The sequence below is a fragment of the Impatiens glandulifera genome, chromosome 1 (genome assembly GCF_907164915.1).
Source record: "Impatiens glandulifera chromosome 1, dImpGla2.1, whole genome shotgun sequence".
NCBI classification, from domain to species: Eukaryota; Viridiplantae; Streptophyta; class Magnoliopsida; order Ericales; family Balsaminaceae; genus Impatiens; species Impatiens glandulifera.
Genome location: NC_061862.1, coordinates 150,323,076 through 150,395,164, shown reverse-complemented (window position 1 = coordinate 150,395,164; position 72,089 = coordinate 150,323,076). Strand labels below are relative to the sequence as shown.

Sequence of the window (72,089 nt, the reverse complement as noted above, 5' to 3'; positions counted from 1 at the left end):
TCTGTTAAAGGTTAGGACCGAGAGATATTTGAAAATCTCTTGGTTTTGAATGTAGGTACCGAAAGTTAATTAATTTGATTTCGGTATTCATTCCCTATTTTATTTGATTTTTCATTATTTTGTTTGTCTAAACTCTTAAGAACATTAAGTGTGTGTTATTTTTTAATAATTAAGATTGTGTTTAATGTTATAAATGTATATATTGTGATTTATAATATAAAGAAGTGTATATGTATGTTTGTGTTTGATGATGATAATAAAGTTGTGTGTAAAGTTTGATTGTAATGATGTATTGGGATTGTGTAATATTTTAAGGATATCAAATGTGTTTATTCAAGGTTATTAGAAATTGAAAAACCAATTAATTTAACAATTTATCAAGTGGTAATACCGAAAGTTATACCATTAACTTTCGGTATAATGCTTTTATAACGAAAGATGTTTACAAATCTTTCTGTATTATCATTTCATAATTTATTAATTTACTTAGTTTTTCACTTTCTAATGTAAACTCTTAACTAATATAATCAAGTGTGTTACTTTTAATAATAATAGATTGTGTTTAATGTTATAAATATATATTGTATAAAGAATTGTATATGTATGTTAGTGTTTGATGATAATAAGGTTGTGTGTAAAGTTTGATTGTAATGATGTATTGAGATTGTGTAATGTGCTAAGGATATCAAATGTGTTAAATTAATGTTGTTTAAAGTTATTAAAAAGTGAAAACCCAATTAATTTAACAATTTATCAAGTGGTAATACCGAAAGATTTAAGTATATCTTTTGGTAATAATATTCAAAACCGAGAAATATACACAAATCTCTCGTTTTATCTATTTAAAATGAATTGTACATCTGTCAAAACCGAGAGATTTAGACACATCTCTCAGAATCTAAAATGATTAAAACTGAGAGATATGTCTAAATCTCTCGGAATTATGGATTTGATCAAAAACCGAGAGTTATATGAAAACTCTCGGAATTAATCAATTCATCAAAATAGAAAGTTTTCATATAACTTTAGGTAATGACATTTTTAATTAAAAAAACTCTTATTCTTCTTTTCTTCTTTTCGCACGATTTCTTTTCCTGGATCCCTTCTCTCGCCCGCGCTGCCCTCCTACAATCCGACAACGCCGCCCTCCTTTCTTCCGACGACGACGCCACCCCTCCCCAATGTCGCCTATTGACGACGATGCTTATTGAAGACTTCCCTCGACGGAACCCGCCCTCAACTGTCATTGCTGCCTCCGCCTCGCCTTCAACTATCGTCGCCGCATCTGTCTCGCCTTCAACTACTGTCGCTGCCGAATCCAGGTTAGATTTTGTTTTATTTGGTTAGTTGATTATGTTTATATAATTATATGGTTAGATTTTGGTTTGTTGTTAGTTTGATTTAGGTTAGTTTAGGTTTGGATTAGGTTATATTTTGTTTGATATATGTATGGTTAGGTTATATTGTGTTTAATATATGTATGATTAGGTTAGATTTTGTTTGATATATGTATGATTAGGTTATATTTTGTTTGATATATGAATGATTATGTTAGATTTTGTTTGATATATGAATGATTAGGTTAGATTTTGTTTGATATATGTATGATTAGGTTAGATTTTGTTTGATATTATGTTTGGATTAATATGGTTATTTGGTTTGATTTTTTTTTTTTGAGAACACTGGGTTCCGCTGCTCTTATGGAGTGCGATTAATCCCCACGGGTTAAGAACATATCCCGCAAACACATTTAACCATTTAATCAGGCGCAGAACTTGTCGCCTGATGGACTCTAACCCAGGACCTCATGGAGGCCGGGGGATATCCACCTCTTGTTGTCGCTAGGCTAGAAGAGGGGATACAAATTAACCAGTCGAAGATGCGCAAAGATTTTATAAATTGTTTAATGATTCTAAACAGCCATTGTATAAAGGTGCTCGAATAATGAAATCATCAGCACTACTAAAACTCCTTCACATAAAGAATGATGGTTAATAAACAAATGCTTCGTTCGATATGTGGTCGTGTCTACTTAAAGATTACATATTACCGATGGACGTTCAATTTCCAAACTCCTACTACGAATGTAAAAAATTCATTACAGATATCGGACTTAAGTTTGAGAAGATAGACGCATGTAAGAATAATAGTATGCTATTTTGAAAGGGCGACAAAAATGTAGAGTCTTATAGAGTTTACAATCTTTCTAAATGGAAAGTCGACCAAACAAATGGGGCAGTTCGAAAGAAGCAAAATGGGAAATTCATGTCAACTAAGGTGTTAAGATATTTCCCTCTAATACCAATACTAGAAAGACTATACATGTCCTAAAAAACTACTCCAATGATAAAATGGCCGAAGGAAGGAAGAGTTGATAGTGACACGTTGAGACATCCAACTGATTCATTAACTTGGAAAACGTTTGATGAAAGTTATAAAGATTTCGCGTCGGACTCTAGAAGCATGAGACTGGGTTTATCAAGCGATGGGTTTCAACCCTTTACAAATGGGAAAAAGTCATACAATGTATAGCTGGTTATTCTTGTTCCTTATAATGTGTCACCCACTACCAGCATGGATTCTAGCAATTTCATTCTATCTATATTAATTCTAGATCTAAAGAGTCTGGGAGATGCAATTGACATATTTCTCCAGCCATTGATCGATGAGTTGACTGAACTGTGGCAAACTAGTGTCCAGTGTACACGAATTTGTCAGGCTGGAGTACGAAAGGGAAATTTGTTTGTTCTTGTTGTAACGACATTATATCTCTTTGATTAGTTAATGGTTCCAAACAATGTTAAATGGGTCACAAACACTTCCTTCCACCAAAACACAGATACAGAAGGGATAAAGAGTCGTTTGATGGTTGAACATATTATATAGCCCTCTAAATTATTAATGGGGCAAAAAAATTATGAGCAAGCATGAGACCTAGAAGGCATAGTTCTTACTATGGATCAGAGCAAGAAAACCAAGATATATCATGAAATATGGGAGACAATTGGAACAAACTTAGTATTTTCTTCTATTTGCCTTATTAGAAATCACTATTATTGAGACATAATTTGGATGTGATGCATATTGAGAAAAATATTTTGATAGCGTGTTGGGAATAATAATGAATGTGAAAGAGAAAACTAAGGATGGTCCTAAAGCCCATAAAGACTAAAAACTCTTAGGCATAAAACAATGGTTACATCATATCAATGATGGAGGAGTGGTTCATTATCCATAAGCGCCTTTCACTTTGACCTCTGATCATAAAAAACGTGTTTGTAATTTCCTGATAGTTTTTGCTCAAATATTGGAAGTTGTGTAAATTTGGAAAAGAAAAAGATTGCTGGATTAAAGAGTCATGATTGTCACATTTTATTGGAATATCTTATTCCTTTAACAACCCGTGGATTACTTCCAGATCATTTGTATGATGCTATAATAAATTTGTCCCGATTCTTTCAGTTGTTGTGCTCCAAAGAGTTTATTGCAGCGAACCTCAAACAATTGTACATGGATATTATAACGACACTTTTCAAATTTGAAATGATTTTTGTACCATCAATCTTCGACATCATTATGCATCTCCCGGTTCACTTGTCATTTAAGATTTTGCTTGGGGGACCTGTCCAATATCGATGGATGTAACCGATAGAACATTACATGGATACAATGAAAAGATATTTTTGAAACAAAAATCACCCCGAAGCATCAATATGCGAGAGCTATCTTGTAAATGAGAGTATTAGTTTATGTGTCGGGTATATGGAGGATGAAGACCAAGAACATGCACAAACTGAAATCTCGGGCATTTCAATATTTTTATCGTTGGAAGACCTATCCAATGGAAAATATACAACTTGGATTATAGCGATCGGGTGACAGCTCATTCATACATTTTGAAAAATTGTCCCAAAACAGAACCTTTTTACATGTAAGATTCAATATTTTGTTTTTATAATACGTCTTATTAATTAGCATTAAAAAGTATGTTATTTAATATTCAATCTATTTACAGTGATTATATGAAATAATGCAATAACAATGAGTCCCGTGGAGAAACACACGTCACCTATTTTAAGCGTAGAGTGAGTAGATTCAAAACCATATCTAATAATTTTATTTTTATTTTAACGACTAAATTTCGAGAATGTATATATATATATCGCTCAATTAACAGAAAATAACAACACATCAAGAGACCTCAAGATCTTAGGCGAAGATCCTACTATGTACTCGTGTATGTGTGTTTGGTGTAAAGTAAACGGATATAAATTATGTACAGAAAAACACAACGAAGGTTTGATCACTCAATTTAGCGGATTGGTTGTTGAAGGGTACAACGGGTTAGATACTATGTCATACTATGGAGTTTTAACAGATATAATCTAAGTACAATACTTTTCTCACAAACGAGTTGTCTTATTCAAGTGTAAGTGGTTTGATACACATTCGGGAGAACTAGGAGTGAAAGTGGATAAATATGGCTTCGTAATTATATAAATATAAACTGGATTTTAAAAACCCAAAGTCAGGACCCATATATATTGGCGAGTCAAGAAAAACAAGTATTCTACGCCCCTAATATATATCATCACGACCCGGTTGGAGGATTGTGACAAAAATAAATCCACGGTTTACGAATATATAGTTCAGATTAATTAGGTAGATTTATGTTTATACTTTAATATATCATTCTTATTACTACTTTATTTTAATTATTCTCCAATTTATTAATGGTATGCATTAAGAATGTCTGAATGTCTAAAAATTGTTTGGAAGAGTATGAGAAAAACACCGAACAAACTATCTAGGTCATATCAGAACCTACTTGCACAGGCAGTGTTAGAAAAACTAAGCAGGTTAATTTTAACCGGACAAAAGAACTTAACCGGTCTCAATGTATCTTTTGCAGGTAACCGCACCGGATCGGTTGAGACATCCTATCTCAAAGAGATCTGGACAATCAAGAAAAATGGTGCTACTTCCCTAAATCGGATCAGCTCAAATGAAAAGTCGGAAGAAGCAAATTTCCGACTGGCTCAAAAGAATTCGAAGATTTTAAGGCCAACGGGAAAATTTCAAATCGATAAATCTGTGAAAGATGACGTAATGAATCTCTTGAATGATGAACCTAAGAAGGGTGCATGATCCGAGTCAGAATCATGCAACAAAAGTAATGATGATTAAATATTCCAAGATCTCAAGCAAATCTCTGTAACAGGCGGTCAGTTAATGCATGTCTGCCATGTGTCCTAAATGGCAAGGCGTGCACGCAATCTTTCTAAACTGGCACGGCTTCCAGCGACCAATCTCGTGGAGAGAGAAAAGATGACTGTTGTCATCCTTTCACTATAAAAGGAAGTCGAAGCGTCTCCAAAAATAGAGAGCAACAGTGAAAAAGAAATCTTACGCGTGACCTTGAATAGTGATTGAAATTTCCGAAATTGTCTTGCATTCTGTGTATTTACAAATCTATAAAAGTGTATTACAAATACTGTGTGAGTATTATAAAGTGAACAACGAGCAGTAAATAAGACTCGATCGTATTGTGTTGTTGAATATTCCTTAGTGAATATCCTTCTCAATGTTTGAGAAGAAGGGGTGATGTAGGAGAGTTTGCTCCGAACATCCATAAAAATTTGTGTCTTGTGTTCTTCCTCTTTATTTGTTCGGCTTACTACCATTAATCGAACTGAAACACCTAGTATCTCAACCGAACCTAAATATCATTAACTTAACTGAACCGACTTCCTCCTTAAACTGATATCTCCTAAATATCTTCCAAACTGAATTGTGTGAGTTGCTTCAGATTGAAATTGACATTTTCACACTTGAACTCGGTTCAAGAGTCTGTGACAATTTGTGTAGTGTGAAGAGCGTTTCTAGTCTTTAACCGTATTAGTTCCAATTGTGTGTGTTGTTGTTGTAAGAGATTACCGATTAGCCGGACCCCGGTCCCTATCGGCCATCCCGATCCTAACAAGTGGTATTAGAGCAGGTTCTTAACACTCAAGCAACCGAAGAAGATGGGAAGCATGACCCACAGCGATAAGCCACCGATGCTAAACAGCGAGGCATTCAGCGGCTGGAAGGTTCAGATGTATCTACATCTGATAACTTTGGATGATGAGATAAAAACCATCTTAAAGGAAGGACCGATAAAAATTGAAAAGGAGAGTGGAACATGGACAGCTGAAGATAGGAGAAGAAATAACCTGGACAACCATTGCATGAGACACATCTTCAAAGCTGTAGACGATAATACGTTCAATAAAATCAAAGATTGTCAAAGTGCAAAGGAAGCCTGGGAAACTATCATGAAGGAAATGAAGGAAATGAAAGAACTAAGGAGAACAAACTCTTGGTGGCAACTCAAAAGTATGAGAACATCAAGATGAAGCCGGGAGAAAATATGAAGGAATTCAGTGACCGGTTCACTAGTGTGATCAACGAGCTGTACACACTTAGAAAGAGATATGAAAACTGGGAGATCATTGTGAAAGCATTGAGATCTCTACCAAGTGCATGGGACATAAAGACCATGGTGATGAGGGAATCAAGCAACCTCGGACAGATGAAGTTACACGATGTATTTGAGGACCTGAAAGCTTATGAATTCGAGATGAAATCTCGGATCGAAGACGAAGCAGCAACATCAACCGCAACCAGAGCTCTGGTGACATCGGTGGAGCCAGCGGTTCCTGTATCAGCCGCTCCGGTTCTCGTCAAAAGTGTAGACCAAATCAGTGAAGACGTGATGGCCATGCTAGCACCGAAATTCGGGAGATTCATGAAGAAAATCAACCATCGAACAACAACTACAACTATAATTATGCCGACAAATCAAATGTAAGATGTTTTAACTGTGATGTTTTGGTCATTACAGGTCGGAATGCAGAAGGCCAAGACGAGACGACCGAAAACCGGTGAACAACTACCAGAGAAACGACTACCAAAGAAATGACAACCAAAGAAATGACAACCCGAGAAACGAATATCAAAGGAATGACAACAAAAGAAACGAAAACCAGATAAATGAATATCAAAGGAATGACCGGCAGCGAACCGAAACCGGTGAAGGAAATGAGATCCATAAAGCACTCATAGCATCTGACGGTGGAAGTGATTGGGCTTACTCCAACACCAAAAATGACGAAGAAATGGTTACATGCCTCATAGAACGTGAAGAAGAGGTATTTTATTTCTCATCTGAAGAATTTACTAAAGAAGATCTAGTTACTACACACAACGACATGGTCGCTGAGTTCAGAAACTTGTCTGCTTATATACCGACTCGGTCAATCCATGAAACCAGAGAGTCAAGTGGTACCGCTGGTGAGCCAAGCGAAACCACGGTATATGAACCGGCCGAACTATCTTTAGAGAATGATAAGCTCAAGGAGACAGTTCAACCGGTAACTGAAGAAGAAGAAAGAAAAAAATATATCACGGCTACTTGGGAAAGATCTCGTGAAGCGGTGAATCAGATGTGCAAATATAAAAGACATCCCAAATGCAAATTTGGTCTCAGATACAAAAACGACAGATCCGCCAACCAGAACTCTCCCAACGGGATGAAACTCACAAAAGACAATCTTCCTTTTGTAAGATTTGTTAAGATCTCTTCAACCGACAATGAGGCAGAACGTGATTCAAAACCGGAAAAAGAAATAAAATATGTAAGTCCAACCGAATCGGAGAAATGGCTTCATCCTAAAAGAAGGAAAGTCAACCGGTCAGCAAACAGACAAACCGACACATGTTCATATAGAACTCATACACCATCACCATCACGACAACATAAGGTACTATTTGGCAGACAAGAAGTTGTCAAGTCGAGTACCGGAAAATCAATTAAAACCATTACTGGAAAAGTTATCCGACTTATTAAAGTCTGGATCCCAAAGGGACTACACAACCACAGACCCAACTGAATGTGGGTACTAAAAAGGTGTAAATATTTATTTTTTGCAGGTCAAGAGGAGCAAGCGGTTAGAAAACTCGGAATGGTACTTGGACAGCGGATGTTCAAGACACATGACCGGAAACAGTGGACTATTAGATGACATTATTAATGAAGCCAGAGCAATAATAACTTTTGGCGACAACTCAAAAGGTAGAGCCGTGGGCAAGGGTAAAATTTTCCATGGCAACCTGTCTATAAACAATGTGATGTTAGTAGAAAACTTGTATTTTAACCTATTAATCATTAGTCAAATGTGTGACATAGGGTACACGGTTGAATTTCATAAACTTGCATGTTTAATTAAAAATCATCAAGGTGACACTCTACTAACCGGAAACAGAATAAGAAACATCTACAAAGTAGATTGGAATACTAAGACTGAAAACCCGGTTTGTATGATAGCTAGAAATTATCTGAACTGGCTCTGGCACAAAGTGCTAAACCATCTAAACTTCAAAACTTTAAACTTTATATGTTCTAAGGAATTGGTTCATGGTTTTCCAAACATCACATTTTCTAAAGATAAAGTATGTGATGCATGTCAAATGGGAAAACAAATAAAATCATCTTTTAAAAGCAAAGGAAATTTTCAAACCGAACGATGCTTAGAATTATTGCATATGGACCTATTTGGACCGGTTAAGGTCACAAGCCTAGGAGGCATGCATTATACCATGGTAGTTGTTGATGATTACTCTAGATTTACTTGGGTAACATTTTTAGCGTCTAAAAATCAAGCTACACCGAACCTAATCAAGTTACTTTTAAAGATACAAAATGAGAAATCTATCCAAATTAACCGAATCAGAAGTGATAGAGGAACCGAATTCACAAACAGTACTTTAACTACTTTTCTTGATGATTCTGGTATTAGGCACGAGTTGTCTAGTGCCAGAACACCTCAACAAAACGGTCTTGCTGAGAGAAAAAACCGAACTCTCAAGGAAGCCGCAAGGTTCATGATAGCCGATTCGGGTATTGCTCAAAAGTTTTGGGCTGAAGCTATCAATACTGCATGTTACACTCAAAACCGGTCTTTAATTACCAATTTTTTTACTAAAACACCATTTGATATATACCATGACAAAGTTCCTAACATCCGGTATCTTAGGATCTTTGGATGTAAGTGTTATGTTCACATCAACGGCAAAAGTTATTTGACCGCGTTTGATTCTAAATCTGATGAAGGAATAATGTTGGGATATTCAGCCATAAGTAAATAGAATTTACAATACTAGAACATTAACTGTTGAAGAAACCTCTCACGTTGTTTTTTATAAATCGGTTAAATGTAATACTGCAGTACCTTTCGACCTTCACAACAGAATGAAAAATTTTAATATTTATTCTGATGATGAAGATGAGGTTCCGGTTTATAGAAGGTTTGTCAATGATCAAGCGGTTAATGCTGAGACTCAGCCTGATCAAGCTTCTTTTCCGCAAGAAGTATACACCTTAGTGTCCACTGAGGAAATCAGTCGGACTGATTCAGCTCAGCCTACCGATCCGTCTAACCTTGTTCAGTTAATCGGACACTTGGAAAACACTACCAGAATTAACCTCAGAAGGAATAGAAATTATCCTCTTGAACTTGTAATAGGTAACCTCTCTTCACCCGTCCGAACTAGGCAACAAAATTTGGAAGAGTATGAAAACTTAGCTTTCATATCGCAAATTGAGCCGAAAAAGGTGGATAAAGCGTTGCTAAATCCCGACTGGATTTTAGCAATGCAAGAAGAGTTAAACCAGTTTGAGAGAAATAAAGTCTGGCACCTAGTTCTAAGACCGAAACATAAATCGGTCATAGGAACAAGATAGGTGTTCAGAAATAAACTCAATAAAGACGGTTTGGTTACGAGGAACAAAGCCCCGCTAGTGGCTCAAGGATACAAATAGGAAGAAGGCATTGATTTTGAAGAATCATTTTCTCCTATAGTTAGACTTGAAGCTATTAGAATATTTTTGACATTTGCGGCTTTCAAAAATTTTAAAGTTTTTCAAATGGATGTTAAAAGTGCTTTTCTAAACGGCAAACTAAGTGAAGAGGTATATGTTGATCAACCTCCCGGTTTTAAGAATCCTGAACTAATAAGTCATGTATATCGGCTTGATAAAGCCCTTTATGGTTTAAAATATGCTTCAAAAGCCTGGTATGATACCTTAACTGTATTCTTGTTTGATCACAAATTTACAATAGGTTCGGTTGACAAAACCCTTTTTAAATTTGAGAAAAAGGAACACATTTTACTTGTTCAAATATATGTGGATTATATCATTTTCGGTTCAACCGATCCTAAATTATGTAACAAATTCTCAAAGTTAATGACTGACAGATTTGAGATGAGTATGATGGGGGAATTGAGTTTCTTCCTAGGTCTGTAGGTTCGGCAAATTGACACCGGTACATTCATCAGCCAACCAAATACACAGCCGAACTATTTAAGAAATTTGGAATGGACACTTGTGCCTAAGTGGCTACTCCAATGAGCTCATCAGTAAAACTGGATAAAGACGAGGACGGTCAAGCGGTAGATATAACAGTATACCAAGGAATCATCGGCTCACTCTTCTACCTAACAGCCAGCCGACCGGACATTCTGTTCGCCGTTAAAGTATGTAGAAGATTCCAAGTCAATCCAAAGAATTCACACTATACCACGTCTAAAAGGATTCTGAAATATCTGAAAGGGACTCAAGATGTGGGACTATGGTATCCAAAGGATTCAAGTTTCAATCTAATAAGTTACTCTGATGCAGACTGTGCAGGCTGCAAAATTGACCGAAAGAGCACGAGCGGAACATGCCAATGTGCTGTTAGTAGAAAACTTTGAGAGTCTAAGGAAAAGAGTCATAACTGCCACCGTATGCGGCACAACCTTTGAGATCAATGAGGATTTATTTGCCAAAGCTCTTGGTCTGCCCAATGAGGGAAGGGACTTCTAGACCGGTCTATGAAAAGCCGACTCTACGGCGGTTCGGCTGGCAATTTCAAAAGACGCGGCTGCCTTGGTAAATTACACCAGCAAAAAGAGTAAACTGAAGTTGGAGTTCTGGTGGTTAATGGATATAATCTCCAAATCCCTACAAGGAAAAGGAGGAAATTTCGAAAACATGACCCGGCTGAAACTTGAAATGATGGTCGGTATAGTCTGAGGTGATAAAATCGACTAGGTCGGTGTGCTATTCGAGCAACTATGCGAAGTGGTTCCTGGGACAAAATATCGGGTTCAAGCCTATGCTATGCCGATCAAGAAAATTCTTCAATATCTACAAATCCAAATCGGCGAAGGTACACCCTATCTAACTCCAAAATTATGAATGCTGAGAATGTAAGGACCCGGATCGTAAAACTGGCCGAGGAAAGAGATCCAAGGGCCAAGGCTTCTAAGGAGGTCGAACCGGCTGTCCCGGAGGACGAGGGCCCTAAAGAAATCGAACCGAAGGGTAAGGCCAAACAAACTGCAGTACAAGAGAAGAAGGAGAGACTAAAAAGTACGGCTAAGAGAACCAGAAAGCCGACTACAAAGAAAACTGCTAGTAAGTCTCACGAGTTCGAGAGAACTCCATCTCCTGGGCCATGTCCTCGCCCATCCGATCCGGCTCAGCTCCAGCCATCCGGTTCGGTCATGGGAGAAACTTCAATCAACATAGTGATTCCAATCCTGGTTCACTCTTCTCCTGACAAAGAAAAAGACGTATCCGAAAACGTTCCTTCTCCAAGGCAGACTGAATCTTCTACAAGTCAGGCTGCTAAAACTCTTGACCAGGTTAGTATTCAAACTCATAACTCTGAAATTAGGAAATCTCCTCCTGAGGACATCACGAATACAATAAAGAAAGTATGGTTAAGGACTTCATATGTGGTACTGGATATAGTAAAAGAAGTCACTCGGGTAAACAATGACGAGGTGGCGAATAAAATTATTGAGGAAGGTCAGGGCGATAAAGCTGACCAGGTAGATGATCTGACCAACGAAGCGGTCAATAATGAAGAAGAAATATCAACTTCCTGTCCTCCAACTCAAGGGGATAATGATGCTGAAAGAAGCACAACAAATCTGGGTGCTGAAAACCCCATTCCTAACATTACACCGGAATTGTCAAAACTGGTTAATGAGGAAGAAGAAATCCCTCCGGTTCAGGAAGGTAACACCATTGATATGAGTTCAACAGGTCCGGCTGGGTAAAATGCTCCTTCAAATGATCAAAATTCGGACCACAGGAAATCGGCTTCTGTCCTCACTCCACCCGAATCTCCGAAACAATCCCACCACTTCGAATCAGATGCAGCCGAAACCATTGTGAGAGGAATCCTCAAGAAGGCTGGGGATCGAGCATACGAGATATCTTACGTCTTCTATGAATGGTGGAGAATCTGAAGTGAACTTCCATTCGATAAGTTTCCTTCCAGATCTAATAAGTGGTTGAGGCTGGTAGAACTAGAGTGAACAGTATTCCGGCTGACAAAATCAGACTATATCCCCTTGGCTATGTCCAGATGTGTTCTAGCTGAAAAGAACGCTAAGGTATGAGTTGTAAAGGAAGTATTGGAGGCCTCCAAAGATATGGTTCTAAACGATGAAGAAACTAAGGCAAGGGACTAATTGCACGAGATCATTGCCAAGCTGGAAGCCGAGATATCTTAGATGGAGAAGAAAACCGAGCTAGAAATCACGGAACGGTATGAGTTTTCGGGACCCGACAACCATCATTTGCCGACTACCGAAATCGGCGAGTCATCCAAACAAGCCAGGTCTCAACAAGAAGATGGCCAAACAGCCTCACCCTCACCAAGTAAGTCCCTCTCACATCCTATTCATGAAGATGTTGTACCGATTAACAAGGAACAACCGGAAAAATCAATGTCAATTCATACTCCCCACACGGTTGGTCCGGTTACGGACGATATACAAGCTCTCATCGATGCTGTGGTTGAGAGATCAATGGCAGAAATGCGAGCGACTCTCGAGATTAGAGACTCCGCTTCAGATGACAAGATCGTGAAAGTTGAGAACAAGATTCTGCAAGTTGAAAACAAGACTGAAAAAGTTGACAACACTACCTCCCAGATAATACACATGATGCAACTCTTAACCGTTTAAATTGGGGAGATAACGAAGGTCAAGGCCATGGCAACCGAGGCCCAGATCCGATCCGATGCTGAAGCGGCCAAGAGGTTCCAGCCGATGAGATCGAAAAGGAAAAACGATTAAGGGAGTTGGAGACAAATGACCGTCGGCTAGCCTCCAAACTTGCAGAAACTGAAGCGGCCAAGGAAATTGAAGCCGAGAGGTCTAACACCGGCACGGCTAAGAAACGTTCTGTACCGGGAGTCACCACAAGGGGCCAAGCTAACAAGAGGAAGAAAGCTCAGATAACCAATCTATTGACCCAAGTTACCGATGCAAACATTCAAATGACAAACCCGGTCGACAATCAACTCAGGACAACATCCGAGGCGGAAGAAGAGGATGAAGTTCCTCTCCAATCCAGAAAACGAAAAACAAGAACAGAACCATCCTCATCAATTCAACAAAGAAAGAGGTCGGTTCAGGAGTCACAAGAGGACTATATTCAAAACTTCATCAACAACTCCCCATCAAGCGACATTGCACCTCGACCGCCCAGATCAGATGGCGGTTACTTCAACATCAACTGTTTTCCTTCCCAAAGAACAAGTTTCATCGTTGGATGGTGCATGGATGCGGATATGGGAGAAAGAGAATGGCGAGCTGAAGAGGAGGCAAAACTCAAAGAAAAAGAATAGGGGGGACCTCCGAATCCTTGAACTCCAACTCTATTTACTCTATTTACCTTGAACTCAAATCATTATTATGATTCGGTTATAACTCTATTTTCTATAATATATTATCTCGTTTATATTACTGGTTTTGATACTTTTCGGCTAAAAACATCAAAAAGGGAGAAATTGATAAACTTTTTCACAAACTGGCAAACACTTACAAGTTTTGAATATTTATTCTAAATTATCAAAAATGGAGAAATTGTTAGAAAAATAAAGTAAGTTAATTTTTAAACCGGCCAAACACCTTTTAAAAACAATTCTTAAACCGGCCAACACTTACAAGTTTTGAATATTTATTCTAAATAATCAAAAAGGGAGAAATTGTTAGAAAACTAAGCAGGTTAATTTTAACCGGACAAAAGAACTTAACTAGTCTCAATGTCTCTTTTGCAGGTAACCGCACCGGACCGGTTGAGACATCCTATCTCAAAGAGATCCGGACAATCAAGAAAATTGGTGCTACTTCCCTAAACCGGATCGGCTTAAATGAAAAGTCGAAAGAAGCATATTTCCGGCTGGCTCAAAAGAATTCGAAGATTTTAAGGCCAACGGGAAAATATTCAAATCGATGAAATCTTTGAAAGATGACGTAATGAATCTTTTGAATGATGAACCTAAGAAGGGTCCGTGATCCGAGTCAGAAGCATGCAACAAAAGCAATGATGATTAAATTATCCAAGATCTCAAGCAAATCTCTGAAACAGGCGGCCGGCTAATGCATGTTTGCCACGTGTCTTAAATGGCAAGGCGTGCACGCAATCTTTCTGAACTGGTACGGCTTCCAGCGACTAATCTCCTGGAGAGAGAAAAGATGATCGTTGTCATCCTTTCACTATAAAAGGAAGTCGAAGCGTGTCCAAAAACAGAGAGCAATAGTGAAAAAGAAATCTTACGCGCGACCTTGAATAGTGATTGAAATTTCCGAAATTGTCTTGCATTTTGTGTACTTACAAATCTGTAAAAGTGTATTACAAATACTGTGTGAGTATTGTAAACTGAACGACGAGCAGTAAATAAGACTCGATCGTATTGTGTTGTTGAATATTCCTTAGTGAATATCCTTCTCACTGTTTGAGAAGAAGGGGCGGTGTAGAAGAGTTTGCTCCGAACATCCATAAAAATATGTGTCTTGTGTTCTTCCTCTTTATTTGTCCGGCTTACTACCATTAACTGAACCAAAACACCTAGTATCTCAACCGAACCTAAATATCATTAACTTAACCGAACTAGCTTCCTCCTTAAACTGATATCTCCTAAATACCTTCCAAACCGAATTGTGTGAGTTGCTTCAGATTGAAACGGACATTTACGCACTTGAACTCGGTTCAAGAGTCTGTGACAATCTGTGTAGTGTTAAGAGAGGTTCTAGTCATTAACCGGATTAGTTCCAATTGTGTGTGTTGTTGTTGTAAGAGATTACCGATTAGCCAGACCCCGGTCCCCTATCGGCCATCCCAATCCTAACAGGCAGATCACCTAAAGATCCGAGGAGAGTCTTCCAGAGACACAACATTAGTCATGGACTTGTTAGCTACTACTTCCCCAGCACGTGATACACATGACGAGGATAAGGTTGCTGAGGCTGAAGAGTTTATTGAGAGTACGTTTGTTGAGATGGAAGATGATGAGAAGGATCATGAGGAGGACCATGAGCACCATTCCACTCCCGACCCATCATCGACAGGTAACATGTTTACACTTATTTATTTATTTATTGATTTACATCTAATTTTGAATTTGATAATTTTGAAGAATCTTCCGCCCATAAGAGACGGGAGAAGAACAAAAATATCGCTCTATCTAGGAGACCACTAGGGACGAAGAATTCTCTAACTTTCAGAGAGGTAGATGAGAGGTCTAGTGGTGGCGATGAAAGACACATGTGGTCTAGACATTTGAAGTTAGTGGTGAGGGACCCCTCAGCCATCTCACACTATCTACTGAAGTGAAAGGCATTAAGTGCTGACCAATTGGATTCACTTTGGCTTGCTATGACTAGGGATGGCAACGGGTACCCTACCCGACGGGTAGTGAAGTACCCATCCCCGAACCCGAATTTCATTTCACTACCCGACCCCGACCCTGAACCTAACGGGTATCTCTACTTCTATACCCATCCCCGATTCGTCGGGTACCCGATCCCCGACGGGTACCCCATTACCCGATTAAATTACTTATAAGATTATAAAGTTTGAAAAAAAAACACAACTTTAATAAATAATTTTAACATTAGTAATATCAAAATTTTAAAAATAAAAATAAAACCATTACTTACCTACCTCATAATTTTTGTAAATCTTGAAGAAGATAAATTAAAGTGGAAAAAAAGTAGAATGAACATTGAAAAAAAACTAGAGATTGAATATGAAGAATTATGAGAGAGAGTAATATTTTGTTATTAAAATAAAAATTGAAGTTATGTAGAGAAATATTGTTTTGGGAATATAAAATAATTAAAGTTGGAGTGTAGTGTATTTATGACTATGGTTGGAGTGAAGTGTGGATAAGATCAAATTAAATGATACATATTTATGATACATTTGCAATGATGAAGCATTTTTGAAAAGTCACACATTAAACTTTAATAAAAAAAATCAATAATATTAATATAACCGGGTATCGGGTATCGGGTTTGGGTTTCGCACACTCCCCATCCCCGACCCCGTACCCGACCGGGTACCTTCTCCCTCTCCCCATGCCCGACCCCGACCCCGAACCCGATTTAAAATACCCGAACCCGACTATCGGATACCCACGGGTATCGGGCATACGGGTACCCATTGCCATCTCTAGCTATGACAGTTATAATTACTTAATTATACATTAATCATTCAATACTTTTTTATAACATTTGAATGATTTATTTTTTAGGATCCGTTCGAGAGTACTAATGGTTTTATTGATTAATATCGAGCAACCAGATTGGCACACGCCCGATAGATATGGGATAGGTGGTGCTCTGATTTGAATAGATATTATATCCATATTCATGAAGGAGATGAGGCGGCGGTAATCGCCAATCCCCCACGAGACTACGATCGAAATGATTGGGAGTTCGTGTGTTGGAACCATTACTTCACGAATAAATTTAAGGTACGGTTTCATAATCAAATAAAATATGATATTAATTATTCTAACTTCATTTTTTATTTCAAATGCAGAAAAACAGTCGTACCAATGTTGTTGATAGGAATAAACTGAAATCTTCAAATTATACTAGAAGTAGACCGTTTTCACAAGTGGAGGAATAAATGGTATGTACATTATTTATAATAACTTAATATAATGAATGTTATTAATTTTATAAATCATTTATTTTAATAGACGCTTAAAATAGGACGGACCCCCTCTATCGTTGAAGTTTTCAAGAGGACCTGTACCCCAAAACATACGAAAGAAAACCCCCAACCCAATCCCAGATGAACGAGCACAAGAGAAAATTGTAAGTTAATTGAATTTAAATAAATTATATATAGCTAACGTATTTATTACATAAATGAAAATTTATTTCAAACGTGCAGGCAGAGATGGAGGAAGTAAGAAGCAACGAACCGAATATCTTTGACTTTGGCTTAACAGAGAGAGTGTTCGGACGCCAAATGCATGGGACAGTGATCGGTATGAGATCCGACGTCTGTCCCACACACTTTCGAGAGGATCGTCGGAGTGGCAACAATTCTCAACAATCCATTGATCGGTTATTGGAGGAGAATGAAAAACTAAAGGAAGATGTGAGAACTATGGCAATGACAATGGAGGAAATTCAAAGGAGGGAGATGGAAATGGAGAGGGTGCAAATGAAGAAAAAAATGGAGAAATATGAAGAACAAATTGAGTTCTTAATGAGGCAGTATCAACGTCCTCCTCCAGCTAGTTAGTACAATATAGTTTTTGAACAAATTTTTTGATTACATGTTATTTGGATGATTGAGTTTGGTTTAGAATTTTGGAACTTTGAATGTTATTGTGTATGGTTTGGCTGAACAGGTTTTTGGTTTATGAATGTAGTGACTTTGGCTGAACAGGTTTTGATTTATGGATGTATTGGTTTGTCTAAATAGGTTTGGGTTGCGAAAAACGATCTGCCTATTTGAGTCATTTTTAGGGGAAATACCGAGAGTAATTAGAAAAACTCTCGATTTTCCCTTTCATGCAAAACTGAGAGTTATTAGGACAACTCTCGATTTTCCCTATCAAGAAAAAATGAGAGTTATTTGAAAAACTCTTAGTTTTCTTGAAAGGAAAAACCCGAGGGTTTTCCATATAACTCTCGGTTTTTCTTGAACGAGAAAAACTAAGAGTTGTCCTAATAACTCCCGGGTTTATTTGAAAAGGAAAACCGAAAGTTTTCTAAATATTTCTTGTTTTTCTTAAAAGGGAAAAACCGAGAATTTTACTAATAACTTTCGGGTTTATTTGAAAGGGAAAACCGATAGTTTTCCAATATCTCTCGGGTTTATTTGAAAGGGAAATACTAAGAGTTTTCCAAACAACTCTCGATTTACCCCTATCGAGAAAAATCGAGAGTTTTCCAAATACCTCTCGGTTTCTCTCTCTGATATCTAAACCGAGAGATTTACGAAATCTCTCGATAAACACTAATTATATTTACCGAGAGTGGTAATATCGATGAATGTCGAGAGTTACTCAAACTCTCGGTATTATGTCTTCACCGAGAGATATAGGGCCATTACTAAGAGATTATACTCTCGTAATGACCCTTTTTTCACAGTGCAACAAATTGACATGGACATAACACAAAGAGTACTATATTGTCAAACAAAGGTTACATGCAATTAAGGCCTTACCTTATTTAAAGTGGCATGAACATGAGAACCTTGAGAATCTGCACCAACCAAAATTATATTGGCACGATAATGAGAATATTCCCTCAAGCAGAAAAAATATATGAATATCCTTAACGTCCCGGGGTTTTAGGATCGAGCCTGTTAGATAGGGATGACAATGGGGCGGTTTAAAGCAGGGAATGTATTTATCATCCCTACCCTGTTTTTATTTCGGAGATTTTTTTTAATACCATCCTCGCCCCGTTTGATTTTGGGAAATCCCTGTGGGGCACCATTTATAAAATATTTTTAAAAATTATATAAATAAATTATATAAATAATTTTTTTAATATAATATATATTGAAATTTTATATTATTATAAAGAAATAAACTTAAAACTCTTATAAATTATAATGAATAAATAAATATATTGGTGATTTTATATATTTAATTGTGTTTCTAGTGTTATGGGAAGAATTAGTGTGAGATCGGGGTGGGGCGGGGGACACAAATATCATATTTTCCCCATCCCCGTTCGGTTTCGGGGGGAAAACTGTCCCAAACGGGGTAATTTGGTTCGGTTACCATGGGGCAGTTTCAAATTGTCATCCTTACTGTCAGATGACACGTTTAACACGACTAGTTAAATAGGTTGGGTGTGTTTGTAGGATATATGTTTAACCTACGGGAATTATCCGCACTCTAAAAGAAAAACGAAAACCTAGCATTTAAAAAAATAATGAGAATATCAAAACCAAAAAAAATTGGAATAGACTATCACCAACTTCGGTCCTAATATCTCCTCTAGCTGATAATTAAGTTCAAACAACCAAATTGATGTTATATATTATAAAATTTAGATAAAATATTGGATGGATTAAAATTACACATTCAACTAGATGTGATGTATTAATTCCCTTAAAAGAGTTTTATAAAACATGACCCAAAAAAATGCTAATGTAAAAAATCCTTATTTTTACTCTTTTATGAAACATGACCCAAAAAAAATGCTAATGTAAAAAATCCTTATTTTACCTAATTGATTGTCTAATGGAGAAGAAAGAAATAAGGATAATTTTTAAATAATCAATAAGCGTTAGCGGGTATAGAAAGAAAATAAGGAGCAACAAATGGGGTAAAGAAATCAAGGGGCGGAGAAATAATTAAAAGGCATTGTCTATTACCAATCAAGTAATAATTGTGTTTATAGTCCGACTTTTATAACCATGGGAAGAAAACAAACATGGTTAAAAATATTTGGTAATAATCTCGGTTTTTTTTACCGTGATTAAAGGAATTTTATAACCACAGTTTTTTTAGTCATAGTACAATAACCATGGTTTGTTTTTACCTTAGTTAAAGACCTTCTAAGTTTTTACTATAACATATTAATTATTTTCATAGACAAGTAGTAACTTTATTTTATGCTAAGAATATATTATCATTGTAGAGAAACATATAATAGGTGTTGGGAACTTGTATATTGAGGTTTACCAGATAAAGGGAGACTGACAAAATTAGCCTAGGGGAGTAATCCTCGGTCTAGATTTTTATTTATCATTTTATATGTATCATCCTTGTTGCTTAATTGTGTAAAGATTTTACCATAAAACTGCAATTGTGTATGTTATTAGACCCATAAAAATGTGTACATAAGTGAATACATATTTTTTCCAACTATCATCAACCTTGACTACTGTTTCAAGGTTTTCGACATAAAACTGCAATTGTGTATGTAATTGGTCTATAGCTTCAGAGCTAGGAAATGGAAATGGCATCGATCTCAATTCGTGGTGAATGTTTATTGAGGAATATGAGAAGGCGGTCAATGCTTGAACCCACTCCCATCATTATTTCCTCGTTCGGGTTGTCCATTTTAGTGTACAAATCGAACCAACCAATAAATTAGAACTCATCGTTCAAAAATCATTCAAACCGTCGTCAACAATTTAATTAGAATTTTAGTTTACAAACTGACTAATTATAGTTAAAATAAGAAAATAAAGATATATAATTTAGTTACAGCTAAGAGTTATACATCTCTCTTACTAATTAAGTTATAACAATTTTTGTGAATTTTATATTATTAATATTATTGTTGCTATTTTTCTAACATATTTGACGTATTATTTAGCAATGATTTTTGATGAAACAATAAAAATTGATAAAACTAATCTGACCGAAAAATAAATTAAAACTTATTGTTTGAAAGTTTCTCAGATCGACGTCAATGATGTCCATTTTAATGTACAAACCGAACCAACCAAAAAATAAAAAATAATCGTTCAAAACTAATTCAAACACGTCAATAATTTAGTTGTGAAAATTAATTTACAAACAGACAAATTACGGTTATAATAAGAAGAAGAAAATTAGTTATAATTGAGAGTTATACCTCTCTTTTTATAATTAAGTTATAACCGAATTTTAAGAGTATTTTATTATTAGTATTATTGTTGCTATTTTTTAAATATATTGTATGCATTATTTAGTAATGAATTTTGATGAAAGAATAAATAAAAATGGATAAAAACTAATACAGCCAATAAATAAACGATAACATATGGTTTGAAATTTTCTAAAACCAATGTCAATGATTTGGTTGTGAAACGATTAAACCGAACTTAAACCAAATAACTTAAACTGATCCTTCAAATATAATTCAAACCAATGTTAACAATTTTGGTTGTTAATTTTAGTATACAAACCGACCAATACACCAAAACCGGTCCTTCAAGAATTTTTCAAATCGACGTCAACAACTTTTTGGTTCATTTTAATGTAAACCCTACTAAATCGAATTAACCTATAAATCAAGATTGATCGTTCAATAATTTTTCAAACCGACGTTAACAATTTAATTATACATTTGAGTATACAAAATCGAGTAAACTGAACCAACCAACAAAACCCTAAACCAATAATTCAAGAATGTCTCAAACTAACGTCAACAATTTAATTATGTAGAGCAAACTAATCGAATGGAATGTATTTAGATATTTTCACTTTTCAAACCATAATTGTTCTGGCTAAAATTTTTCTCCTTACCTGTCGACTAACATAAAACACTCCAAAACCAAAACCGGTTTACTCTCTACCATATACACCGGTATATATAAGTGAGTACACTAGTGAAAAGGGGGTCAAAACCAAGAGTAAAATCTCTCGATAATGACCCTATATCTCTCGGTATAGACTTAATATCGAAAGTTTCGGATACTCTCATCATTCGTCGGTATTGCTACTTTTGGTAAATATAACTGGGTGTTTACCGAGAGATATCGTAGATTTTTCGGTTTAGATACCAGAGAGAAAAAACGAGACATAATTGGAAAGCTTTCGGTTTTCTTGAAAGGGAAAAACCGAGAGTTATATGGAAAACTATCGATTTTTCCCTTTTAAGAAAAACCGAAAACTTTTCTATTAACTCTCAGTTTTTCCTTTCAAAAAAACCCGAGAGGTATATGGAAAACTCTCAGTTTTTCCCTTTCAAGAAAAACCGAAAGCTTTCCATATAACTCTTGGTTTTTCCTTTTCAAATAAAACCGAGAGGTATATGAAAAACACTCATTTTCTATTTTAAGAAAAACCGAAAGTTTTCTATATAACTCTCAGTTTTTCCTTTTCAAATAAACCCGAGAGGTATATGGAAAACTCTCAGTTTTTCCCTTTCAAGAAAAACCAAAAGCTTTCCAAATAAGTCTCGGTTTTCTTGAAAGTGAAAAACCGAGAGTTTCTATTTAACTTTTGATATTACCCCTATAAAATGTACAAAATAGGCCGATTGTTTTGTGCGCAACCAAAACATGTTCAGCCAAACCAATATATTTAAAAATAACATTAATAAACCAAATGATCATTATCATTCCAAAATTCTAAACCAAATCAATCATCCAAACAACTTGTTATCATTAGGAAAAAAAAGCGTACTCAATCATACATAAACATGTTATCAGTCGAAACAAACAATTAAAACGTACTACAATTAGCTGGTGGGGGAGGGGGAGGTGGTTGATATTTCCTTATAAACATTTCCATGTTTTGTTCATATTTCTCCATTCTTTTCCTCATTTCTATATTTTCCACTTGCATTTCATTAATCGTTAGAGCTCTTTCTGCATCCCTCTTTTCCAATTCCTCCATTTTCATCGCCATCGTTTTCTGTTCTTCCTTTAATTTTTCATTCTCCTCAAACAACCGATCAATGGATCATTGTGAATTTTTTTCAATTCGATGATCCTCTCGAAAATGTGTGGGTCGGACGCCTGATCCCATACCGATCATTATCTCATGCTTTTGGCGTCCGAACACTCTCTCCGTCAAGTCGAAGTCAGATATATTTGGTTCATTGCTTCTTACCTCCTCCATCTCCTTATGTACATTTGAAATATATTTTCATTTAAATAATAATAATCTATCTTTATGTAATTTATTTAAATTCAATTAACTTACATATTTCTCTTGCGCTCTTTCGTTCGGAATGGGGGTTGGGTTTTCTTTCGTAGTATTGGGGTATGGGTCCTTTTGAATACTTCAATGACGGAGGGGGTCCGTCCTATTTCAAGCGTCTGTTGAAATAAATGATTTATAAAATTAATAACATTATTTGATAGGATCGGCTTTATCGATAAAGACGGGGGTCTGGCTATGGATGAAGGCTTATGAAAAACGGTTTGAAAGAAATCATTTTAGGGATTTAATTCACTTTCTATTCTGCGCAAACACCTGTAAACACTTGAAACAGATTCAAGGCAGAATTGTTTACTTGGATTTGAAGCTCAAGATGAAATATGAAAAGATGACAGAAATGAAGAACACAACAGTTTGTTTATGGATGTTCGGAGAAACTCTCCTACGTCACCCCATCTTCCAACCACCGGAAGAATTCACTATAATATGATTCGAATCAAATACAGTTTACACACACTTATCTCACTATTGAATAGAACACTCTTTGTTCAATTATAAGATGAAGAATATTAGTCAGCTAAAGGTGTTTTTTAATTCTAGCTCTCTCTTGATTCACACACAGTACAATCAGAAAGCAGCTTCACAGTATGAATGCTCAAAGGCTTGAATTCTCTATAATTTCAGTAAGCAGGATGATCGAGAGATTGTCCATTGTCCTTGAGATTTGTTAAATACTTAGCAGGAGCTAACGGTCGAATCTTTTAGAATGATATGTGGCACTCTTCCATTGGAAAGTCTCCATTGTACACAGTAGGTTCTGAGCACAAGGATCGTGGCCGTACACCACTGGTAGTGCGCCGAATATTCCATTAGGGATGTACCTGCAAAACAAGTAATATGAGGAAAATTCTCTTACGTGGCATTCGTTAGTTGGTTGCATATAGTTGTTGTACTGATCTTCACTAGAAAGTGGAGCAGGAGTAGGGTACAGCTATAGCACGTGGGTAGGCGGATGCAAGCTTCAAGCACACTAATTAAGCTGAGCATTAGACGTATTTCAGCTAGACAGATTGTGAAAATCAGTCTAATGAAATTCAAATATCCACGTCTAATAACAAAGTCTATTAGACCGCCTGGTCTAATATAATTAGACTTACGTCTAATTACAATAACCATTAGACTGCACGTCTAACTCCACTGAGTTAGACTGCACGTCTAATTCTGGTTCTACCTCAGACTTGTCTGAAGGAGTTAGACTCACGTCTAACTTTCACTTAATTAGACTACACGTCTAATTATCCAATAACCATTAGACTGCACGTCTAACTCCACTGAGTTAGACTGCACGTCTAATTACGGTTCTACCTCAGACTTGTCTGAAGGAGTTAAACTCACGTCTAACTTTCACTTAATTAGACTACACGTCTAATTATCCAATAACCATTAGACTACACGTCTAACTCTACTGAGTTAGACTGCACGTCTAATTCCGGTTCTACCTCAGACATGTTTGAAGGAGTTAGACTCACGTCTAACTTTCACAATCTATTAGACTGCACGTCTAACTCCACTAAGTTAGACTGCACGTCTAATTCCACACATATTAGACTGCACGTCTAACTCCGCTGAGTTAGACTACACGTCTAACTTCGCTGAGTTAGACTGCACGTCTAATTCCGAACATATTAGACTGCACGTCTAACTCTGCTGAGTTAGAGTGCACGTCTAATTCCGAATATATTAGATTGTCCATCTAATTCCATATACTTTAGACTATCCGTCTAATTGCAAATATATTAGACTACACGTCTAACTCTGCTGAGTTAGACTACACGTCTAATTCCGAATATCTATTAGACCACGCGTCTAATTCGAGAATTCATTAGACTGCACGTCTAACTTCGTTGAGTTAGACTGCACGTCTAATTCTATGCATTCATTAGACTGTACGTCTAACTCCGTTGAGTTAGACTGCACGTCTAATTCTATGCATTCATTAAACTGCACGTCTAACTCCGTTGAGTTAGACTGCACGTCTAACTCCGTTAAGTTAGACTGCACGTCTAATTTTATGCATTTAATGCCAAAATCGGTCTAATGACCCTCATTAGAGCCAAGTCTTATGAAATATGATTTCAATACACCTGCATCAAAACTCATAAGTCATTTCATCATCAAAATCTCAATGGTTAAATTATTTCAACACTTAGTCAAAATAATTTGACCCAACATTATTTATATTAAGTTATTAAAAATAATGAATAATGTACATACCAACTCTTCCTCCACTTAAGAAAACGGTCTACTTTCAGAATGATGTGGGAATTTCATCTTTTTTCTGTTAATAACATTGGTACGACTGTTTCTCTATATTTAAAATAAAAAAATGAAGTTAGAATAATTGATATCAGATTTAATTTAAATTATGAAACTGTACCTTAAATTTATCGGTAAAATAATAGTTTCGGCACACGAATTCCCAATCATCTCGATTGTAGTCTTGTGGGAGATTGTTGAGTATCGTCGCCTCATCTCCTTCATGAATTCGGATATAATCCATGTTCTAATCTGAGCGCCACCTATCCCATATTTGTTTGTTGTGTGCCAATCCGGTCGCTCGATATTGATCAATAGAAACATTAGTACACTCGAACGGATCCTGAAAAATAAATAATTCAAATGTTATTAAAAATAGTATTGAATGATTAATGTATAATTAAGTAATTATTACCTTCATAGTAAGCCAAAGTGAATCCAATTGTTCGGCACTTAATGCCTTCCACTTTAGGAGACGGTGTGAGATGGATGAGGGGTCCCGTACCACCAATCCCAAATGTGTAGACCACATTTTTCTTCCATCGACGCCACCGGGCCTCCCATCTACTTCTCTAAAAGTCAGAGCAATCTTTGTCCCCAGTGGCCTCCTAGATAGCGCGATATTCTTGTTCTTCCCCGTCTCTTGCGGACAGAAGATTCTTCAAAATTATCAAACTCATAATTAGATGTAAATCAATATAATCAATTACAAAGTGTAAACATTTTATCTGTCGATGATGGGTCGGGAGTGGAATGGTTCTCATGATCCTCCTTGTTATCCTCCTCATGAGCCTCCTCGTGATCCTCCTCGTCATCCCCCATTAAGGCAAACGTACTCTCAATAAACTCTTCAACCTTAGTATCATCCTCGTCATGTGTATCACGTGCTGGGGCAGCAGTAGCTAACGGGTTCACAGTTAATGGTGCGTCTCTAGAAGACTCTCCTCGGATCCTTAGGATATTTTCTTGTGCAAGTAGGTTCTGGTATGGCCTAGACAGCTTTTTGGGTGTTTTTCTCATACTCATCCAAATTTCTTTAGGACCTTTAGACATTCTTAAGGCATATCATTAATAAATAGGAGAATAATTGAAATAAAGTAGTAATATGAATGAATATAAAGTAAAAACATAAATCTACCTAATTAATATAAACTATATATTCGTAAACCGTGGATTTAATTTTTTCACAATCTTCCAACAGTGTCGTGCTGACATATCATGGGCGTATAATACTTGTTTTGTTTGACTTGCCAATATAAACGGGTCCTGACTTTGGGTTTTCAAAAATCGGTTTACATCTTACGAAGCCATATTTATCCACTTTCACTCCTAGTTCCCCCGAGTGTGTATCAATCCACTTACACTTGAATAAGACAATACGTTTGTGAGAAATGTATTGTACTTGTATTATATCCTTTAAAACTCAGTAGTATGACATAGTATCTTACATGTTGCACCCTTCAACAACCACTACACTATTTTGAGTGGTCAAACTTTCGTCGTGTTTTTCTGTACAGAATTTGTATTCGTTTACTTTACACCAAACATACATACAGTACATATTTGGAAATTTGCCTAAGATCTTGATGTCTCTTGATATGTCATTATTTTCTGCAAATTGAGTGACCTGTATATATACATTCCCGAAATTTAGTCATTAAGATAAATATAAATTTATTAGATATGGTTTTAAATCTACTAATTCTATGCTTAAAATAGGTGGCATACGTTTCTCCACGGGACTCATTGTTATTGCGATACTACATATAATCATTGTAAATAGATCGAATATTAAAAAACATACTCATTAATGTTAATTAATAAGACGTACTATAACAACAACATGTTAAATCCTACATGTAAAAAGGTTCTACTTCGGGACAATTTTTTAAAATGTATGAATGAGATGTCACTCGATCTCTATAGGACCGGTGTTTTGAACTTGACTGATAGGATCATCTTTAGCAGGGTCAGCTTGTACTTTTACCCACTTCATTCTTTTATCGATCTTCTTCCTGACCCTTATTTGTTTTTGCATTTGATTACTCATCCTATCAGCATCACTGCGCTCATTAATATTAACTTCAGATCTGTTCACATTTCTAGCAGCTTAGTTAGATTCATTCAAATCACCTTCCTGAACATTGTTATTGGCCTTCGATTTCAGATTATTATTGACAGGGCATTTGCTCGTTGAATGTGTGAAAGTGCTACACCAAGTACAATGATTGGGCTTCCATTTATATTGAAATCTAATATCAAACAGATTCTCAGTTTATCCTTTAGTTCAAGCTTGATCGAGAGAGAGCTGCTTGAATGTATTTCAACACTAATTCTGACTGTAGTCTTCCATTGCTGGGTCAAACATAAGTGGTTTACCTATTATACTTGAAATATAAGCCAGACCCATTGGGTTACATAGGTGTGGTGGAACATTCTTCAAATTCACCCAAAATTGTTCTAGTTTAGGCGGTCTATGATTGGTATTAAGTTCCTCGCTCCACTTATACAACTTGAATCTTCTACCTCTGATAAAGGTATACTCACTCTAAATAATCGGCTTTATTTTGCTTCCATTTCGGAAGGATAGAAAATAGAATTCATGATCGTTGATTGTGATCATTTCCAAACCAGATGATTCCCACTGACCCATCAGTATTCTTTTAACCTCAGCAAATGGTGCTTTAATTATTCAATATGATTTTTGTTAGGAGAAACTTTAGGAGTCAATATGATTTTTGTTAGGAGGAACTTTAGGTGTCATCAGTTTATTCCAAGATTTCGTTCTTTGGATGAAGTAATATTCACGGTGGAATTCTTACGGGTGATATATGAAAGAAAAAAAATATATATTATAGTAAGTCGTTGTTGTATGTGTAATGAAAAAGTGAAGTCCACAACTCACTTACTTTTTATATTATTGAGTGATGAGTAATATCTGAAATCTTTTGTGGAGTAATACTCAGATTCATTAGGTGATGCCCGAGTAAGTTTGGATTGAAACGATTTATATGACATGTTTATATATTTGGGTTACCATCCAAATTATTTTCTAGTGGACTATCTAATTGGAGAGAAATCGTCGAACTTTCAATAAAATTATTGATTTTCTTCAATAATATACAATTTCTCAAATAAATATAATTATTCCATAAAAATATTATACAAAAATAGAAAACACTGTATTCAAGAAATATCATAAGAGATATTATACCATATTTGATAGTTGATTAATACATCATTTTATATACTCTAATAAATTATATATTTTTAATTTAAAATCATCTAATTTAATTAGTTTAAAGGAATTATGATTCTGGAAATCTAATGACTTTTATTATTTTTATATAATTACTAAAATTAATATTTTTATATAATTAAAAGTTTTAAATCATTTAATATAATCAATATAAAGAAATAAGGGTTTTTGAAAACCAATGACTTTTTCTTTTTTTATTATATAATTACTAAAAGTAATGTTTTTATAAAAAGAAAAGTTTTAAATTATTTAATATAATAAGATTTTTGAAATTTATTTTTTTTAAATAATTACTAAAATAGATAATTAAGAAAGTAAAATGTTACAAAAAAAAAAAAAATAATAATCTTTTGTGTAATATAAATTGAAAACAAAAACTATCAAAATAATCTACGAATTCTAGCCGTCCTCTAGCTTGCTCTTCTTGCCTCTTGCCTCCTCTTGCTACTCACTATTTGTCAATGTCGTCTGCCCCAATTGTAATGCCACCTACAAGGGGTGGACAACCTATTTGCAGAAAGGCTCGTTTAATCCTCCATTCCCTAAATGTGGAGGAAACCTCACCCACATTAATGATCCCTCATTCTTCAAACACTGTCCCAAATGACAAGGTTTTCTTTGATTGTTGGAGAAAGTGTACAGCACGATGGGAACAATGGGTGTCCCAAATCCGCCCTCTCTACCAACCTATATGGGAGAGAGCTGGGATCGCAGGGGCCATCACCGGTTCTCTTTGCACCAACATCGCTCGAGTTTTCAATGAGAGCGGGAAGAAGTTTGTATGGAGGCCATACACGACCCGTGATTACAAAGGGTTCATGTCAGAGCTGTATTGTAAGAAGGTGGTGACTGGTGAGGGTGTTCAACTATTTAGACAGGGAAGTTCTCAAGGACTTTGTCCGTTGCATAAGGGTATCTGAGCTTGTTGGGGTGGAAGTGGATTGCATTGAGCAATATCTGCCTCATCGAGTGGGGATGCAGTTCGGGTTTGATCAAGAAATTCCCGTAGGTCAAGTTGCTCGTGAAGATGGAAGTTCTGAGATTGCGTGGAGAAATTATGCTCGGCCCTTAGTAGATCATGTTATTAATGTGCCAACAAGATTGTGTGAGCCTGAAATAACCACCAGGTACTACCGATGTTGGAAGAGATCCATAAGGATTCATCTTGAGAGGCCACCTACAAACAGAAATGAAGTTCAACCGGTTCAAGAAAGAACCAGAACTCGTGATCTTGCTGCTGCTTCTTCTTCGGCTCATCATCATCCCGGTTCAACAACATTGAATGTAACAAGAGACCACCCATTACCCCAGCCAACTTGTAATGTTGCTTCTTCTTCGGCTAATCCAGGTTCAGCATTAGTACCCCCGCCAATTGATCGTGCTCTTGCTTCTTCTTCTTCGGCTCATCATCATCCCGGTACAAGATTGATTTTAATAAGAGACCCATTACCGCCCCCTCCTGGATTCTCTTCCAGAATGATATATGCATTGGACACTCAGAGCGGTGTCATTCCGATCCCCTTTCGCCCTCCTCATCAACCATAACCCTTAATTTGAGTTTTCTTTTTTTTCTTTTTTCTTTTTTTTTTGTGTGTAATTTTGTTTCTTTTTTTAGAAAATGTCTTAATGTAATTGGTTACATTTATTTATAAAATTTGACTTTTTATACAATTCTTTTCACCAGAGAATATAGGATTATTTAAAAATTGATTGGTGTTCCAAAATTTTAAAAATAATTTTGGATTTTGAAAAAGTAGAACCAAACAGACCTTAATACCGGTGTCCTAGGGTCTGGGTCTAATTTTGGGTGGTCTAGATTATGGCTCGGGAGCATGGGTCCATAGGTCTAGAGGGCTCGGTCCTGGGTTCGAGAGGCTTAGTCTCGAACTCGGACTACTCGGTCTTAGGCCTGGGAGGCTCGGTCCCATTCTAGTTTACCGGTCTGGTACTTCGGTCCTAGGGTTAGAAGGTTCTCGGTCCTAGGATTAGGAGGTCATTAGTCCTAGGCTAAGAGAAGGCTCGGTCCTTGGTTAGAAAATCGGTCATAGGCTAAAGGGAGTGTTCGGTCCTTGCTCATTAACATTGGTCATAATCCTCAGTCCTAGCTCAAGAACACTAGTCATTGACTCAAGAGCATCGGTCATTGGTCTCAGTCCTAACTCAAGAACATCGGTCCTTACTCTTGATCCGGACTCAAGAACATTGGTCCTTGGTCTTGGTCCTAGATAAGATTCTCGATCCTCATCCTCGGTTCCGAGTGTTCTTGATTTGGTCAAGAAATACAGGTCTTGTAACTTTTGATTCAGATCATCAAGATTTGTAAGTTGCAATCAACTCATATGATTATAGGGATCAAAAGTCCTAACCCTAATCACGATCAATCGATCTCTACAAAGATTAATTTCTAAAAACTGTATCAAAATTTGGGATTTTTTGAATTAGGTCATTTTATGGTCTGATTTTTTTTCATTAGTTTTGAAATGATAAAATAGTTGAACACAACCAAAACAAGAACATCATTCAAACTCTATAACAACTTTTGAAAACGAAATTCAAATTCATATTTTTACAAATTTTCAATTTGATCAAACATGGTCGGGATGATGTTACAGTGATCTAGAAATCATCCTAACATGTTTAGCAACTATTTAAATAAGAAAATTCAAGACTAAAGCTCAAGAACATGAATTTTAAAAAATGCAGAATTTCAATCCAAATTTTTATTTTTTAAGTTTAAGGTTGATTTAATCAAAACTCTTTCAACACAAAGTTCATATAACATCTAGGGATTGATTCTAAACAAAAAAATCATACAATTGAACCCCTAGAACAGATCAAACTTATAAAAATCTAATTTTCAATCACAAATTGAAATTCAATGGATCTGGAAGTATACCAACAGTTGGAGAACACTCCAATCAGTTGTTGGAAACTTTCCCGAAGCCTGAATCGAAGTTGTGATCACTAGAGAAGTTTTAAAAAAAATTGTTCTTTGCAGAATTTAATTTCTTCGATTATGTATGTAATATGTGATCATTGTTCGATGGATTGATAGAGAATGACCTAGAGACTATTTATACTAGGTTTAAGGAGGAGGAATTCGACTTCAAATTGATGATCGAAGTTCTTATCCCTAAATTTATCTCATTCGTGGCAGCCTAGTTCTAGGGGAAGATAAGGTAAATAGGTGTATGGTTAATGATGGAGATGATAAGGTGAGCACGAGGGAAGAAAACTGAGAAGATAAGGTCGACTAACGAAGGAGATAATACTTCTAGAAGATCGCCGGAGTTCGTCGCGGCTGCCTGGAACTCGCGAAGAAGATAATCAAAACGACGATATTTTGATCAATCCAAAAAGCGATGTTGGCGTTCCGTTCGCGTTCGGGCTAACGGGCGTCAGCGTCCCGTTAGTTGATTCCATGCAGCTTGGGTGCGCGTTGGCTTTATTACATCCGCTGCATGGATGATTCCTGGGCGGTGGATGATTCCTGGGCGGTGGATGAATATCCAACGCTGATCCGATGATCCAGAATCATGTTGCATCAATTAAACATGATTTCGGCTACATAAGATTATCTGTTTAAATTTTATAAAAGGGTTATTTGAATTCGAATTTTAACCTCTTTCTTGCGTTTTTCTTCACCAAAAACTCCATAAAAAATATTTTTGGAGACATAATAAAAATTATTTCTATTATTTTTATTTTTGGGTATTTATTTAATTATTTTAAACCATAAATTATAAATAATTTATGTTTAGAATCATAATTAAATAATTGCAACCCTTTCTTAGGTTTAATTTGAGTAAAATAAATGCAATAATTTAACTTAAAATTATTTTTAGATTTTTATTTAATTTTTCTAAATAGGGTTTAATTATCACAATAATTAACCTTAATTTATCAATTAATCTCTTTTTGAGTTATTTTGAATTTAAAATTTCAAAAATTTATTTTAATATTATTATAATTTAATAATATTATTTATAAAATAGAGTATTTCAAATTTTCATGCTTACAATTGTATATAAATGAAGAACATCAATTTCTCGTTAAAATAATTTATTCAACCCACATCCCTAAAAGTTTTACTCGTAACAGTTTCACAAGCCTAATTCAATCAATTAATGTGGATGACAAATTCCTGAAATTTGGATGTTTTAAACACCATCAATACACACTTAGAAACACATGGATACAAAATTATTTTTATTATTTATTTATTTAGAAAATGACATACTTCATTTCATTCAAAAAAAACTCCAAAGGGAAAAAAGGGAAAAAAAATATGATTTAGTATTAGGGCAAAAAAATGTTTTTGCCTTAACAAATGAAATTGATAAAAATTAAAATCTCACACGAAATAAAATAACATGAGTACAACAATCAAAATAACAAACAAACAAAAAACCGAACAACCAAACAACCATGAGTTTTCATCTCACCTTGAAATCGCAAACATATGTGACTTCATTATAATCGATGCTCCAATTTTGATACAAACTCTAATTTTCCTCTTTCTTGGATATTCGTCTCCAAGTACGAATAAGGGAATTGCAATAAAAAATAATGTTTCTCCAAACTTTATCAACATCGCATATCACCCTAGAAAACTCCCTTGAATTTCGTTCTGCACAAACATGGTAAACAATATACGCAAAGCAAAATTTGAACACATTTGTATATAATTGATTACCCTTCGCTTTTATAATAGCAACTTCCTTCATATCAATCCACTCCTTAGGGAAGTTAGGGAGAGTCTACCTCACAAATCCAAGGAAAATGGGCAACACCCAAGTAAATGACTCAAAGTTTTTTCATTGTCATCACATAAAAGACATTTTGAATCTAGGATGTTCATGAAACGTTTAAGTCTATCACGAGTAAGAAATCTTTCTCGAAAGGCCAGCCACATAATGAATTGGTGCCTCAAAATGATCTTGGGAGACCAAACAACATGAGACCATTGAACAATGTCTTCTTTGTTCCGAATAGTATCCCAAGACAAACTTGCAACGAACTTTTCATTATGTTCAACCATCCAACAATGAGAATCCCTACTATCAATAAATTTTGAAGCTTGAATAGATTCAAGGATTTTCATACCTTTCGGAATTCGTTGGGTATTCCATTCCCCGTCTTTGATTTCACGAACTTGATAATCTCGCCTTATCCGAGTTCTTGCAAACTCTCCTCCTTAAGAGTAATTAGTTTATGCTCAAACCAATGATCATTTCAGAATAAAGTTCTACGACCATCTCTCATTTGTATTTTGAACATCATCCTAGCACTTTCTGTGAGCTTTAGAATTTTCTTGAGTGACTAGGCCATATCATTTTTAATCTTAAATGATAGCAAAATTTTATATTTTATTTAGATGAGATTTTTTTGGAAACTAAACTTAGTAAATAAACACAAATTTAGAACTTATAGGTTGTTTCTCATTTGGATCTCGATACAAAAATAAAAATTATTAAGTGCTTTCAAATGAGACCTATAATATCACAACCACATTATGAACATTAGTAAAAAAATGGGACATTTGCCAACAGATTTTACCGAGGGTTTTATAAAACTCTCAATAATGGTCTCGAGAGGAAGTGAATAGCAAGCCAAAGTGAATACAATTGGACAGGACTTAATGCCTTCCACTTCAATACACGGTGTGAGATGGTAGAGGGGTACCGCACCACCGACCCCAAATGTCTAGACCATATTTTTCTTCCATCTCCGCCACCGGGCCTTACATCTACCTCTCTAAAAGTTAGATCAATCTTTGTCCCCGGTGGCCTCCTAGATAGCGCGATATTCTTGTTCTTCTCTCGTCTCTTGCAGGCGGAAGATTCTTCAAAAATATCAAATTCATAATTAGATGTAAATCAATACAAATAATTACTAAGTGTAAACATGTTACATGTCGATGATGGGTCTGGACTCTGGAGTGGAATGGTGCTCATGATCCTCCTCGTCATCCTCCACGTGATCCTCCTTGTCATCCCCCATTGAGGCAAATGTACTCTCAATAAACTCTTCAACCTCAGCATCATCCTTGTCATGTGTATCACGTGTTGGGGCAGTAGTAGCTAACGGGCCCACAGCTAATAGTGCATCTTTAGAAGACTCTCCTCGAATCCTTAAGAGATCTGTCTGTGCAAGTAGGTTCTGGTATGGCCTAGACATTTTTGGGTGTTTTCCTCATACTCATTCAAGTTTCTTTAGGACCATCAGACATTCTTAAAGCATACCATTAATAAATAGGAGAATAATTGAAATAAAGTAGTAATATGAATGAATATAAAGTAAAAACATAAATCTACCTAACTAATCTGAACTATATATTCGTAAACCGTTGATTTATTTTTGTCACAATCTTCCAACCGGGCTGTGCTGACATATCAGGGGCGTAAAATACTTGTTTTTCTCTACTCGCTAATAAATACGGGTCCTAACTTTGGGTTTTCAAAATTTGGTTTACATTTATACTTATGAAATCATATTTATTCACTTTCACTCCTAATTCCCCCGAGTGTGTATCAAACCACTTTGAATAAGACAACTCGTTTGTGAGAAAAGTATTGTACTTGTATTATATCCGTTAAAATTTAGTAGTATGACATAGTATCTGACCCGTTGTACCCTTCAACAACCACTCCACTATTTTTAGTAGTCAAACCTTCGTCGTGTTTTTCTGTACAGAATTTGTATCCGTTTACTTTACATCAAACATACATACATGAGTACATACTTGGACATTCTCCTAAGATCTTGAGGTCTCTTGATATGTTGTTATTTTCTTCTAATTGAGCGACCTATATATATACATTCCGGAAATTTAGTCGTTAAAATAAATATAAAGTTATTAAATATGGTTTTGAATTTACTCACTCTGTGCTTAAAATAGGTGGCATACGTTTCTCCACGTGACTCATTGTTATTGCGGTACTGCATATAATCATTGTAAATAAATTGAATATTAAATAGCATATTAATTAATTCTAATTAATAAGACGTACTATAATAACAAGGGAAAATTACCTAGGTGGCCATCAAATTACTTCGATCACTTACTTTTAGCCCTTAAACTATTTTTGAAAACAAATCGCCCCTCAAATTTTTAGAAAGGGTCATTAATGGCCCTTCTGTCAATTTTTTCGTTAAACATAACGGTTCTAACTAAAAGTCCTCTAACTATTATGATAGTTTACTTTTGGCCCTCCAACTATTTTGATGGTTGATTTTTAACCCTTGAATTATTTCTCCCAAAAACTATCAACATATTCAATCTTGACTCTTTTTTATTTTGTTTTATGACCAAATTTGAAAATAATTTGTTCTATTACAATCTATAAATATTTTTATTACAAATATTGATAGATTGAAATAGAGTTTTAATAAAGTGCAACTTCCTATTCTAATTTTTTTTGCTTTATACAATAATGTTAAATAAGATAAAAATGTGAATGTGATTACACAATTGCAACACCAATGCTAAACTAATAATATTCATTAAAAAGTACTAAAAACATCAATAATCATTTTTTACGAACTATAATTAAAATTAAAAAAAAATTACAATTATAAACATAAAGAGTAGTGACACACTACAATTAAAAATACATGTTATTGTAGTTTATAACATTCATGTACTAAGACCTAAAATATTGATTTTCCAATCATATGCTTCATCCTCTACTTTTGAGGAGTCACTACAGTTAAAAATACAAAAGATCTATCATATAATGTGAATACATTCAACAAATCAAACAAATATATTTACATATTGGTTTTCTACTAAGAACTGAGTATACAACAACAAGTACTAACTGTATACTCAATTGTAACCAAAATCGCAATTTCTAGGTCTAATCATCCAAACCATTGCTCTAATACTATAAACTTTATCTCATGTCTCTCTCTAACCCTCTAGCATACACTTCTCTCGCACCAATATCAAGAACTCAAACATTTATCACATCTTAATTAGGGCTTCTCTAGCAGACCATTCTCTCAACTAAGGAATTTATGGGTCTAAAAAGAATGATGCAAATCTATGGAAAAGAATAAACACTACCTAAGATATTAAGTATGTAGGTTTTGTGGTTTGGACTAAAAGACTCGGCTGAAATGGATGGATTCATAAATACACAATCACAAGAATCATCAATTAATCCATGTCAAGGAATTTCATTCTCCTTCTCATTGTGCCTTTCAGATTCGAAGCTTCTCTTTCCACCTTTTGCGCCATTGTTATTTCTGCAACTGAAATAGAGGTCATGTGAGGCTGAAGTTCTTCCTTTTCCAAATTCATTTCGCCAATTAGAACCACATTCTCCTCTCGAATAATATATAGACCTAGAGGAATGCCACAATAAATATCACCAACTATAACTCGTTCATAAGCACCTTCCAGCACCACATTTACAAATTGGTCAAAGGAACGAAGTATGCCCATAAGCTTTCTTCCATCTCGCAACAATACAATCAACTTCTTGTCAAGATAACTTGCGAGAGATCTTGACAAGTAAATATTTTTTGGTCCTACCCAAGACATTTTAGCAATATCATGTAGCATCAATGGCGATAAATATAGATTCGTATTTGATCGAGGATGAATTTTGAGGTAATTTGGTATTGGAACGACAATTGATTTGAAGGTAGATTCGTGCTCGATCGAAAGAAGATGGATCTTAAGACTTTTACACGATCTTTAGCAAAAGATGAGACTGGAAACTAGAGAGAAGGAGATAGATGATTCTATATTTTTCTTTTATAAATCTGTAGAGAAAGAGAAAGAGAGAGAATGATGGTTGAAAATGAGGGTTTTAATTAGAGGTCATTATGTTGTAACGGAAAAATTGACAGAAGGACCTTTGGTGACCCTTTTTTATAGTTTGAGGGTCATTGATGACCTTTCAAAAAGTTTAAGGGGTAATTTGTTTTAAAAAATAATTTGACAACTAAAAGTAAGCAATCAAAATAATTTGAGGGCCACCTAGGTAATTTTCCCTAATAACAACATGTTGAATCTTACATGTAAAAAGGTTCTACTTCGGGACAATTTTTTAAAATGTATGAATGAGCTGTCACTCGATCGCTATAATCCAAGTTGTATATTTTTCCGTTGGATAGGTCTTCCAACGATGAAAATATTGAAATGCTCGAGATTTCAGTTTGTGCATTTTCTTGATCTTCTTCATCCATATACCTGGCACATAAACTAATACTCTCATTTACAAGATAGCTCTCGCTTATTGAGGCTTCAGGGTGGTTTTTATTCCGTAAATATCGTTTCATTGTACCCATGTAATGTTCAAACAGATACATCCATTGATATTGGACAGGTCCCTCAAGCAAAGCCTCAAATGACAAGTGAACTGGGAGATGCATCATGATGTCGAAGATTGACGGTGGAAAAATCATTTCAAATTTGCAAAGTTTCAATAGAATATACATGTACAATTGTTCGAGATCCGCTGCAATCTACTCTTTGGATCACAACAATCGAAAGAACCGAGACAAATTTAATATAGCATCATACACATTATCTGGAAGTAATCCACAGGTTGCTAAAGGAATAAGATATTCCAATAAAATGTGACAATAATGAATTTTTAATCCCGTAATCCTTTTCTCTTCCAAATTTACACAACCTCCGATATTTGAGCAAAAACTATCCGGCAACTTAAGATCTTTCAAGAAATTACAAAGACATTTTTTATGATCAAAGGTCAAAGTGAAAGGCGCTTCTAGATAATGAATCACTCCTTCATCATTTATAGGATGTAACCATTGTTTTATGCCTAAGAGTTTTTAGTCTTTACGAGTTTTAGGACCATCCTTAGTTTTCTCTTTCACATTCATTATTGTTCCCAACACGCTATCAAAATATTTTTCTCAATATGCATCACATCAAAATTATGTCTCAATAATAGTGATTTCTAATAAGGCAAATAGTAGAAAATACTAAGTTTGTTCCAATTGTCTCCCCGTATTTCATGATATATCTTGGTTTTCTTGCTCTGATCCATAGTAAGAACTATGCCTTCTAGGTCTCATGTTTTCTCGTAAATTTTTTACCCCGTTAATAATTTAGAGGGCTCTCTATAATCTGTTCGACCAATAAATGACTCTTTATCTCTTCTGTATTTGTGCTTTGGTGGAAGAAAGCGTATGTGACCCATGTAACATTGTTTTGAAGCATTAACTAATCGAAGAGATACATTATCGTTGTTACAACAAAGACAAGCAAATTTCCCTTTCGTACTCCAGCCTAACAAATTCGCGTAAGCTGGAAAGTCGTTAATGGTCAATAGCAATGCCGCTTGCAACAGAAAGTATTGCGAGGTGTGTGTATCAAACGTTCTCACACCAGTTTGTCACACTTCAGTCAACTCGTCGATCAATGGCTGGAGAAATATGTCAATTGTATCACCCGGACTCTTTGGACATGGAATTAACATAGATAGAATGAAATTGCTAGAATTCATGCAAGTAGTGGGTGACACATTATAAGGAATGAGAATAACCGTCCAAACACTGTATGACTTTTTCCCATTTGCAAATGCTTGAAATTCATCGCTTGATAAACTCAGTCTTACGTTTTTTAGATTCCAACGCGAAATCTTTATAATTTTTATCAAAACTTTTCCAATTATTTTAAAATAGAGAAAATCGAAGGTTTTTCAATAAACCTTCGTAATTACCAATTTGGGGAAAGTTAAAACCGAAGATTTTCTAATAAACTTTCGCTATTACCCCTTCCCAACACTTAGAATTATTTTTATTTCTTTTTGGGAAGAGTCAAAACCGAAGGTTTATTAAAAAAAACCTTCACAATTACCAATTTGGGGAAAGTTAAAATCGAAGGTTTTCTAATAAACCTTCGCAATTACCCCTTCCCAACACTTAGAATTATTTTTACGTTTTTTTGGAAATGGTCAAAACCGAAGGTTTATTAGAAAACCTTTGCAATTACCAATTTGGGGAAAGTTAAAACCGAAGGTTTCCTAATAAACCTCCGCAATTACCCATTCCCAACACTTAGAATTATTTTTACATTTTTTTGGGAAAGATCAAAACCAAAGGTTTATTAGAAAACCATCGCAATTACCAATTTGGGAAAAGTTAAAACCGAAGGTTTTCTAATAAACCTTCACAATTACCCAATTTCCAACACTTAGAATTATTTTTGATTTTTTGAGAAGGTCGGAACCGAAGGTTTATTAGACAACTTTTGGTAAACCCTCATATCACTGAAAGTTTTACACATCTCTCGGAATCTATTTTTATTAACAAAAGTTTTCTTCCTCTCGGGACCATTACCGAGAGTTATAGAAAACTCTCGGTAAACTCTGTCGGTAAAAATCCTTTTTTTACTAGTGGTATTTGTTGATTGTATTCTACACTTCGAAATTAAGCAATCAATTTCTTCATCTTCTGAAAATAAATGGAGGGTGATAGCTATTAGAATATAATATATCTGTAAGATATTATCACAATATTATAAATTGCGATAATATCAATATTATATTATTATATTAGCTTCCTTATTTGTTAATTATAATGTTTATATAATAGACATAACCTTTGTAACAATTAATAACAATTTAATACAATATTTATCTATTCAGTTTAACATGGCATTAGAGTCTTGTTATCGTTCTTGAGTCAATCAAGTGATAGTCTTTTGCTGCCTCCATCAATGGTTATCTTAGTTATTGATGGAGGGATCTAATCATTTATTATTAATATTATTTTTTGTTTGTAGTCTTAAACAGTTTACATGGGGTTTTGGATTTCATTTGAGTGGATTTATTTTCATCTAGTTGGATTGGGATTTTGGTAGCTTGGTGGAAATGAGTTTAGTTGTTTTGTTCTTAAGTGAGGAGAGTAACTTGGACGGATTGAAGGTTGGTTTGGTTGGATTAGCTAGTTTAGAAGAATGTTGATTTTATTATTAGTTTTGGAGGAGAGGAAATCGGAAGTGAGTTTTTGAAGCTTGGTTTGATTGGTCTTTGTTTGATCGGTTTTGGTTGTTTTGTTGAGTATATGGAGTTGAATTTGGTTTGGTGTTTTCCTATGTTTGTGAAACTTGGTTTGATTGGTTTGGTTTTGGTTGTGGTTGAAAATAGGGAGTTGAATTTGGTTTGAGTTTTCCTTAAGTTTGTAAAGTTTGGTTTGATTGGTTTTGGTTTGGTTGTTGTGGGTTGTTGATTTCAGATTGATTTTTTGGAGGAGTTTATGAAACTTGGTTTGATTGGTTTTGGTTTGGTTGTTAAATTTGGTTGATCTGAATCGAAGAAGAGCTGTTTTTTTTTGTGGGTGATTAATGAATTAGGCAGAAGAGAGAAGAGAAGAAAGAGAAGAAGATTAAAAATGATGTATAACTTCTTATTGTTCGCGCTTTCGTTTTCTAACTGTCAAACTCTCAATGCTTATTGTTGCATCGTGAGTTTGAGTGGAAATGTTAGAGTATAATATTTTATATTTGTAAGATATATTATCAAAATATAAATTATGATAATATTAATATTATATTATTTAGTTTCCTTATATGTCAAATATAATGTCTATATAATAGACATAATCTATGTAACCAAAAACAATAATTCAAAACAATCTTCCTCTCTTTTTGTTTAACATAGCATGGTGTAAATGAGTTGAGTTGTTTTGTTCTTGAGTGAGGAGGGTAACTTGGATAGATCGAATATTGATTTGGTTGAATTAAATGGTTTGCAAGAAGGTTGAATTTATTATTAGTCTTGGAGGAGGGGAAATCAGAAGTGAGTTTTTGAGGCTTGGTTTGATTGGTCTTGATTTGATTGGTCTTTGTTTGATTGTTTTTGGTTGTTGTTATTGATAATAAGGAGTTGAATTTGGTTTGAGTTTCCCTATGTTTGTGAAACTTGGTTTGATTGGTTTTGATTTCGGTTGTTGTTGAGAATAGGAGTTGAATTTGGTTTGTTTTTCCCAGTATTTGTGAAGGATGGTTAGTTTGGTTTGGTTTGGTTTTTGTGGGTTGTCGATTTTGGTTGGTCTGAATCGAAGAAGAATTGATTTTGGGGGGGATGGTCAATGGATTGAGCAAAAGAGAGAAGAGAAAGAAGAGAAGAAGATTAAGAATAATGAGTAACATTTTGTTGTTCGCGTTTTTATTTTCTGATTATCAAACTCTCAATGCTTATTGTTGTTGTATCGTGAGTTTGAGAGGGAATGTTAGAATATAATATATACGTAAGATATTATTACAATATTATAAATTGTAATAGTATTAATATGATATTATTATATTATTATATTATATTAGCTTCCTTATTTTTTAATTATAATATCTATTATATAATAGACATAACCTTTGTAACAATTAATAATAATTCAATACAATATTTATCTCTTTAGTTTAACAGTAACAAGTCTAAGAGAGGTTTAAGAAAGGGCGATGAAAAGAAGAAATCGATTTCAAGGTCGATCAAGGCCGGTCTTCAGTTTCCGGTGGGTAGGATCGAACGGTTCTTGAAGCAAGATCGTTATGGTAAGTGTGTTGGAAGAGGAGCTCATGTTTACCTAGCAGCTGTTCTCGAGTATCTTACGGTTGAAGTATATAAATTATTTAATATCTTCTTTGTATTGATGATGAAATCTAATATATATATATACATAATTAATTAGGTTCTCGAGTTGGCTGGGAATGCGACAACAGATAACAAGAAGAATGGGATAACTCCAAGACATCTTCAATTGGCAGTGAGAAATGATGAAGAGCTTGGGAAGCTTCTTGCAGGGGTAACATTTGCTAATGGTGGTGTCTTGCCCAATATTAACCCTGTCCTTCTTCCCAAGAAGAAGCCGGCCGAGGAGGAAACAGATAACTCTCCATCCAAGGCTAAGATGGTCACCAAGCAAGGGCAAGAAGTCACCTAGAAAGGCAGTTGCGGCTTAATTAACTTATTCATTTATCTTTTTAGGTTAACAAAACTCTTTTATTTCTTCAGTTTTCTTGTTTCTCCATTTATGACATTTAGTTGTAATTCTTTGTAATCAACCTCAAGAATTCTCTGCATTTGATTTGTTGTACAAATGGAAAGTTTCTTTTATTTCACATTATATTTGGTTTATGCATGGTACTTCATTGTTCTCACAATTATGATTTTTAATTTTTATTTTAATAATAGTATCAAAATAACCAATAAAAGAACATGCCCATAATTGGAATCTTGCAATAGCTAACTTATAAAAAAAATTGGTTAAATATTTTTTTTTTCAATTAAATTATTACATAATAATATATTAATTGAAAAACTTTCAAAGCATCGAGAAACAAGTTTGTCTGAGAGGTGTAGAAATATAAAAAATTAGATGATGTGACATTTATGTATTAGTCTTCTGTCAAATAATTTACTTTAAATTATATAATTTATTCATTTTAACATTAATATATTTTTTATTTTATTTTATATGTGTAATTTCTTCATCTAAAACTTTCATTTATCTTCAATATATTCCTAAATGTCTTGTGTGGTTCAATATTTATATCTAACTTTTTTTTTTAAGTTTTTTTTTAGTTTATTTTGGATTTTTCTTTGAAATCATAAATATATTAATAGTTTAATTTAACTCTTTTAATAAACATTCAAATATTTTAACTTATTTGAATAGTTTATGCAAAATGCTTCAATTTATCCTATTTGAATCGTTAATGCAAGAGTTTTTGATATGCTTAATCGTTTAAATAAGATTTCTTATCAACGATCAATCCCGACAACTAAACATTTTTTTAAAGATCATTGGAGACGAATTGAACGATGATGACCCACCCTGTTTGGGACTTTTGTTGTATTCCAAAACAAGAAGGTTATCAATGAGTGACATGCAAATAGATAGATTTTAAGACTATGAATAGGAGTTGAGATTAGATAGAACAACAGTTTGATAGTTGTTGAGAAAAGCAGATTTAATTACTGTTTGAGCAATGGAAAGAATAAATTATTCCTAACTAATCTAATAACTGGTTCCTAATTATTTTCTAACTATTCTAATAACTATTATTTTCCAACTTAAAGATTTTGATGTGCATACATTTAGAAAAACCATTTTGTTGCCTAATTGGATAATCTTCACTTATTTCTTTGTCAATCCAATTCATGAGATATTTATGTCTTCTAGATGATCAAAACTCTCTCAACATAGGCTACATTTACCTCAATTCTGTGAGTTGGTTGACCCAAATCCCAATTCTAAACCAGACTTCAAATAAACTCAAGAAGGTTAATTTTGAAAATCAGCTAATTTACATTATTTAAAACATTGATGAGATTGGATTAAATTTAGATTGAGTTAGCCCTCTAGGTTAATTTTGAAAATCAGCTAATTTATTATATTTAAAATTTTTATGGGATTGATTAATTTTTTAAAATTTCAAAAAATGCAATACTAATTTTATAATTTATATACTTAATTTTGAGGTCAAAAACATGTTAAGAAAAGTCAAATATGATTAAAACAAAATATAGTGAATGATTAAAAAATTTATTAAACAGATAAAAAAAAATAACGTATTAAGTATGTCAAATACTTATTAAGTGGGTTAAAAATATATTAGTAAGTCAAAAACGTGTTGCATGAATAAAAGACATGCATAAATTGGGCAAAAACAAGTCAAATATTGGTTAAAAAGACTAAAAACTTGTTAAATAAATCAAAATGGGTTAAATAGATAAAGACATGTTAAGAAGAACTAACAAGTTAAATAGGTGAAAACGTGTTAATCAAAACAAAAATGTGTTGAACTATAATACATGTTAAACGAAATAAAATATAAAAAATCAGTTTGAGTTACTCAACCTTGGGTTAAATATAGATTAATCGCACTTGGTTCTCAGAATAAAAAGGGAGAATAGGGGTGGGTTGTCTAAAACACCCATATCCCTAACGACATGTGATCCAATTTCCTCCATCATATTCCTTGACTTAACGCCCGATGGGTCGGGTACCCGAAGGAACCGATCGATTCGGGTAATTTCGGGTCAGGACCAATTGGTTCCGAGTACCCGAAAGAAATTTTGGTAATTAATTTTTTTCTGGTTCTCCCTCTTCCGTTCAGATTCTCTTCTTTTTCACATTCATGCTGTCCTCCGTTTTCATAAATCCATTTGAAAGTTTCCATTTGAAAATGAGAGAGCAGACAAAATTGAAAATGAGAGGGAGCAGAAAAAACTGAAAATGAGAGAGAGTAAGAGATGAGTTGAGGAAGAAGATGAAGACCGTTTATTTTTTTTTATTTTTTTTTAATGTTTCATCTAATATTTTAAGCTTTTATTCCATTTCATTCAAATTATGTTTAAACATATATAGATAAAAACTAAAAATATAATAAATTATTAAAATTAATTAAATAAGTAAAAAAGAAATTACTTTAAAAAAACTGGGTCTGGTCGGTTCCGAACCGATATTTCGGGTAATTTAAATACCCGTTTTTTTTCGGGGCAAAATCGGGTCCGGGTCGGTTCGGGTCTGGGTCGGGTCCCCGAACCCCGGAAATTTGCCATGCCTACTTAACGCATTCATCACTCTCCATCCTATTCCTAGACTTAACTCATTCATCACTCTCGTGAACGCTTCCTCCTAGCAACAAGGAGGAACCTCCAACTATAAAAAGGGATGAGAAATCAAAGATAAAACAGAGCTACCATGGGATAATATATATTTTAAAAAAAAGTTAAAGGGATTCAAAACAAGCCCATTTTGCTATTGGATTAGAGCTATCACTTCTGTCACAAGTCATTTAAAAACAAATTTCAAAATAGTACATTCATCCTCCTTGAAATTGTTCACCAATAAACAAGCTTAAAAGACCGCTAGTCGAAATGTAATAATTTTACATTTTCCACAACATTTATGATTACCTTACAGCGACGCTGATCCGTAGAAGACTACCTCAGCCGGTCCTGTCATATACACATGGTTGTCTTTCTCATTCCACTCAATCTCCAATGGCCCACCAGGCAAATCAACAGTACATTTCTGTTTCACATAGGGGAATAAATAGTCAGAATTTTGAACCAAAATACAAACAAAATAACTAAACAGTGATGACATCATCTCAGCGAAGCTAATTATTTCGAATCCAAACTTAAAAAGCTGGGGAAAAGCATGTCCTGAACTTACTCGACTGGAATGACCTTCAAGAACTGCTGCAACCACAACAGCGCATGCACCAGTTCCACAAGCAAGTGTGGCACCTAATGATAGTATTGACATGAACCTTCAACAATTGTTTCAATTGAACCACAAGTAGTGATAAAAAATAAACTTTCAAACTATATACCTGCACCACGTTCCCATACTCGCATTTTTAGGTGTGTAGGAGAAAATACCTCTACAAATTCTGCAAAAATGAATCCGAGAAACAAAAAGACGCTTAGATATAATATAGACACCTAAGAGTAGCTATGATATGAGAATTCATAATCATTTAATGAACTTAACAACCTCTCCAATTTTCCTTCCATCAATCTCAATGGCAAGTGGCAACAGTTTCTATCAGATGTGCAAAGAACTACTTATAACTTATGGATGTTCAAAGCTGTGGAAATGTTCAGTCATGGAAGGTAGAATGCCTCAATGCCTAACTAACCTCAAACATACAAAACCTAGGAATGGTTTAATGCAGGGTTGTTCTTTTCAAAATAAACCGGTTTTTTTGGGAAAAAACTTGTTTGATGAAAAAGTGGATTATTTGGCTTAAATGGCTAACATATCTGTTATAAAGAATAAAGTAAATATATTTTAGTTTATGATTTGATTGATTTGATATAAGAAGGTGATGCGAAGGTTGTTATTTGAATAAAATTCCAAATAATCCACATCAGACAAGCTCTTATTGCAATTATAGATAAAATATGACCTGTATTAGTTCGTGCAGGGAACATTTCATGATGCTCAAATTTTGGACCAATCTCTTGCAAATTTAGTTCATCAATCCGCAAACCCTATTCAAGGATAAACAAAAATAGACTCAAAATTCAGCAAATGCAATGGGAATAACACAAAACTGAAACAACCCATTCAAGAAATTTTAGGTCTCTCGAGAAGGATGTATAAACTCAATATCATGTCAGAGTGAGATGTGTCCAAAGACCCACAGGGCCATAGGCTTTTGTCAAGGAAGTTTGCATACTAGTTGAGGTCCAGCATAATAACCTAATTTCTCAAAGAGCTAGTATATCTGTATTCAATAAACAAGCAATCTTTTTTATCAGATCAAAATGCACCTCACACAATGTACAACTCAATCAGATAGCTAAAGATGTCATCTTTACTGAAATAAATTTATACCTCGCCGCCTTTTGTACCAAAAGTAATACAATGAGGGTTTCCCATGCTGACACATGTCACATTCCAGATGACTCCATCTACAGCAAGCTCTGATTTTATAACAGCCTGCTCTCGGTTTGCAGAAATTTTTGTGGGTACATCAGAAGCCTTAAGTATTGGTTCACCCATGTCAACTCTAACCTGAAACATTCAACTGATTTTGGTAACCCAATAGAAAAGCTAGTACATAGTTATTCAAGAAGAAATAACATGCACAAGGAAAAATCTAGAGCAGCAAGAAAACACAGTCAAGTTAACACACTAGAGACTAATGAGGCCACAATTGTTGTTTCTATTTATATCTCCCTTTGACTGGGGATGGTGGAAATGGAAATTGTTATGGGAATTTACAAACATGCAGACCTATAACACGCTTTTGAATTATTATATGATTTGTAGTCCAAAACCACTACCTTGAAGACTCGTCAAAATTTTGAGGTTCCTAAGAATTTTCTTAGTTTCATTTGACCACAAGAATAAAACAGATAAATCTTAAGAGTGTTAAAATAAAGTGGACTACCTGTCCATCCTCTTGAGTTTCAGGAACAATTAGGCCAGCACCTGTATGTATGGTGAAACTGAAAATAGAATTGAAAGATACCATGAGATATTACTCTAAAGATTGGAAGGAAAATGAAGAGGTCACAACGAGTGAACAAAATTGGTTGTGTTATTCACATGCAACTTAGCAAAAAACTTTATTTGAGCATCCTATGTGTTTTTATATCAGTACAACTCCATGCAATATGAACTTATAAAGTATCCATGTTCAGATGATCAAGAATGAAAACCATAGACAATAAATTTTCTGTAAGTCTTGTGATAATCTACCCAATTTGCAAAAATGCAACAGCTACAACAAAACAATAAAATAAATATTCTTACAGGTCACCGCAATACGACAGTTGAAACTTAACAGTGTTACAAAGTAACGACAGAAATGAAGAAAATATTAAAACCAAGTTTATATGATTAACTGAAAGAGAGGGGATTGATCAAGAAGTTTGAACTTAAATTAAAATCTATGCCTTCCAAAAGAACCACAACAATACCTTTGTCTTCCAACCAATTTCTCAAGGTCAGCAATAAATTTGGCAAAGCACCTAACACCATTGCCACACATCTATATGGAAAAAAGAAATTATTACAACATGATAACGAGTCTATAATTCAAATCCAATGGATAGAAAATAAAACTAAACCACATTAACCTCAGGTTCGCTTCCATCAGAATTGAAAATTCTCATGGTATAATCAGTTCCATTAATGCCAGGCATAGCAAAGATTACACCATCAGCACCAATGCCAAAGTTTCTATCACATAGCTTCACCGCTTGTTCTGGTGTGATCCTAGGCTCTGCAGAATTTCGATTGTCAACCTAATCATCAACAACAACCCACCAAGAAACCATATTTGAGCACCCTTTTAATAGCATATGAAAAGATGAACAAGTATTTAGGACAATTAAACCCTACCCAATAATCCTAGACTAGTTGAGCACGTTTCTAAAGCAATAAGTCAAATCAAACATATGTCCTAAGTAATCTTGATAGTTCATTACCATGATGAAATCGTTGCCAAGGCCATGGTACTTGACGAAATTAAGAACGTCGCGTTCTTTATGATCGAGAAATGAAGTAGAAGATTCTCTCTGAGGAGCTTCGACGCTCATTGAATTGGCTGAAACGACAAGAATAGGGTTTCGAGAAGCGTTTCCGATTCTGGGAATGTTAACGCGGTGGAAAGAATGAGATGAAAGAAAGGAGGAAGCTGAGTAATGAGAACGACGGTGGCAACGTAAAGAGATGGATGATGAAATTGTGGAAGTTATAGCCATTGCAGTCCGACCGGAGACACTTTCTCTTTCTAGAATCAGAAACTAAAGGGCGGTCGTCGGCGGCGGCGGCTAGCAATAACGAACAGGAAGCAAAGTAACCAACTACTGTCCTAATTTGAGACGGTTCAGCGGTTCAGCCAACTGGATGGGCTTCGTCTTTGGGCCACAATAATTTTAAATTAGCCCATGAAGATTATAGAAGATTAAGGGTGGATGGTTTTATTACTCGAGTGGGTTCAAATGTTGTTTCGTTTATATTGTCTATCACGAATGCGAAAGTTTTAACAAGAGTTCGGCGTGATATTAAGGAGGTATGGAGTTATATTGTGATCGGGTATAACCAAAGTCGATCTCGATGTTTGGAATGTCCCAACCTAAAAAATCGTGATTTTTGATTACTAAAAAAATGATAAAAAAATAAGTTTTTGTGAAGTTTGAACTCCATAAAATGATAATTTTATGTTTTCTTCTCAAACCACTAGACAAGACTTATTTATGTTTAAAAAATTATAAAAATTTATTATTTATTTTATTTGATGAGCTACTCTGGAGAGTTGCCCTGAATATAACTATACTATGTGCGAGAAGAATTGAAGATTACGTAAAATTGGAGAATTTCACACGAATAAGTCATTCAAAAAACTTATTTCAAGACGCGTTAAAAGATTGAGATTTGTGATTTGTTTGTTTTATTTACTCAATTTTTGTAAAATAAATGCTTGTTTGATTTAGTTGGTTTCTTTTTAAAATCAAGTCTTGTCTAATTTAATTTAAGAACTTATGTTGTTTTATTATGTGTTTTTTTTTAATGAAAGTATACCAAGTCATTTATTATTTATTTATTTTAATTATAAAATAGTACAAATTTAGATGAATCAGACCCTCTTAAATTTTACAAATCAGCTTACCATTTTAATTATAAAAAATCGAATTAATGATAAGAGGACATGCAACCCATACAAATAATAGTCATTTTATCTCCTTTACAATTTTTATTTTTATTAAATTATTTAATATTTTAATTAAAAAATACAAAATTTAAACTAGTATTCTTCTTTTTACTTCTTTTTTAATTATTAAAATGTCAACAAACATAATATATTTATAAATTATATATACACATTAATATATTTAAATATAAAAATATTATCTTTAAATTATATATAGTTATAGTTATAAATTGTTATTATATATATATTTTACAAATGATATATACACTTTTTTTTTTAAATGAGATTTTTAAAATTTAATATACACATCTAAAGAAAAAGAGAACAAATAAATATAAAAATTACACACATTATTCAATCTTGTGAAGAATAGCACTTGCAAGAGATAATAAACTACTTAATAGAAATGTATGCAAATATTTCATTAACATAAAGATTATAATATTAGATTCAAGCATTAATAAATTTGCAAGTTACATTTAAATCAATGAGTAAGATAAACAAATAACAGAAGGCTTTAAACAAGTGATTGCAAAGGGACAGACAAAACAACATAGTACATTTCATTAAAATGGCTATCTGTTTTAAGCTTGTTATGAATAAAAACACATTTGTTAAGTTTAAAAGCAAAAACCAGCTTCCAAAGATGAACATAAATGATTTAAGTAGCTCCATAAACATCTTAACCAGTATTTCAAAACAAAATAGAAAGGAATAACATAAAGTAGTGATAAGCAATACACTCCAATAAGACATGTCTAGTGAAAACACTAACAAAACTCATATAATATCCAAAAGAAACCAAAACAAAAACTAGAAAAATATTTAGATGATCCCAATCTTGTTAGCCACATCTAGTGCATCATAATCTGGGGTCAACCTCACATATGCCTTCTTAGTACCATCAGGCCTGAAACATCAAGTAATACCCATAAGTTATTTTCATCATTTAACATAAAACAGTTCCCAATTGATTACAATTCAATGAACAAACATTACAGCACTTACCTGATCAGGGTATTGACCTTCTTGGTTTGGATGTCATACATCTTCTTAACAGCATCTTTGATTTTCTTCTTATCAGCACGAATGTCAACAATGAAAACAAGTGTGTTATTGTCTTCAATCTTCTTCATGGCTGATTCAGTTGTCAATGGGTATTTTAGAATCTGATACTGATCAAGCTTGTTCCTTGAAGGTGCACTAACACGTGGGTATTTAGGGTTCCTTTCCTTTTTCAAAGTCCTAGGTCGATGAAAGGTGACTGTCGTTCGGATCTTCTTTGCCTTCTTCTTAAATGCAGTTGAACCTGATTTCACTGCCTTAGCAGCTTTCAAGGCCTGAGCCTTCTGGTCAGTTTTCTTTGTAACATCAGCTAGAGAAGAAGGAGACAGTACCAAATCAGAACCAAATCATTGAACACAGACACTACAAATCTATACAAGTCTATATCACACCATACCCAGTAGAAAAAACATCATATTTGAGCTAATTAATCAAACAATTTCAGATGAATCGAAAGAATGAAATGTAAAAGACAAACCTTTTGCAGGAGCCATGGATGATAAACGCTGCTGCAAATTCTATCAGATGTGCAAGATGATTTCCTGTGGAGATCAATAATGCATTAGATTATTAGAAATAAGTAAGATCTAGAGAAAGGAAGAAAGAGATGAGAGAAATGTACCGAGACAGCAGCTGCAAGTCTCTAGGGTTTGTGAATGATGAAATAGAGACGAAAGTTTTAAACCTATTCGTTATGATATGTATTGGGCTTTTCTAAGACCTAGAAACTAATTTTTAGCTAATGGACTTTAAAGCCCAAATATCTTTTTTTTTCACTTCATATTTTTCCCCACTTCTAAGCCCCGTGAGGATTTAATGAAAAATTGTTAAAGCTTAATTTGAATAATTTATAGGACTGTGTAATTTAATTAATTATTTAATTTTACAAATTTAATAGTTTCTAGGAATACATATTTTTTGAATTGATTTATTCTAAAATGTTAGCATATGAGAGAATTAAAATATAAATAGAAGGATCATATCTCCTTCCAATTATTCTAATTATTTTCTTATTATTTGAAAATACTAGTTTATACATAGGACGGTCGATACAACCTACCTTAATATTTTATTATACTTTATCGAAAATTTTGATATAGAAAAATTCATACATTTACCTTACATTGATTTTGATATACATTAATTTTATTTGTCAAAAGCTACGAGGGAAGTATTTTTGCGATGCGACAGACAAAAATCAGGTTTATCATGGAAAAACGAAACATGTACATGTTCGTTATCATTTCATATGATCAACTTTAGAAAATGATGTGTTAGCTCTTGAGAAAATTCTTGGAAGTGAGAATCTAACTGATATGTTGACGAAAGTTGTGACAAACGAGAAACTGAAGTTGTGCGCAACTTCGATTGGTCTTCTTTGTTAAGACATCAGATGGAGTCTCTACCGATTAAGAGATGATGAAGTTAGTCTTAAAGTGAGAGATTGTTGAGTTGTAGAGCCTACATTTATAATAACTTTAAGAAATTAATTAAGTTTGTATTTGAGTTTGGGCTTTAAGAGTTATTTATGCTTTATTATTTGAATGTTTACCCTATAATAAACCGTGTGAGACAAAACTTTGTATTCATTTTTCTTCATAGTAAAATTAGGTGGTGTCTAAAGTGGACGTAGCTCATTTTGAGTGAACAACTATAAATTTGTGTCTTCTTATTTTTATTTTTTGCGTTTTTGTAGATCGATTCAGGTCAAATTTGGGGATATAAATCCTAACAACTAATCGATTATTTATTATTACTCTTTTTACTTGAATATTTGGCTTTGAATATAAACGGTTAAACGGTTTTGGATAACAAAATGGAGTTAGGCGGCGTCATAGAGCTAATTAAGTAATATTCTTCTTATTTGAATATTTGTCTTTGGAATTGGACAAAGTTAGTAACGTCATTGCTCCTATTATTTGGTCTGTTTATTCTTAGTACATGTGTTTTATATGATGTCAAAAAAAAACTTCAAGAATGCGGTTTCCTTTTTGTTAATTATTTTCTTACGAATGATCAGTTCAATTCCTAACATTAAGGATGACAATTTGAAACCGCTTCGCACAAACCGAACTGAATTGCCTCGTTTGAGACGGTTTTTCCCCAAAATCGAACGAGAATAGGACGGGGATGATATTTATGTCCCCCGTCCCGATGTCACCCCGATTCTGCCCCGAACACCATAAACATAATTAAATATATTAAATCACTAATATATTTATTTATTCATTATATTTTATAAGAGTAATAAGGTTATTTTTTTATAATAATATAAAATTTTAATATATTACAATATATATTATATTAAAAAAACCGTTTATATAATTTTATTTTATAATTTTTATTTATTTGTTTTAAAAAAAATTATTTAAGGTGTCCTGCGGAATTCCCGAAACAAAAAAAATCAAACGGGGCGGAGATGGTATTAAAAAAATCCTCGAAATTATAACGGTGCGAAAATGATAAATGCATTCACTGCCCCCAACCGTCCCATTACCATCCTTACTCAACAATAACTTGTATTTATAAATTAAAAATTGTGCATGAGTCCAAGTTTGATGGTAACTTCTATTTATAAATTAAAATGGTGACATGTGCAATTCTATTGACAAAACGTATAAGCAGGGGCTACATATTAAACCCGATTTAGACTATATTTTGAAAATCCTTTAGAAAGCAGTTTCTATCCTCTTATGCATTTTATGCATCGCCTGGTTAGTTCCTTGAGAACCTTCCTTAAAAAATGTAATACAAGAAGTTGAGTGAATACTTGACCGACAAAGAGCAATTACAAACAATAATATCATAAAGTATAAGTTTGGTATAAAAAAACTAATACTCTGTCACAAGTTCATATAATTCTTTTTGACACGCTTCTTAAATAACTCTTTTAACACCCCGGCCACGAGATTTAATGGAAGATATGATTTAAAATAGAACAAATACTAGAATGAAAATTGGTGACTAAATAATTTTCAACACACTTTTTTAGTGTTAAATATATATAAACTAGGAGAAAAAGTGGATTCAGCGACACCTAAAACCTTTACCGAAAGTGGAAAAGGTTATTCCTGATGAATTTCAGTAACCATTCGTCACTGAAAATGTCGTCACTGATGTAAAAGAGTATCATTAACGGCATTAGAGAGTCGTTACAAATATTACTATCAGTAACGACTCTTTAAAAGTAATGTCGTTAATGATACATTCTTAGTTAGACGATTCTATTAGCTAGCCTACTTGAATCCAATTTCACTTTCCTCTACTCGACTGAATTACGAGACCAAGACTAGCATATTCAATTATCATACCGGTACAAGCAATAAGTATAGACTACCGACAACCTTCTTTCTAAGCTTGGACTGCCTTGTCATCCTGGAATTCTCTGAATGCCCGTATTAGGGGAAGGAGGAAATTCAATCGTTAAATTTACTAGCTTCGGAGCCTCGTCAAGCACAAATTAATGTGCTTAAATCATTTTATTTTTATTTTTAATCGTTCATAACTAGAGAGGATCTTGGAATTTTTTGAAAGGGGTTCCCTTGAGCTCTCGCTCTTACTCTTTCTACTCCCATTGCTCTATCTGAGATAGCATGCAATCGAAAATGAATATATAAAGAGTGTTCCCCCCCTCTTTTCAAGTAGGGCACTTTTTCCAAGGTGTCCGGACACATTAGTAAAACTGATAGAAAGCCCAATTCTAAAGTAAAATAGCTATATATAGGGGTGTTCATCGGTTCGGTTTTCGGGTTAGTCGAGTTCCTCAGTTCGGTTTATTCGAATTCTTATTTTTTTAACTAATTCGAAAACCGAACCAAATTCAAATAAATTCTAATAAACTGAACCGAATTTGAATAAAAACTAAATTCAATTTTTTTTGGAATAAATGAGAACTAGCATAACTCGAAATCGATTGCACCAATCGGGAATTGAACCCGAGTTTATACCATGACAGAGTACTATTCTACCACTAGATCACTAGTGTTTTTCTTTCTTTTTTCTTTTATTATTAAATCTTGAATTCAAAATATTTTATTTTGATTATTTTGAACTTTTTCTTAAGCTAAGTTTGGAAAATAAATAATAAAAAATGAATTCGGTTTTCGAGTTGAAATCCAAACTCGAAAACCATTTCGAAAACCGTATTTGAATTCGAATTGGTTTGAAATTCGATTCGAAAACCGAAAATGAAATTTGAATTCGGTGAATTTGAATTTGGTCGGATATTCGGTTCACATCAAATATTGAACACCCCTAGCTATATAGTTGATTAACTAACTTATTAAGGTTCTCATAAAGCACTTTATAGTTTTCCTAGTCAGATAGTGAAGTGAAGATAGTGAAGTGAGAAATCATCCTTCACCCCTTTGTTTGTCCCAAATCTATCTTACTAATAATAATCAAAGGGCAAGCCAAAACCTACTCCTAACAAGAAAAAAAGATTTTTCCCACGCTAGTTGAAACTGGCTATGACAAACGTCTCGACTATAAATAGACTCGCAACAGTGTCTTTTACAAAGAAGGAATGTGAAAAAGAGATTGAATTACTGCTTGGTGTGTATTTAGTAAACTTCTTACTTGATCAAGACTTTATTGGGTAATAGCAAGCGATCGTCTAGCCATCCTTATATACGCCTCATTATATAATTTTTCATATACTCATATATATTTAGAATCAATCTTCCTAAAGAACTGAAGGGCAAGATTCCTTGAGCGAAAGGGAGAGGGGGCGATGAAAGAAAAAAGTCATCTAAATTGCAAAAGTCTCAATTTCTATTCTATTCCTACTATGAATCAAAGTCAATAGCTAGCCCCAACATGGAGTTGTTTGTCTAAAATGAAAATAAAGTCCCATGCATTGAATTTGAGAAGCAGGAATAGTTCTTTTAGGTGCTAGAGCAAGAACAGTCCAAATAGACTTCGGCATTAAGAGTCATTACTGATAGTAAATATTTTTTGTTTTTTTTATTTCGTAGTATTATTTATTCTTGAATAGTTGTTTTGTAAAAAAAATATCATAAATGAATACACAAATTCCAACCATATTCTTAAATAATATAAAAATATAAATATATATATATATATATATATATATTTACAACAATATTTAAAAAAATATAATCAAATAAAGATAAATCTGACAATTGATTTACAACATATTTGAAGAAATACAGTGAATGAGAAATATCAATGACCTGTCATAGGATCATCAATCACCTCAAAGAGATTTACAATGTTAGGATGCTCTAATGTCTTCATGGGAAATATGTAGGAGCCCAAAACCTGAGCAAAGTACAGAATTAGCTTCATTACCAGTACAAAAACATTATTCAGTTTGCACATAAATGGAGATTAAACCAACATAGCTGAAGTCGAGAGAGAAGATATGAAATCATGAGAAAAGGCAAGACCTAATATAGAACCGCAGGTTTCCTTTGTAAGCCCATAATTCGATTTATCAAAATCACAGGATTAACAATAAGATCAGTCAACAAATATTTACCTGTATTGTCTTCTGAAAATTTTCATTGTTTGTTACTTAGTTTTCCTTGTAAAAAAACATTTTGATCCAATTCATATATATATAATCTTAAAAATTATATTAATAATTTAACTATTCACAATTAATTATACAACACTAATATTACTTTAACTTGGAATCAAAATTATTAACGAATAATAATATACACTTACAAAAATTACCTCATCATTGTCAAGATGAAAGAGTATATTTTGATTTTTACAATTGTTGTCTATATGGTTAATCACTCCAACAAAATTCAAATTAGGGAATAATAATATGGGTTGTTGAATTTCACTATCATGGCCTTCCTTGATATCATCATGATGTCCTCTTACTTGTTCACATTTCCTTCCTATTATATAATTTATCTTTGGTAATCCATTTATACTCAACTCTTGTAAAGAAGGAAACGAGACCTGTATTCAAAATCAAACACATCCATTTACATGAAGAAAATAAATCTCAATTTTTTGTCAGATATATATGTCAAGTTTTGAAAAAATCACTTACTTCATTTCTTCTTCAATATCATATAAGAATATATATGTCTTAAGGGCTTGTTTGGTTTGGGTTATTTAAATAACCCAAATCACTCAAATATATTTCACTCACTTCTCATTGATCGCATTACTCAATTCATTAATCAAAATATTAAATATCCTTTATTTTTAATAATTATTTTTTATTTTATTTATATATTAATACCTTTTAAATCATAAACTACTTACAATAATCATTAATCATTATTTTTTCACTTTTTCAAATTATTCAAATAACTTCAATCCACTTGTTCTCCATCTATATTCTAGTGTATAATTTATCTTAATTTGACAAGCTGTTAATTTTTAAGCTAATCTAATATACACAAATGATAAGTACACTTACAACATTACAATAGCTACCTAATCATCATCATCATGTAATAAAGTATTATTTTGTAAATTTACTGATACTTAATTTTCCTTATCTAAACTTAAAAATCATTTACTATTTTCACTCTTACCTGATAATTATCGTGATAAAATAGTGCATTTTGCGACTTTTCTTCCTTGTCACTCAAATTGTTGATGTTAATTATGACAAAACTCGTGAGTTTGTCCAAGGATCCAAGGTACAATGTCAACAAATTAGGGAATTCAATTGAATTTCTACATTGATCTTCTGCACCCATTGCAACTCCTACTATACCTTTCAACATTTTACATTTTGTGATGGTTAAAATTCTAAGACGAGAAATAACCTTTATCACCAAGCTATCAGAGAAGTTAAAAGATTGAAGTTGTCACAATTATCAATATTCAACTTTTGCAGTAACGGTGGTATGAACAAAGTTTCAATATTTGAAATAGATATCATATTCAGCTCCTCCAAGCAAGGCATTTCCAACTACAAAATAATAAATTTAATTCAAAATTACTCACAATAATAGAACATGTATTTTTTTTTATTTAGCCTATTAACTTTTTTTATAACTAAAAGTTGTGTGGTAATCATACCTTAGTTGAGAAGATAAATTGCTTCACTCCTTTTAATTCCAATGTTTTCAGTTTATGAAAATTAATCTCGTCTACTCTTTTGCAAAAATATTCCAGACTAGACAAATCACAAAGTTTAAGAGTTTCCAAAGCATTGAACTCAATTTTATTGAGTTGTTCTATTTCATGACAAAAACTAACAACTTCTTTCGTCTTTTCACAATTTTGGAGAATAAGAATTTGAAGATTTATGAGATTCCTTAATATTGATGTAGAACATAAGTGTGTCATTTCATTGCATTTATATAGTTCAATACGTCCCAAACAACGCCCAAATTTAGAAGTCTGCAACGATGAAGGTGACTGGGGGAAAAGAAATCCACACAGTTTAAGCACAATATTCTTCAATGATAGGAATTTGTTTGTCATCATATTCTCCCACATGCCAGAATCAACGCATAAATATAAATCACTAATGCCTTTTTCAATTAAGACCTCAAGTTCAACTAAGAAACTAGTATTGTCTCTAACATTCTCCAACCATAGTCGTGTTTTCCCAATTTCATATCCAATATATTTGCTTCCTTCTCCTATTCTTATATTGAATTGTTCTAACATCGTTGATGAAGAAAATAACATAACATATCTCGGCACTTGCTTTATGCTGGGTACCTCCAATTCCAATTTCCACAATCTATGTAAGCAATTTAACTCATCAAGTCCGGCTGCATGTTGGTTTACGTCTTCATATTGTAGTCTCCAATTATTGAAAGAATGCCACATGTACAATTCTTGTAGATTAGTAAGCCTCGAAAGAACACCATTACTTATGAAACAATTGCACTTAGTCAAATCCAACAATCTTAAATTTGTTAACTCAATTATTTCGAGTGGCAAAACTTTTATGAGTGAGTTTCGAAAAGAAAGGATCTCCAAACACTTAATATATCCAATGGATGGAAGATATATTGGTTGTCATATCCAAATTCAATCTCTCTGGGGATAACATCTTCAACTTGGAAGAAAATGATGAAAACTCACTAATCTTACCGTAAGAGCCAACTATATATAGAGCTTTTAGATTATCCGTCCTTTTAAATAAATTTTCTGATATTTTAATATTGGATCCACAAACACGTGAACTATTCAACCTTAGTAGTTCCAATTTTGAACCTTGAAATTCCATCTTATCAAGAAATTTTAGATCATTATTCCTGAAAAGTAAAGAAATCATCTTAATATGCAGACTCATGACATTCTCTGGTTCGTCCACATCATCACACTCAAGAAAATGAATACCGTTATTTTCTTGTTTTACAATTGAAATTCCCACGTCTCTTGCCACAATCATGCATCTTCACTACACATTCTTTAACCTTTATTAGCAAATTTCTCCTTGTTAGGTCGTCTAATAAGGCATAGACACGATGACTACATTTTAGGTAATTCATACCTTTGAAGAGTTTCAAAGCTACTGCATAATGATACAACGTCTTAATAGGAATCTCTTCGTCTTCTTGGAATAAGCAGCAAATCAAGAACACGCATTGAGCATTGGGATCTTCTAAGAAGTCATAACTCGTCTGCACGACGTTGTGTATCTTGTCATTGTGTAGTTGTTGACTCTGCAACCTCGAAAGCATATCGTTCCATACAAATTTGTTCTTATTTACGAGAGCACCTCCTACGACCTCAAGTGCGAGGGTTAATCCTTTACATTCATTAACATTGTATAGTGATAGAGATTAATCCCATGGTTATTATTGATAAACAATGTTACAATATATACTAGTCAAAAGACTCTTAATAAGGTAAACCACTAATCTAGGAATCTAAACAAGGTAACCCACTAATCTAGGAATCTAAACAAGGTAACAAGATATATACAATATACTAATACACCCCCGCAGTCGAAACGGGAGATTCTCGGACGCTGAGACTGTCTCTGAAATCTTCAAATAGTATGCGCGGAAGTCCTTTGGTGAATATGTCAGCGATTTGAAAACGAGAAGGCATATGAAGAATGCGAACTTTACCTCTATCTACTTTTTCCCTTACAAAGTGTATGTCCATTTCGATGTGTTTGGTACGTTGATGTTGGACCGGATTTTGGGAGAGATAAATCGCACTTATGTTGTCGCAGTAGACCAGTGTGGCTTTGTCCAATGAGATACGAAGTTCTAACAATAAATTGCGAAGCCAACAGGATTCGGAGACAACATTGGCAACTCCTCTATATTCAGCTTCAGCACTAGAACGAGAAAGTGTGGATTGCCGTTTTGACGACCAAGACAGAAGATTATCGCCTAGGAAGACGCAATAGCCAGATGTAGAGCGACGGGTATCTGGACATCCTCCCCAGTCTGCATCAGTATATGAAACGAGTGTAGACAGTGAGGATTTGTAAAGATGAAGGCCATAGTGCTTTGTACCCTGTAAGTATCGAATGATTCTGTGTAAGGCAGCCAAGTGAGCCTCTTTCGGATCATGCATGTGGAGGCAAATTTGCTGGACTGCATATGAAATATCAGGACGTGTGAAAGTAAGATACTGTAGTGCTCCGGCTAAACTTCTGTAATGAGTGGGGTCAGAGACTGGTGGACTAGTTGATTTTCCAAGTTTGCCATTTGTATCGACCGGCGTTTGTGTTGATTTGCAAGTAGACATTCCAGCACGATCAATAATTTCTTCAGCATATTTCTTCTGACTAAGACAAAGTCCATCCTTAGTATACGATACAGCAACTCCCAAGAAATAGCTTAATTTACCTAAATCCTTCATAGCAAATTCTGCGCCTAAGCTTTTCATGAGAGTCTGACGTAACTGATCAGACGAAGCCGTAATGATAATGTCATCAACATACAAGAGTAGATAGGCAATTTCGGACCCATGTTGATAGATAAAAAGCGAATGATCAGTCGTGCTGTGTGTAAAACCGATTGTAGAGACAAAATCTGCAAACCTTTGATACCAAGCACGAGGAGCTTGTTTTAAGCCGTATAAAGATTTGCGCAATAAACAAACATGGTCGGGAAAGATTTTGTCTCTAAAACCGAAAGGCTGATGCATGTAAACTGTTTCGTTGAGATTACCATGTAAAAATGCATTCTTGACGTCCATTTGGTGAATGGACCAAGACTTCGATAAAGCAATGCTCAGAACAGTTCGTATGGTGGCTGGTTTGACAACAGGACTAAAGGTTTCTTCACAATTGATTCCAATCTGCTGAGACCTGCCATCACCAACAAGACGGGCTTTATGCCTCTCAAAAGAGCCGTCAGAGTTAGTTTTATGCTTAAAAATCCACATGCATCGTATAATATCAACACCCTGAGGACGCGGAACCAAGTCCCAAGTCTTATTACTAATTAAAGCGTTAAACTCATCGTCCATGGCGGCTTTCCAATTCGGGTCTGATAAAGCTAACTTTGGGTTTTTGGGAATAGGCGATGGAGATGTGAGTGTGTTTAGATTGAAAATGCGTTTTGGACAGACAATCCCATCCATTGCGCGGGTTCGTATTGTCCGTGTTGGATTGATGATGGTTGGTGAATGATTTGGACGGTTTGGTCTTGTGGACGGGCTGGTCGTGTTTGGGTTTGGGCCTGGTGAAGTGGTGATGGGTGATGGTGGGTTTGGTGGAGTGTGTTGAGTTGATAATGGGCTCGGTAATGGAGTGTTGTTTGGTGGGGAAATGGACTCGGTGATGGGCGGGGTTTGGATGTGTATTGGGATGGTTATTGGTTCGGATTGAGATGGGTGAGTTGAGTTTGGGTTTTGGACAAGAGAAAAGGGAAATTTTGTTTCGTCAAAAATGACGTGACGAGAGATGATAAATCTTTTTGAGGCTGGGTCGTAGCATTTGTAGCCGCGATGATTAGAGGGGTATCCTAAAAAGACACAAGGGGTAGAGCGTTTATGAAGTTTGTGAATAGTGGTTGGAGGAAGAAGAGGATAGCAAAGACAACCGAAAATTTTTAGGTGAGAGTAAGAAGGAGTTCGGTTATATAGAAGTTGAGTGGGTGAGAAATTTCGAATTTGTTTATTTGGAAGAATATTTAGGAGATAAGTGGTCATTTCGAGGGCGTGATGCCAAAAATTTAACGGGAGAGAAGCATGAGTAAGCAATGTTCGAATCATGTTATTTATGGTGCGTATTTTTCTTTCTGCTTTACCATTTTGAGGAGAAGTATAGGGGCAAGAGAGGCGAAATTGTAGACCATTTTTGTCACAAAATGTACGAAATTGACTGTTGTTATATTCAGTTCCGTTGTCACATTGGATTGTTTTAATGGGCTTTTGAAATTGTGTTTGAATTTGATTTTGAAGTGTAGAGAAGACGGAGAATACTTGGGATTTGTTTCCAATTGGAAAAGTCCAAAGGAAATTTGTGTAATCATCAAGAAACAGAATATAGTATTTATGTCCATTTGTACTTAGCACAGGCGACGTCCACAAATCACTATGAATAATATCGAATGGGGAAGTAGTATAAGAGACAGAATTGGTAAATGGTAACTTAACTTGTTTACCAAAGATGCAAGACTCACAGAGTTTAGACCCTAAAACGGGCTTACAAGAAATAGAATTTGATTTATTGAGAGAATGCAAAATATCGACACCGGGGTGTCCTAATCTATTATGCCATAAATTTGACGAAATTGCAGTAAACGAAGAATTAGTTGGGGGTTTTTGGCTTTGGCTCGACAGAGAGAGTGGGTAGAGATCCCCCGAGCTATTGTTCCTCATGATAACCTTCCCCGTCTGGAAATCCTTTACAGAAAAACCAAGTGAGTCAAATTCTACAGAGACGTTGTTATCACGAGTAAACCGACGAATAGATATAAGATTTTTAATGAGTTTGGGAGCATGTAGAACATTGTTCAGAAGTAAGGGTGGTAAGGGTGGTTTTAAGTTAGTTTTACCAATACCGCGAATCGGGATTTCCTGTCCACTCCCAACAATGATATTTTTAACACAATTTAAATTAGAATAAGGCGAGAGACTACCTGAGTTGGGTGTCATGTGTGAAGTTGCTCCCGAATCCATGTACCAAGTATCGTCAGGCGGAGTAAGGGATAAAGTGTGCATCGCCTGATTGATATCGGTTGCAACGTAACTTTGGGGCTGCTGCTGGCTCGTCTCAGCCATGTAGGCCTGCTGTGGCCGAGAACCGAGTACGCCTGCTCCTGCTGTCCGAGTGTGTTGCTGCTGATAGCCAGAACCGCGCCAGGAGGCGCCTTGTTGCTGTTGACCAGATGCGTGCCAGGGGGCGCTTTGCTGCTGCGGCCAGATCTGTTGTGTCGGGTAGGGACAAGGGGGTGCTGTCCAGCCCGCAGGCGCCCACTGTGCCCATTGCTGTTGGCCAGGAGGTGCCCAGAATTGCTGCTGCTGGTGGTATGTGCGGCTGGTGTTGCGACCGCGTCCTCTGCCGCGCTGGCTGCGTCCTCGGCCCTGGCCGGCCTGTTCCTGCGCGCTAGAGGTGCCCTGCTGCTGCTGCTGGCCGGTAGCACGGGCTGATTGGCTAGAGTTGTTTCCGCGGCCTTGGCTACGATCGTCCGAGGCAATAAAAGAGGTGTTTGTGTGGACGAATTCATCCTTCCTTGTTTCAACAAGGAGCAAATCAGATCTAGCATCGTAGAAAGATGGGAGAGGCTTCTTTTGACCTATTATGGTGGCGATTGTTTCGTAGTTTTCATTCAAACCCCCAAGTAGACGCAACACCAGTCGATTTTCAGAAACGGGGCAATCAACATTAGCAAGTTGATCCGCAATCATCTTCAATTCAGTGCAATAAGCACTCATGTTTGGGAAATCATTGAGACGAATTTGAGAAAACCTATTTTCAAGATACATAGCGCGAGAACCTGTGTTATCTTGAAATATATTCGCTAAACGTTCCCAAGCCTGAGCAGCCGTCATACCAGGTTTTTGGATCGTGTTTAGTAGATCCTTGGATATTGTTCCAAATATCCATTGCTTGACAAGGGCGTCAAGGCGTTTCCACAGAAGAGAGTCGGTCTCGGAAGATGTTGAAGGTGTTTCGGAGGCGTTGGGAGTTTTTGGTTTGAGATGTTCGTAAACATTGTGAATCAAGCAGTGGTTTTCGAGAAGGTCTGCCCAAGAGAGATATTCCTCGCTACCCATCTCTAGGGTGATAGGAATTATGGAGCGGAGATTGTTAACAGAGAAAGCAGAGTGGTATTGAGAAACAGACATGGTGGTGGGCGTCTGACTTTGATTGGAGGAGAAGTCTGAATTAGTAGGTGGGACAGACATTAGAAGTTTGTGCGTGAGGCAGCAAGGTGGGAGGAAGAGAAAAAAAAAAAAATTCGATTGATGATCTTGAGAGGATCTTTACTCTGATACCATGATAGAGATTAATCCCATGGTTATTATTGATAAACAATGTTACAATATATACTAGTCAAAAGACTCTTAATAAGGTAAACCACTAATCTAGGAATCTAAACAAGGTAACCCACTAATCTAGGAATCTAAACAAGGTAACAAGATATATACAATATACTAATATATAGCTATTTTATTTTTGAAATGGAGTTCTATATCATCATCATGCAGATTGACTTTTCTTTTAAACAAAGTCAAGGCTTCTTCATCTAACAATATGTCAAGAGAGAATTCTTGTTTGGTGATGTTCTCTTCAACGGACCAAAAACCTTGGATTCTATGTGTAAATAATTTTACAGAAACACCCAATAACATCGGATTTTGTTAATGGAAAACCTTTTGCATTTAAATCAAACTCTTCCCAAACATCATCCAATAAGACAACAACTTTCTTGTTACTAAACGCGTTTCGTAAACGTTCTGCTCTTACAATCTCACTATCACCATCATCATCCTTAAGGGAAGACCCTAACATCTTTGCTACTTCTCGTTGGATAGCGTTGAAATTAGGACTACTCGAGACAGTGGACATAACTTGAATTTCAAATAAATGTTTATAAGAGTCTTTTACCTCTTGGAGGACTTGCTTGGCGAAAGTGGTCTTTCCAATGCCTCCCATCCCGCATATCCCTATTAACTTTGTCTCATCGTCCCGTAACATCTGAATGATGTCTTCCATAATCTGTCGAAATCACAAGCATGTCTATTGTAATCGCGCATATTTATGGACGGCATGGGTAAGGCAAGACTCGTGCGCGGGAAGTTATCAGCATGTTGAATAAGTTCTTTAAGATCCATAGATATCTTCTTCCCCTTCCTACCCAAAGAAAATTGCAATATTATATTAGGGCACCATTTGATGGAGAAACACCCTTTTTCAAGCTCCAACTTCTCATTGACAACCTTCTCTGTTTCAGTAATTTTTCCATCTGCCTTCTCAATCCAATTCATGATGGTTTCACCGAGGGATTGCCACATCCTCTTTGCGTCTTCTTCTCTTCCTTGTACATCGTTTTCTTGTTGCTTTTAGTTCACCGAGTCTAGCTTCTAACTCTTGAAAGTTATTGTTGAAGCAGAAGAGATAGCCAAGTTCTCTTTGAATTGGTTCAATCAGCTATGCTTAAACCAACCTCTGCCATTTTTGTATGCCTTTTTTCTCCGTATTCTTCTTTCTTTCTTACAAAAATGAGAAGAGCTAGAAATGATATTCCATGCAAGCAATATTGATCGGTTGGAGTTGGTAGAAACAATTTTCCATTGTGAGTTGGTGAGAAATCAATATTAATTATTTTTGCATTGAAAAAGATGAATTATTTTATCATTTTCCCTTTGTAGGGCCATGAAAATGAATTATTTGTTTGATACAAGATTATCACTGACAGCTCATGAGGCAATACATAATATTTGCTATATTAATGTCAAATTATTGGAGTGAGAAAAAATCAGTATAATGTCACTCATGATTAAAGCTATTTTATTTAAAACTTTATCCCAGCAGCAGGTTGATAGTGAGTTAAATTATTTAATAACATTAATATAAAATTTAATTTATTTTGAGTACTTATTCATAATTTAGTATTAGCACCTAAACTCATGTTTTTAGTGTCATGAATTTGAGTCTTAAAATGGTTCATATCCTAGAAAGTCCATAAAATCATGTTTTTAGTATCATGAATTTGAGTCTTAAAATGGTTAGTATACTAGAAAGCCATATTGGACTTGTTTGGTATTTGATTATTTGGATTTTTTTATCGGGTTTTATGAAGAAAAAGATATTTTGAGTTTTTAATTGATTAAATTATTACTGTATATTTTTGTATTTAAAAATTTAAAATTTATTAAAATAAAATTATTAAAATATTATAAATTTATAATTAATTAAGTATGTGATAGTTAAAAAAATATATAATAAGATAAGCCGTATAAAACAATCTTCATTAGAACCATATCAAGAAATAACTCGTATAATCGTTTTAGGTTAAATTATTTAATAAAATTAATATAATATTCATAATATTATATTATGTGGGCTATTTTAATGTCAATTATTGGAGAGAGAAAGAAAAAAATCTCTATAAAATATCGATAATGTTTCACTATTAAATATTTATTTAAGATTTTGTCCGACCTTGTTGCTAGTGGGTTATTATTTTACTTTTTTTTAAACGGTGTCTATCTTAGAAAGTGAAGCAAGAAAAATGCGATTAAACTAAGACTGTACAGTGAGCATCACTAAAATCAATCCGATGGATAGATTAATCCAAGTTTTAGTTTGATTTTTTTTTTTATTCTTACGTGATTCATTCACTATTTTATTTGAAATAGTTGAAAAAGAACTTAAAGATTTGTAATATTATTTGATATTGTTGGAGAAAATAAATGTGTCATTTCATTACATCCATATATCTCAACATGCCACAAACAATGTCCATGTTTAGAAGTCAGCAACAATAAATGTGATGGTAAAAAAAGATATTCACACTGATTAAGCACAATATCCTTAAAATGGTGTCCATCTTAGAAAGTTTAGTACAAAAATGCGATTAAACTAAGACTGTACGGTGAGCATCATTAAATTAACTAGGAAGATCCCGTACAATGCATCCGGATAAAAATATATTGTTAAAACGTCCCGCGTTCAACAAATTTAGTATTGAATTTAAAATATAAAGTGTTATTAGCCTAGTTGGTTAAAAAGTTGTACTTATTTTGTTAGGTTGCGAGTTCGAAACATATCTTTAGCATTTTTAATTTTATTTTTAACCGTTTTAAGTTTATGGGCGGGACCAGTGGCGGACCCAGAAATGTTTTCTCGGGGGGGTCAAATACATAGTAACGTAGCATTTTTTTGGCAATCAAATAAATGCATTTTCTAATTAAAATTTTACTTGGTAATTACATAAAAATACTAACAAACACAATTACAAAATACTAATAAGCACAATTACTAAATTATTATTGTCCATGAGTCGGTACAAAAGAAGACAAATTTATTTTACGAGATTCCATTTGTTGAAAATATTGCAATATTGGCTCATTTTCAATTGTTGAGAAAATATCTTTCTCAACATATACAACTAAACTATCATTCATCCATTCATCTCCAATTTGATTACGCAAATTAGTCTTCACGGTCTTCATTGCAGAAAAAACTCTTTCAACGGATGCAGTTGCAACTGGTAAAACTAAAGTCAACTCTATCAATCGATAAACCAATGGAAAGACTATATGTTTTTTTTGTTGCAACCAATTTCTGAGCAAAAATTCTCAAGTCTTCAATTGAAGAAAATTGAGGATCATCCCGCAAATTAAATAAATAAGCCCGAAGTTGTTGTTCCAAAAATAAATAATCACTGCCTGTGAAATCTTCGGAATAATGTTTGGCAAAACGAATGAGTTTACGAATATCAAATTTGGAGAATGAATTTCTGGGATGAAGACATGATATGCAACCAAGTAATTCTGTATTAACTTCTGAAAAACGATTATTCATTTCTTGCATAATCAAGTCAACAACTTAGCATTAAATAATAACTATTAATAGATAAGAAATAATATTTATTATACCTGACAAAAGATTTCCACACGATAATGATGAAGATTAGTGATGAGTTTCTTTTTTCCTCTTTGCCTACCATTGCTATCAATTATCATATGTTCATTCATATCAAGTATTGAGATCGAGTGTAATTGACAAAAACTGTTAACTTGGTCCAAAATATCATGCCATCCATCTTTTCTAAATTTTTGTAATTGATTTTTCGAACTCGCAATCAATGACATGGCTGGAACTATATTTTGATCTCCTCTTTGTAGGCAAAGTGATAACTCACTTGTAATTCCCAATAAATTTTTCATCAAATGCAACACAAAAACAAATTCATAAAAAACTAACTATATAAAAAAAATATGAAAATCTAATTTAATATATTTCAACCTAATTTTATTAGAATATAAAAAAAATAAAAAATATAATTAAGAACAAAAATAAAAAATGTGATAAACATATATTATCAAGTGAATAGACACTCGAGATTACGATTATAGAATATTAATGTATATAAAAATAATATATCAAATTCTTTATTTAAATACCGAATAAAACTAATGTAACTATTTTAATTTGTTTATTAATATTAATTTATATTTTCTTATAAATTTTTGAAATATAAAAAATTTATGAGAATATAAAAAAATAAAAAATATAAATAAAAACAAAAATATCATGCCATCCATCTTCTCTAAATTTTTGTAATTGATTTTTCGAACTCGCAATCAATGACATGGCTGAAACTATATTTTGATCCCCTCTTTGTAGGCAAAGTGATAACTCACTTGTAATTCCCAATAAATTTTTCATCAAATGCAACACAAAAACAAATTCATAAAAAATTAACTATATAAAAAATATGAAAATCTAATTTAATAGATTTCAACCTAATTTTATGAGAATATAAAAAAAAAAAAATATATATATATATATATATATATATATATAAATAAGAACAAAAATACAAAAACATGATAAACATATATTATCAAGTGAATAGACACTCGAGATTACGATTATAGAATATTAATGTATATAAAAATAATATATCAAATTCTTTATTTAAATACCGAACAAAATCAATGTAACTATTTTAATTTGTTTATTAATATTAATTTATATTTTCTTATAAATTTTTGAAATATAAAAAATTTATGAGAATATAAAAAAATAAAAATATAAATAAGAACAAAAATATAAAAACGTGATAAACATATATTATTAAGTGAATAGACACTCGAGATTACGATTATAGAATATTAATGCATATAAAAATAATATATCAAATTCTTTATTTAAATACAGAACAAAACCAATAACAAAATCAATGTAACTATTTTAATTAGTTTATTAATATTAATTTATATTTTCTTATAAAATTTTTAAATAATTTAAAATTAAGAAATATAAAACACTATTATTATTATTTTAATTTTTATATTTTACCCTTATAACTAATTTGTATTATTAATTAAATTGAAATAAATAAAAAATAATGTATAATTATTATATAAATATAATTTTAAAATAAATAATATTATTATATGATTTACATTATTTTATATATATTAAAGGTGAGGTAGGGTTTGATCACCTAAACTCATGTTCACCGTTAAGTTACAAAATCGACTGGACTAAGAGTTACTTGTTAAATATATATATAAAAACAAATTGTTTTAAGGTTGGGGGAGACCCGGGTCCCCTTATAAGCCCGCCACTGGGCGGGGCAACCCAGAATCCGACCCAAATATTCATTTACTCTCACATATATATTCAAATTAACCACAGCTCTCGACCCGACAATCAGGACACTTTGAAAATTAAACATATATATATTCGATGGATAGATTAATCCAAGTTTAAGTTTGAATTTCTTTATACTTACATGATTTATTCACTATTTTATTTGAGATAGTTGAAAAAGATTTCAACAATTTAATGTTCATTAGTAAAGACTGTTTTAAAAGTGTAAGAAGGGTGCATGTGAAATTGATTTAGGTCTTTTTATTTTTAAAAATAATCTAAGAAATTAAAATTAAAAAAATGTTTAAGAACAATGACAAAAACATAACTTGAAAAAGAGAATTTCACAATACAAATGACAAATTGAAAAACAAAAATAAAACAATTTTTTTTAAGAACATTATATGTACAGGTAGTGAAGTACCTATCCCCGAACCCGATTTTCATTTCACTACCCGACCCCGACCCCGAACCCGACGGGTTCTCTACTTCTATACCCATCCTCGATTCGTCGGGTACTCGATCCCCGACGGGTACCCTATTACCCGATTAAATTATTTATAAAATTATAAAGTTTGAAAAAAAAACACAACTTTAATAAATAATTTTAACATTAGTAATATCAAAATATTAAAAATAAAAATAAAACCATTACTTACCTACCTCATAATTTTTGTAAATCTTGAAGAAGATAAACTAGAGTGGAAAAAAAGTAGAATGAACATTGGAAAAAAAAAACTAGAGATTGAATATGAAGAATTATGAGAGAGAGTAATATTTTGTTATTAAAATAAAAATTGAAGTTATGCAGAGAAATATTGTTTTGGGAATATAAAATAATTAAAGTTGGAGTGTAGTGTATTTATGACTATGGTTGGAGTGAAGTGTGGATAAGATCAAATTAAATGATGCATATTTATGATACATTTGCAATGATGAAGCATTTTTGAAAAGTCACACATTAAACTTTAATAAAAAAAAAATCAATAATATTAATATAACCGGATATCGGGTTTGGGTTTCGCACACTCCCCATCCCCGACCCCGTACCCGACCGGGTACCTTCTCCTTCTCCCCATGCCCGACCCCGACCCCGAACCCGATTTAAAATACCTGAACCCGACTATTGGGTACCCACAGGTATTGGGCATACGGGTACCCATTGCCCTATGTACGGATATATAAATGCCCATCATATAATTTTGCTGGAAGATCAAGCATAACATGCAAGAAGGACAATGAAAATGAATTATTGGTTGGTAAGAGATGTGTACAATATATAAATGCCTAACAGATTTATCAGCTCATGAATCAATGTCAAATGCAAGTGTCTCATGTGTTTGTGTTGTTTTATTTATTTTTGTAAATAGTGTTAAATTTCTAAGATATAAATAACTTTCATCGTCAAGCTATTAGATAAGTCAAAATATTAAAAGTTGTCACAATTATCAATATTCAACTTTTGCAATTTATCATAATTATCAATATTCAACTTTTGAAATGAGGATGACATAAACAAAGTTTCAATATTTGAAATAATATCATAATCACATCCTACCTGCAAGTATTTCCAACTACAAAATAATAAATATAATTAAAAATGACTCACAATAATAAAAATGTAATTTTTTTTTAATTTAACCCGTTAATCATTTTTTTTATAACTGAAAGTTGTGTAGTAATCATACCTTAGTTGAGAAGATAAATTGTTTCACTACTTTTAACTCCTATCAGTTTATGAAAATGAATCTTGTTTACTCTTTTGCAAAAACATTCTATACTAGAAAAGTTACAAAGTTTAAGAGTTTTCAAAAAATATTGAACTCGATATGATTGAGTTGTTTTGTTTCATCAGTTTATGAAAATGAATCTTGTTTACTCTTTTGCAAAAACATTCTATACTAGAAAAGTTACAAAGTTTAAGAGTTTTCAAAAAATATTGAACTCGATATGATTAAGTTGTTTTGTTTCATGGAAAAAATTAACAACTTCTTTCGTCTTTTCACAATTTTGGAGAAATGATGTACATGTCATCTTACAAATATCAATTTATCTCTTTTTATTTTAAATTGTACATGCCAACAGACAACATTTAATATTTTCTCTCTTAATTTTTTATTATTATTTAAATAAGTTATTTAATACTTTCTCTCACTATATATTTATTATAAAATTATTATAAATATTTACTTAATTTGAAATTAAAAAAATAATAATTCTTATTTTTTCACTCAAAACACAAACTACTAATATTCCTAATAAATAGAATTCAAATTACTAATATTCAACTTATATACCAAAAAAAAACATTATAGTATAAAAGAGAAAGTTATATTTTTAATATACATCTTATAAGAAAATAAAAAAATAAAATAAAAAGACTATTAAGAAGAAATTAGAAAGATAAATTTAAAGGAAAGAAATTATAATTTAATAAAATATATATATATATATATATTTATAATTTAATAAATTATATATATATATATATTTATAATTTAATATATATTTTAAAAGTATAGATTTATATATTTTATTACTTTGATTTATTCCTTCTCCTTATTATTATTAATTTTAAAAATACATAAATAAATAAATAAATTATTATTAACTGCA

General features: G+C 33.8%; 3 protein-coding genes and 1 pseudogene across 3 annotated transcripts; 1 reads left to right on the top strand and 3 right to left on the bottom strand.

Annotated features, from left to right (window-relative positions):
* Positions 1 to 36,709: 36,709 nt before the first annotated feature.
* LOC124915136 (sm-like protein LSM1B) lies at positions 36,710 to 37,096 on the bottom strand. Its single transcript, XM_047455803.1, has one exon. The coding sequence runs from the start codon at positions 37,094 to 37,096 to the stop codon at positions 36,710 to 36,712; it is 387 nt and encodes a 128-aa protein (XP_047311759.1).
* A 1,751-nt stretch (positions 37,097 to 38,847) lies between these two features.
* Positions 38,848 to 42,484, top strand: LOC124910790 (annotated as a pseudogene).
* Positions 42,485 to 45,296: 2,812 nt separating this feature from the next.
* LOC124915126 (diaminopimelate epimerase, chloroplastic) lies at positions 45,297 to 48,833 on the bottom strand. Its single transcript, XM_047455792.1, has 9 exons — positions 48,480 to 48,833; positions 48,129 to 48,296; positions 47,970 to 48,040; positions 47,438 to 47,495; positions 46,879 to 47,058; positions 46,448 to 46,532; positions 45,869 to 45,928; positions 45,709 to 45,782; positions 45,297 to 45,564 (listed from the first exon to the last, which is right to left on the bottom strand). Exons 1-9 carry the CDS (start codon positions 48,753 to 48,755, stop codon positions 45,448 to 45,450), a joined length of 1,089 nt encoding a protein of 362 aa, XP_047311748.1. The 5' UTR covers positions 48,756 to 48,833; the 3' UTR covers positions 45,297 to 45,447.
* A 1,519-nt stretch (positions 48,834 to 50,352) lies between these two features.
* LOC124915117 (60S ribosomal protein L23a) lies at positions 50,353 to 51,464 on the bottom strand. The gene is made up of 4 exons (XM_047455780.1): positions 51,393 to 51,464; positions 51,249 to 51,312; positions 50,714 to 51,080; positions 50,353 to 50,615 (listed from the first exon to the last, which is right to left on the bottom strand). The coding sequence occupies exons 2-4, from the start codon at positions 51,262 to 51,264 to the stop codon at positions 50,531 to 50,533; spliced, it is 468 nt and encodes a 155-aa protein (XP_047311736.1). The 5' UTR covers positions 51,265 to 51,312; positions 51,393 to 51,464; the 3' UTR covers positions 50,353 to 50,530.
* Between the last annotated feature and the right edge of the window lie 20,625 nt (positions 51,465 to 72,089).

Excerpts from the sequence above, each read along its gene's own strand:
- LOC124915117 (XM_047455780.1), bottom strand. Across the intron at positions 50,616-50,713 it reads AAGGTCAATACCCTGATCAG|GCCTGATGGTACTAAGAAGG; the intron begins GTAAGTGCTGTA and ends TTGATGTTTCAG.
- LOC124915136 (XM_047455803.1), bottom strand. The coding sequence starts at position 37,096 with ATGTCTTGGGTAGGACCAAAAAATATTTACTTGTCAAGATCTCTCGCA.
- LOC124915126 (XM_047455792.1), bottom strand. The coding sequence starts at position 48,755 with ATGGCTATAACTTCCACAATTTCATCATCCATCTCTTTACGTTGCCAC. Across the intron at positions 47,496-47,969 it reads AAATTGGTTGGAAGACAAAG|TTTCACCATACATACAGGTG; the intron begins GTATTGTTGTGG and ends TTCTATTTTCAG. Across the intron at positions 46,533-46,878 it reads TTGGTACAAAAGGCGGCGAG|GGTTTGCGGATTGATGAACT; the intron begins GTATAAATTTAT and ends ATCCTTGAATAG.